The 60948-nt window shown below is 43.9% G+C and overlaps 2 protein-coding genes, 3 long non-coding RNA genes and 4 other non-coding genes across 11 annotated transcripts; 1 reads left to right on the plus strand and 8 right to left on the minus strand.

The window, feature by feature from the left end:
• Positions 1–6903: 6903 nt before the first annotated feature.
• On the minus strand, positions 6904–7887 carry LOC132450499 (uncharacterized). Its single transcript, XR_009523884.1, has 2 exons — positions 7592–7887; positions 6904–7147 (listed from the first exon to the last, which is right to left on the minus strand). It is a non-coding gene; the product is annotated as an uncharacterized LOC132450499 (long non-coding RNA).
• A 9778-nt stretch (positions 7888–17665) lies between these two features.
• On the plus strand, positions 17666–18919 carry LOC132450510 (uncharacterized). The gene is made up of 2 exons (XR_009523888.1): positions 17666–17834; positions 18126–18919. It is a non-coding gene; the product is annotated as an uncharacterized LOC132450510 (long non-coding RNA).
• A 701-nt stretch (positions 18920–19620) lies between these two features.
• Positions 19621–20774, minus strand: LOC132474057 (uncharacterized). Its single transcript, XR_009529559.1, has 2 exons — positions 20508–20774; positions 19621–19951 (listed from the first exon to the last, which is right to left on the minus strand). It is a non-coding gene; the product is annotated as an uncharacterized LOC132474057 (long non-coding RNA).
• A 2710-nt stretch (positions 20775–23484) lies between these two features.
• Positions 23485–42138, minus strand: LOC132450547 (uncharacterized). 2 transcript variants are annotated; one of them, XM_060042608.1, is made up of 10 exons: positions 39745–42138; positions 37073–37134; positions 34322–34426; positions 33879–34028; positions 29060–29208; positions 28289–28457; positions 27296–27424; positions 26736–26871; positions 26402–26550; positions 23485–25641 (listed from the first exon to the last, which is right to left on the minus strand). In XM_060042608.1, the coding sequence occupies exons 1-9, from the start codon at positions 41601–41603 to the stop codon at positions 26424–26426; spliced, it is 2886 nt and encodes a 961-aa protein (XP_059898591.1). In that variant the 5' UTR covers positions 41604–42138; the 3' UTR covers positions 23485–25641; positions 26402–26423. The 2 variants fall into 2 exon arrangements, with proteins under 2 accessions (XP_059898591.1, XP_059898592.1); XM_060042609.1 differs by lacking the exon at positions 34322–34426 and having other exon boundaries at positions 39745–42137.
• A 1768-nt stretch (positions 42139–43906) lies between these two features.
• Positions 43907–60444, minus strand: kpnb1 (karyopherin (importin) beta 1). Of its 2 annotated transcripts, none has more exons than XM_060042611.1 (22): positions 60086–60444; positions 59059–59117; positions 57779–57961; positions 57232–57432; positions 56860–57012; positions 56664–56723; positions 55893–55982; positions 55400–55510; positions 55082–55183; positions 54407–54631; positions 53715–53906; positions 53224–53354; positions 52847–52994; positions 52581–52652; positions 52243–52387; positions 50274–50356; positions 49661–49768; positions 49236–49379; positions 48238–48343; positions 47506–47620; positions 46847–47008; positions 43907–46068 (listed from the first exon to the last, which is right to left on the minus strand). In XM_060042611.1, coding segments are annotated over exons 1-22 (2631 nt in total). In that variant the 5' UTR covers positions 60126–60444; the 3' UTR covers positions 43907–46067. The 2 variants fall into 2 exon arrangements, with proteins under 2 accessions (XP_059898594.1, XP_059898593.1); XM_060042610.1 differs by having other exon boundaries at positions 55893–55986; positions 56662–56723; positions 60086–60443.
• LOC132453143 (small nucleolar RNA SNORA79) lies at positions 47907–48050 on the minus strand. Its single transcript, XR_009524614.1, has one exon. It is a non-coding gene; the product is annotated as a small nucleolar RNA SNORA79 (small nucleolar RNA).
• LOC132453146 (small nucleolar RNA SNORA79) lies at positions 50082–50227 on the minus strand. The gene has a single exon (XR_009524617.1). It is a non-coding gene; the product is annotated as a small nucleolar RNA SNORA79 (small nucleolar RNA).
• LOC132453145 (small nucleolar RNA SNORA79) lies at positions 51924–52069 on the minus strand. The gene has a single exon (XR_009524616.1). It is a non-coding gene; the product is annotated as a small nucleolar RNA SNORA79 (small nucleolar RNA).
• On the minus strand, positions 54735–54878 carry LOC132453144 (small nucleolar RNA SNORA79). Its single transcript, XR_009524615.1, has one exon. It is a non-coding gene; the product is annotated as a small nucleolar RNA SNORA79 (small nucleolar RNA).
• Positions 60445–60948: the final 504 nt, after the last annotated feature.

Below are 60948 nucleotides of genomic sequence, written 5' to 3' on the forward strand. Positions count from 1 at the left end.
ACGACAACCCCGTTGTTGGATCCGGAACCAACCCCGACGTTGGCTCGGTCGGAGTTCGCGTCGGCACACAAAAGCTGTGTGCCCCTCCGGATGATATTATGATCCTTAAACGACGGCGTTGGGTTCTCTGACCTCTCTGGTACTTCCTGAACAAAGAAAGACGCGTAGTGGCCATGGTTGAGAATAAATGGCCGTAAAGAAACGTTGGCGTTCAAGAGAAGCCCCTCCTCCTACACTCACGTGAGTAAATTTGCTTGGTCAAACTTGCACAAATCACTCCCGCAAGTAAAGTTTGACTATTCACGCAAGCAAACTCAGGCGAACGCGCTGCACGGCAAATTTGCTTTGGTGTGAACGCACAGGAAGCCCCTTCGTTCATTTGCATGTCACCATGTGGGCCGCCGCCCTGGCTTTCCAACACAAGTTATTCCCAATTATGTTATTCACGGTTAGTTTTCTTCTTGGTTGTTTTTCACCTAAGGTCAAATTTTGACTATGGTCATTGGAACCCTAAACAGTGTCACATCCAACTTTTTTACATAATTCAAATGATTCAAGTCTAAGAAAATGAATTTGATCGTAGCCCTAAACTATATTTTCAGATTTGATAAACATTGAGTGCAGAATATAAGAATATATATATTCGAAAGAAAATATTAATCTATGATTTCATATGGATATTTGGCACTTGGTTAAAAATTATGACTAATAAAGCAATAATCTATCAAGGCGGTTGATTAAAAATGTCTTAATATCAGAAGTGGATAGTGTAGATTTAGGTGGTTCCAACTTATAAATAAGCAGGGTGAGAGGTTTGCAGCGTTTACTCTTGAAGCATGACTTTATTCCAGTGTTCCAGGGTTTACAACCCACCAAGCCTAATCCCCAGGGGGCAACGTCACATCCTATGTCCTATAAAATCCAAGTGCCCCTGACCTCTATGCCCCTGGCTGTTTCCCAAAGTGAAGGCTGCAGCCTTGCTAGGACGCGTCCTTGCTAGTCGCGTCCTATGGAGATGAGACTAGAGTGCTAGATCGAGTGCTTCCTAGCGTTTGTAACGTCGGACTTTGGGAACGACTTGGTAGTGTGGAAGCGCTTCCGCTTCCGCTTTTTAATACTGCGTGTCCGCTTGTAAACACATGTGCGCTTATGAATAAAACATGGCAGCAATCAAGCTGATCGATATTTATTTGACTTTTGTCTGTTATGAATGCGGTCATGTCTCCTTCGCATGGAGCCTCTTTGGGGAAGTCACAAAAGCTTTGTTGTGGTTGATCGAATTGTCTTTATTAAAAGGAAAATCCATTCAATTTTTATAAAACTAAGTGAAATTGTCTGAGAACTTAATTCATGCATCACATTTACAGTACGGTTGATTACTATTATGCAGGGGGAAAAAGACAAAGAAAGAGATGATAAACGTGTATTTATTTGGATATATTATTTAACTGATCTGATTCATTCATATATGCCTACAATCTACCAGTGCTTTGAACACATAAGTATTTCATATAAAATACAATTAAATACGTTCAATAAAAATTACAAACATTGCAAATGATCGGTTGTGCATTAATTTTTACAACATTGGATAGTGGCACTATCCCTTCCACCGGTAAACAAATGTTTGTGCGCCACCCTAAAGGTACGGCCACACCAACCGCGTTGCTCGCGGTAGGGGCGTTGAAAATCGGCATTTTTGCCTAGGGAACCATTGGTCTAGGCGCGGTACACGCGGTGAAGCGTTGCGTAATTACGCACGTAAACGCAGTACCGCGCCCACCGCACCAACGCCCGGAGTTCAGAAAATTGAACTTTCACCGCTTCAACGCGTGACGCTAAGCCACGGTAGCCAATCAGCGTGGAGCTTGACCCGACGTCACTGGCAGAGAGTAGTGAGCTTGCACAGAAGCATACGGCCGACATCTTTCTTTATTCTGGGTGGAAATAGTGACATAGTTACGCCATTACATGCGTTTATGGAAACATTTCTAGCGAGAAATGTGCATTTTACTTTCAGAATGTTCGCTAGGTGAATGTGAAAGATGTTTGGTTTGATAGTTATGACGAAGAGGGAACGCTCCGTTCACTTGCATGGACAGAGTCTCTGGTTGCTCAGCAACCTCAACGTCTTGGCGGACTATTTCTCTGCTGATCAACACTACGAATGCTGGAAACACACCAGACACACCATGTGAAGTTATTTAACCCGATTAGTGTTATTTATATCCGAGATTATTTAATCTAACCCGATCTAAACTCTATCATGCACCCAAACGCGGCGTTTGGGTTTCCTACCTCGGACTCCAGCGCAGCCACGGCCGACATCTTTCTTTATTCTGGGTGGAAATAGTTACATAGTTACGCCATTAAATGCGTTTATGGAAACATTTTTAGCGAGAAATGTGCATTTTAATTTCATAATTTTTGCTCAGTGAATGTGAAGGATGTTTGGTTTGATAGTTATGACGAAGAGGGAACGCTCCGTTCACTTGCATGGACATGGACTCATCTAGCTGCGGTGGCGCGGTGACGCGGTGGAAGCGTTGAACCACCACACACCGGTCAAGCTTCAGGTTAGGCGCGGTACTCGCGGTGTCCAACGCGAGCAACGCGGTTGGTGTGGCCGCACCTTAAGGCGCACAAAAGCCTCCGTTTGCTGGGCTGACCCTAAAAAAAACGATTCAACACAAACATAAATAGGTATACATAAATAATGTAATCTTGTGAGCGAGTAAATTGACATTGGTGACAGTGGTGTTTAACACCAGCTACGTCCATGCAAAATATAGCAACGTATCATTAAGTTGCAAAAACGTTTGAAAAGTGGCACAGGTCTTTAGGCTTGATTATTTGCATCAACATGATGAATCTATAAAAAGCAATACGGCACAAACTATTTCTGAAAACTAATATAACTTCACTTCGTTTGAACGTGTACTGCTCTGCCATTTTCAAGAACCCGCCCAGTGAACGCAGAGGATTGTGGGTAGTTTTGGCTCGTCTAGGATGCAGCGATGCATCCTTGAAAAATCTCGGAATTCTCAAAAACAAAGGACGCAAAAATGGCGCGGCTTTCGAGTGTCCTCAACATTGGAACAGTGCTTTTCGGCGTTCTATGACGTAGCGTCCTTAAAAGGGCGGCCGTTGAGCATGCTTCCTTGACATTGGGAAACAGCCCCTGACTGCAGCCCGCAGATCGAGGAGGAGCTTAAATTTTCCCTAAATGTGGGCTGGTCTAAACGTTTAACCCATGGTTTCACCTTCGCGGGTGCCATCTGGTGGCGGAGATCCGGAAGCACATTCTCAAACGTCAATACAGCACAGCACAGCACAATGACTTACCGGCAATATGGAAAAAGGTTCATGCATTTGATAGACTTAGACATTCCTACTTTTAACTTGTCATTTCAAATGTCTTTTTTTTTACCATGAAAAAAATTATGTGTATATATATATATATATAAATAAACCATAGCATTTCCATAGACACATATTATTTTGTACGCTCAATTATATTAGCTAAATCAAATAAACCAAAGACAGAAGTACGGAAGAGGATTAGGGCCACACATGTAAAAAAATTTTTAATTCTGACTTTATTCTCAGAATTCTGAGAAAAAAGTCAGAATTCTGACTTTAATCTCAGAATTCTGAGAATAAAGTCAGAATTCTGACATTAATCTCAGAATTCTGACATTAATCTCATAATTCCGAGAAAAAAAGTCAGAATTCAGACTTTAATCTCAGAATTCGGACTTTTTTCTCAGAATTCTGAAATTAAAATCAGAATTCTGACATTAATCTCAGAATTCTGAGAAAAAAGTCAGAATTCTGACTTTAAAGTCAGAACTACGGGTATCTGTAAGGACCAACCTCTGTGGGAGAGACACTTTGCTTTATGCAGTAGGAGGAAACCTATGGAAAGCCAAGAAGGCCACAATCCGGCCCTAGAATGGCGCGGTAAAAGTGCACGTCCCATAGCCAACTCACCAAGTCCAGTATTCAGAATTCAAAGCATTTATTCACAAATACGTTCTATTTTTTGACAAGCGGAGCCGATAGTCCTGTGCAAGTATGCAAATTAGCCATGTGCGCCAAACAGAAGATAGACGCAATGTATAGAACTGATTGTTGTGCATTGTTGTGGATATGTAGGCTGGTTAGTTGTGGTTGTTTGTGGTCTTAGTGAAACAGCTTTGCCTTGGAGTTGGAGAAGTTGGAGAGATTGTGTGAATGTGCGAGAGAGAGCGCACCTGCCGTGGTGATGTTGGGCTTGTTGTGGGCTTATATGTGATCAATGATGTATCTGTCTGATCGTATTAGCTGTAGATGGATGGTTAAATAATGTCACAAGATCGGTCATACTGCAGGCTCTCATTTGCAAATGCACTGATTGTGTGCCCGCCTCCGATATGCTATATACCTGGCATTTATTCAGTTCATGTTCTTCTGAGTGCGCAAGAGCGGTGCCAATTATTGTCGTGTTTGCATTGTAATGCACAACTTTGCCCCTCCCTGTTATAAAATAACGTGCATCCCAACAACTTTAGCCAATGCAGGCTCCTATTGCTTTACCAGTGTGTTTAACGTGTGTGCGTGTGTGTGTCTGTGTGTGCGTGTGTGTGTGTGTGTGTTGTCATGTAGGCTATAGATATAGATTGATTGTCTTGGCTTGCTTGCATCCATGAAATATTGTAATGTTATGGCCTAGCTGGCTACTGCATATCGAGAACAATCTGGGGATGAGGGCATCCCCGAATATTGACGGGTATTTCGCACACTGCCATCTCAATATATAGCCTAACATACAAATATATCACTGTACTAGACACAAATGTATTTTCCACTAGCTAGTGGTGGTCATTACATTATAGTGAAACTAGTAAAGACAACACAGCTTTATGTTACGGCGAAACATGGAGGCACTGCAGCTCTAGTCTCGACAATGCGTTACTTTAGTCTGGTATTTCTCTTCACTGATTGGTTAGACAGCCTTCAAACTTAGTGGTCAAGCAAAGAAGAGGGAGGGCTCGTTCTGCATACCTAATAGCCGGAGTGAATAACTAATAGCCGGAGTGAATAACTAATAGCCGGAGTGAATGACTAATAGCCGCGGCTATTAGTCATTTAAAAAAAAAAATCTGTGCAGTTTGGCAAGAATTCCATACGGAATTCTTGCTAAACCGCACGGAATCCGTGCGGTTTTGCACTTTTACCGTGCCATTCTATGGCCGGATTGTGGACTTCTTGGCTTTCCATAGGTTTCCTCCTACTGCATAAAGCAAAGTGTCTCTCCCACGGAGGTTGGTCCTTACAGATACCCGTAGTTCTGACTTTAAAGTCAGAATTCAGACTTTTTTCTCAGAATTCTGAGATTAAAGTCAGAATTCTGAGATTAATGTCAGAATTCTGACTTTTTTCTCAGAATTCTGAGAAAAAAGTCAGAATTCTGATTTTTTCCTCTGAATTCTGAGATTAATGTCAGAATTCTGACTTTTTATCTCAGAATTCTGAGATTAATGTCAGAATTCTGAGATTAAAGTCAGAATTCTGACTTTATTCTCAGAATTCTGAGATTAAAGTCAGAATTCTGACTTTTTTCTCAGAATTCTGAGAATAAAGTCAGAATTTAATTTTTTTTTACATGTGTGGCCCTAATCCTCTTCCGTACAGAAGACTTTGCATCATTGATTTTTATTTTCACCCCAGGCAAAAAATGTTTGATCTGTAAAGAAGAAAAAAAAAAAAAAAGCTTCCATAAATGTGCAACAAAGGCAAGTATCAAGGTATTTTTCTGGCCCATAGAGTGGCGAAGTCACGCCCCTTCCGGTAGGGCTCATGGGACCTATGAGATCGAAAAATATGAATGGGTGTCAATGGAGAGAAAATAATTATTTTCTGGTCCCAGTCTTTATATGCCCTGGATTACACATATGTTGTTTGTGGATTTAAATGATAATTTTTCATGCAAAGAAAACTAAAAATGTTCATGAAGAAGTTTGATAATTGTAGGTTTTATGTGAGGCCGCTTTGTGAACTACAGCTCTTCGCTGCTCTAGACGCATATGATATACGTCACCACACCCGCCCTTGGAACTCGGCACAGAGATGGCGATCTCTCTGCCCCACTTCACCGCTTTTTCCAAGGGGAGGATAAAAGCATCGAAAGAGGTGAAAACCATTATAAATCGGGGCACGTGCAGAGTTTCAGTTATGCCGATGGGAAGATTGTCGGTCTTCTCCACGCCAGTCGCAGGGAGCGTGACGTCACATACGAGCCGTGTAGTCTTTCTCGTTGTGTTTTCTCTACAGCCTTTATCTGAACAATTGCACAATAAACGGTCGAACTCGGTCGAAAAATTATCCTTTAAATCCACAAACAACATATGTGTAATCCAGGGCATATAAAGACCGGGACCAGAAAATAATTATTTTCTCTCCATTGACACCCATTCATATTTTTCGATCTCATAGGTCCCATGAGCCCTACCGGAAGGGGCGTGACTTCGCCACTCTATGCCGGCGCTGGCACTGGCCGCGGGAGCAAGATGTTATTCAAACAAAAATACATCAATCATTGTTTTATTCTTTAATTACACAATTTCTTTCATTCTTATAAATAAAAAAATAATATAAATACATATATAAATCTAGCCAACTTGTCAATCAAAATTAGTCTTGTCTTGTCTCTCTAGTGGTTGTTCATTCTAAAACACTACAATCTTTTGAGAAGCAAATGGTTGCAGCCTCTATAGGCTTACTGTGACGCTGATGTGAGTAGGCTACTGTATGCATGCAATACTACTACTCATAGTAATAATCAGAGAGGGTTGAGAAACAGTGGGTTGACAATCCATTCTGGTACCTCATTTTGAAAATCCCCAAAAAAGAAACTTCACATAGGACTGTCTTTCAATTTTTAATACATTGCTTTGGAGGTTTTCAATCTAACATCCCACTGGTTTGATTTTACCTAAGAGAAAAATGTTTATTTTTTAAAGCATCCACAGCAGCCATAATAATGAGATTATGAGACAATGAGAATGAAGCGGCAACAGTGTGACTGTACAGAGTGAGAGAGATGGCTTCAATGGATGACCAGGGATTGGTGGTGGCGTTACCCAGGAAGGGCGGCTGTAGTTAACTGCAAGCAACAGAACATGAATAGTGAAGTGGAGGAAGGAGTCGAAATGAGACTTCATTAACAGATTCATGTACAGCTCAGATTTATATGGAGATAAGCTTCTTAAACAACTTGCATACAGCATAAGCAAGTAACAGAAACAGTCTGGGAAGATTATTTTTTCATTATTTAAATCTACATCCTGGTTACACGTCGCGCGATAGCCCATATCATTTCATGCAAGCGAGTGTTTACTTCCTGGTTACAGGTCGCGCGATAGCACATATCATCTCATGCGATCTTAAAGAGAACTTGACGTGAACAGTTTAGGAATGCATATTCCGGGAAAACATTAGAACTCTGAAATGCTGACTAAATATAAAGCATGTTTTTATCTGTAACATTAAACCTACACTGACAATAAGTAATAACTTAAATGAAACATAAAAGCAGACCACTACTTACTTGCCGTTGCCTGGCTGGGGGAGAAAGGTCCGTCGGAGCAGCGATGGCTTCTTGACATCGGGTAGGTGCACGCAGGCTATATAGGCTATTCTAATGTCTTATTTTTGCCCTGGCGCTCGGCATAGGCGACCTATGTGTTGGGGGCGCCCTTAATTAATTAATCGATACATTAATTAATTAATTAATTAATTATTTAATTAATTAAGATACCGTAGCACGCAGGAGTCAGGACGGTGCTCCCCCCAGGGCTAAAGCCCCGGATGTTTTCAATTGCTAACGACGCGCCTGGTCTTGACTGTTGGTGGTGTGGTCCTCTGTGTCTGCTAGTGTCTATAATACAGTCATATTTTTGTCGACATTATCAAACGGAAGAACTTTTATCATGAAGAGCACAGGGCAATGAAGCACGCTGGCCAATAAGAGGACCCGCCCACCGGCGGAAACCAGATATTGAGTGGTAAATTCGTTTCCTCTCCTGGAACCGTCACCTTATCGTGGTGGAGAGGTTTGCGTGTCCCTGTGAACCTGAGGGCTGTGTTGTCTGGAGCCTTGTGCTCCTGGTAGGGTCTCTCATGGCAGAGTGGTCTCAGGCGAGGGCAGTGGCGGAGCCAGGAAATTTCCATTGGGGTGGCCAGGATGGGGCCAGTGATAATTTTTGGGTGGCAAGCATGTGTCTCACCAAGAGATGCAGAGCTATTTAAGACACATACAGCAAACATCTCAACATTATTCGGAATTCAGGTGAAGGTGCAATAGAAAAGTATTCAATATATTTAAATTGTTCTTATACCTAAAGGCAAAGTAACAAAGAAGCTAAAACTTAAAAAAGAATACACACTTATTCTGTATTCATACTTGTTTTTTAACTGTGTTGATTTACCGATTGCTATGTGTTTTTATTTGTATTGTACGACTGAGTCGAACAATGGTTGTACAGATATGCATTGACAGCAAGGTATTTTATAGTAGAGATGTCCTCAGTTTATGGCGACAAGCCAAGTCAATTCTCTCAGTGTATAATCAGGAATACAAAACAAGGATACAAAATTAGAAGTGCAATGTTTTTTTAATCAAGTCTGATCACAATATGGATTTATCTTTAAATAACAAAAAGTATAAAATACTGAGCTAATGTATAGAAATATGAAAATAAATAAAATAACATCCTGAATACAATTTGCTGAATTCCAACAAATGTAAATATGACAAGCATTAACAGCCTGTTTAAATAAGCAGTGTCAATTTTTCTTCAATTCGATCCATAAACATCTATCAAACACATAATAACAAACATCATATTCACAATGGGTATTAGGCGGACTCTGCAAGATTAGATTCAAGTTTGAGCCACATTTACACATTAGACAGAGAATCCAAACAGTGACATCTCATGACAACTGAACACTTTAATGACTGTCCTTAAAGATCTATCTGTTCTTGATTTGGAAACGTCTGTTTAAAAATCGAAAAAAAAGCATATTCAATTATTAAATTACAGCAGAGATTAATAACAATCAAGATAAACTCATACATTGGAGTGTACTATCCCATGTTACATCTAATGGATTATCTGAACACTATAATCTGCTTAAAAACGTGATAGATTTGAGGCCATTCATCCAACTCTACTCCAGTTGAGGTGAGTGGTATGACTCATACCTGTTTATGAATTATCAGGCCACTGTATCAGATTGGGCAAAACTGAAGTGGAATTAAAGTGTCCAGTATGTGTGAAAGAGTGAGTATACCTGGAGGTCCACTTGGGCCGCCACTCGTTGTTGGAGGCTCCTCTCTCTCGCTGTCTGAATCTTCTGTGGGAATATAAATATATATATAAAAACATTAATAGGTGTTTAAAGTATTTTCCACAAGGTGTAATGATCCACTATCCAAGTATTTCACAGATACAAAAGATTAAAATTCATTTTCTACAGCATTAAAGATATACAATATAAACTTGTGGACAATATCGATGGAAAAGTTAGCAGAAGAGTACAACATACAATGTAAGATTGACAATTTACCTGGGGATCCACTGGGGCCACTCCTCAAGTAGGACTCTTCTGTCCTGCTCTCGATCAATCTTTCAGAAACATCTAAAATAATTACAATAAGGTGTTCAGGTAATTTTCCTAAAGGTTTTATAATGCATGCTATATAGTGTTTAACAAACACACTATAAGCTAAAGTATAATATTAGTGAAAGCGTCTCTGGGTAGCAAATACAAATATGCCATACTTTAATGTACTGAAAAAACGAACTGATATGTTTTACAATGCACTTTCAACCTGACCTGTATATGAATAGACAAACTTTAAGCCAATTGTAAATAAGATAACCTCATACCAAGCTGTACTATATGTGAGTCTCTATACTGTATACCTGGAGGTCCATTTAAGTTGCTGCTCTCTGGGGGCTCCTCATCCTCGCTCTCTGCCTGTTTTTTCTCCATCTCACCCTCATTCTTTGCCTTAGCTGACTTCTTTCCACTTGCCCTGAAGAAGGACGCTATGTCTGCCTTCTTCCTCTTCATTATTTTTCCCTCTTTAATGACACTTATCCAAATTGCAGCATAAATACTGTATATACCTGACACAATCATAACACGTTCTGGCAACAATAGCAGTTAACAGCAAATAACTAGATCGAAAGTCGATCCGAAGTTGCAAAAACAAATACGTGTAGAGACTAGAGAGAGATTATATTAAAACACTGTACACATTCTCGCAACGTAGTTATCAAATACAGCATAGCATATAGCAATTTTAACAGTTTACTATGTTCTCCTCCGATCTACCTTGCTTCTAAACTTCGCAAAGTAGATAGTCATGGGTGGGATAGTCACAGTTATTAGAAGACAAAAACAACATCCATTATGATATCATACCTTTCTGTTTTGGGTTTCTTCACTTAGCCGCAGGTGCCGGTCGAAGCGTCAGGTGGTAACAGGCATTCAGGCCATGCTTGAGCCATAGGGTGTTCGTGTTTTTGTTACACAGGAGGTGCTGCTGGGTCTGGTGGACCCATTGCCTTTTAATTCAACATACTCAAGCTTTTTTTTTTAAATACTCACCAGATGGTTACTTCATCCCAATTGCAAGTAATATAAACAACACATATGTTAAATTTGTTCACTTTACCTTTGTTAAATCACATTTATGAATAGAGGTGCCACTCGTTTTTGTTTCTTTTTGCATTAAAATGCAACAAAATAAGGAAATGCCTCATAAAACAGGCATAACTGGGAAATAAATCATTAGAAATTGAAACATACTCAATAACATCTGTCTGAACAACACATTAAAGCCTTTGAACACGGCCATTATACGTATATCAGACTATACCACACATGAGGGGCAGAGTCTCACTGTGTGTGTATTGCATATGTATTTTTTGCACTGGTTGCATGTATATTGTGTTTTTCTGTCCATCATGGGTCCACACACTTCACAGCGTTTCTTTTTGGCTGACGGGCTGGTCCGCTGCTTGCGGGTTGTTCCTGGGGCTGGCTGCTTGCGGGTTGTTCCTGGGCCTGGCTGCTCGCGGGTTGTTCCTGGGGCTGGCTGCTCGCGGGTTGTTCCTGGGGCTGGCTGCTTGCGGGTTGTTCCTGGGGCTGGCTGCTTGCGGGTTGGTCCTGGGGTTGGCTGCTCGCGGGTTGGTCCTGGGGTTGGCTGCTCGCGGGCTGGTCCTGGCTGCTCACGGGATGGTCCTGGGGCTGGCTGCTTGCGGGTTGGTCCTGGGGCTGGCTGCTTGCGGGTTGGTCCTGGGGTTGGCTGCTCGCGGGTTGGTCCTGGGGTTGGCTGCTCGCGGGCTGGTCCTGGCTGCCCACGGGATGGTCCTGGGGCTGGCTGCTTGCGGGCTGGTCCTGCCTGCTCACGGGATGGTCCTGGGGCTTGCTGCTCGCAGGCTTGTCCTGGCTGCTGAAGTGCTAGTCCTGAGGCTCTTTTACGTTTCGGAGCTGGCTGATGCTCATCCTCCTCTTCAAACTCTGAAATGTTATCCTCACTTTCCGAAACGATTTCCTCTGCATCACCATCAAAACCCTCTGTCTCTTCAAATATCAGCTGTAAGGCAGTCTGAACAGAGAATTGCTTTGCCATCTTGATCAGTTGTGGTATGGAACCACGCTGACAGAGCTTTTTTATAGTGCCAGGTCCCCAAGCTTGATAGTGTTGGGTGCTCCAATTTTGCAACCTTGTGTGGGAACAGTGGGTGCACACTGTGGGTGCTCACACCAAGGGCCCATTCACCTGCTTTACTCTTTCCCCCTTTCTCTTTCCCCCTCTCTCACACACACACACACACACACACACACACACACACACACACACACACACACACACACACACACACACACACACACACACACACACACACACACACACACACACAGAGAGGAAGAAGGGAAAATGAGGGTGCACAGAACCTATGATTTCCACACTTAAACTAGCTCCGGGTCCACTGGACCCGAACACCCTGTGTGTAATATAAATGTGATGGGGGGGTATACAGGGGGGGGTCATTGAAAATGTTTTCTGATTCATGTTCCTCACAGAAAATGAGCCAAAGCCAATGAATCTTAGTTCAAAATAATAATTATTTGTATCACTTTTATAAAGCTAAAAACTGAAAACGGGTCCCACAGACCCGAACACCTTATAAGGGTTAATTCAAATACAGGACGTGTGCGCGCTGCGCGCGGCTAAAGGGTCCGGCAGTGTACTAGCGGTGCGAGAAAGGTTCCGCATTTTTCCACAGCCGTCAAAACTTTTGACCGCTGTGAGGTGGTGCTTGGGGTGGCCAATGGGGTGGCCGAGATTCTACAGGGGGTGGCCGTGGCCACCCCCGGCCACCCCCTGGCTCCGCCACTGGGCGAGGGGCCAGACTAAGAATGGTTCAAAAATCCTCAATGAATATCGGAAAAAGAGGAGATGTGACCCGGCCCGGAGGAAGCCCGGGGCCCCCGTCTGGAGCCAGGCCCAGACGGAGGGCTCGATGGCGAGCGCCTGGTGGCCGGGTTTGCCACGGAGCCCGGTCGGGCACAGCCCGAACAAACTACGTGGCACCCCCCCTCTCTTCATCTCATGGGCCCACCACCTGTGGGAAGACCCGTTGGGGTCGGGTGCGCAGCCACATGGGTGGCAGCGAAGGTCAGGGGTCTCGACGGACCAGACCCGGGCGGCAGAAGCTGGCTCTGGGGACGTGGAACGTCACCTCGCTGTGGGGAAAGGAACCGGAGCTTGTGAGGGAGGTGGAGCGCTATCAGTTAGATCTGGTGGGGCTTACCTCCACGCACAGTCTCAGCTCTGGTACCATACTCCTGGATAAGGGTTGGACTCTATTCTTCTCCGGAGTTGCCAAGGGCGTGAGGCGCCGGGTGGGTGTGGGGATACTCATAAATCCCCGGCTGAGCGCCGCGGTGTTGGAGTTTACCCTGGTAGACGAGAGGGTCGCCTCCCTGCGCCTAAGGGTTGTAGGGGGGAAAACTCTGACTGTTGTTGGAACTCGGATCCGTGAGGAATCCGAGTTCCTCACATCCGTGAGGAACTCGGATTAGAGCCGCTGCTCCTTTACTTAGAAAGGAGTCAGCTGAGGTGGTTCGGGCATCTGGTAAGGATGCCCACTGGGCGCCTTCCTTGGGAGGTGTTTCAGGCACGTCCAGTGGGGAGGAGACCTCGGGGAAGACCCAGGACTAGGTGGAGAGATTATATCTCAACACTGGCCTGGGAACGCCTCGGGGATCCCCCCGTCAGAGTTGGTCAATGTGGCCCGGGAAAGGGAAGTCTGGGGCCCCCTGCTTGAGCTGCTCCCCCCGCGACCCGACCCCGGATAAGCGGAAGAAAATGAGATGAGATGAGGGAAATTCGTTTCGCTCAGTAAGAACCAAAAAACGAATAAACGAACTGAAATTTAGATTTTCGTTTTCTTGTCAAAACGAAAAAACGAAAAAACGGCTTGTTTTCTGGTTTCTGCTTGCGTCAATTATTCCCTGAAAACAGAGTAATAAAACGTACCTTGCTCCATAATGCTCTACTAGTTCATTCCACCAACCGTCGTTATTACCGATTACCGAGACGGTTGTCATGTAGCCACCTAGCCGATTACGTCCGTCCGGCAGTATTAGAGCGGGTAAAAGTTAGCAGCAGGTTGGATATTCGCCGGATATTCAGTTTTGCAATCTGATTCATCCAGCAATCGGCTTAATCAACACAATTGCACAATATTACGGGTGTAGTATGTTGAGGACAGTATAGGACAGCGTATTGACAAAAAATCACACCGAAATTAGTTGTTGCTATCGATATCTGTGCAAGAACAGCGCTGTAATCTACGGTCCGGCTGCAATCTGTTTTAAGGACCGTCCACAAATTAAACCCCACGGACTGGTGACATAGACGTTACCATGGAATTGTTTCAGGAAAGAAATCACCAATAATCAATAAAAACACATATTCTCATTCTGATTCCTGTAGTACTTGCCAATGGGGGGCTTTTATTTACTACAGGTCATTATTTGTTGACATTTTGCATTATAGCGAATGAGGATGCAATTAATAGTTTGAAATATTCACCAAAAATCTATAGAAATACATTTTCTCATTCTGATTGCTGTAGTACTTGCCAATGGTGGGCTTTTACTTACTACGGGTCATTATTTGTTCATATTTTACATAATAGTGAAACAGGATGCAATTAATAGTTTAAAATATTCACCAAAAATTAATAAAACTACATTTTCTCATTCTGATTGCTGTAGTACTTGCCAATGGTGGGCTTTTACTTACTACGGGTCATTATTTGTTGACATCTTGCATAATAGTGAAACACAATGCAATTAATAGTTTAAAATATTCACCAAAAATCAATAAAACTACATTTTCTCATTCTGATTGCTGTAGTACTTGCCAATGGTGGGCTTTTACCTACTACGGGGCATTATTTGTTGACATTTTGCATTATAGCGAATGAGGATGCAATTAATGGTTTGAAATATTCAACAAAAGGAAACTTTCCCATTCTGTTTACTAGGCTTGTTGCTAATGGTAACCTGCTACTTATTATGGGTGACCTTTTTTGTGAAATAGGATGGGAGTAATTATGAAAAACACACAAAAGGCATTGTTAACAAGACATTTTTTAATAACAGATTAGTAAATATGGCTGTAGGCTATCTCTTAAACAAAAACAAAGCCCAGTGATGAATAAAAATACATTTTCTTATGCTTTGATGTAGCTGCCAGTAACCGTATTTCTTATAACATTATGGTATAATTCCAACAAAAAGTCAACAAATAATGACCCGTAGTAAGTAAAAGCCCACCATTGGCAAGTACTACAGCAATCAGAATGAGAAAATTTAGTTTTATTGATTTTTGGTGAATATTTTAAACTATTTATTGCATCCTGTTTCACTATTATATAAAATATGAAAAAATAATGACCCGTAGTAAGTAAAAGCCCACCATTGGCAAGTACTACAGCAATCAGAATGAGAAAATGTAGTTTTATTGATTTTTTGTGAATATTTTAAACTAATAATTGCATTGTGTTTCACTATTATGCAAGATGTCAACAAATAATGACCCGTAGTAAGTAAAAGCCCACTATTGGCAAGTACTACAGCAATCATAATGAGAAAATTTATTTCTATCGATTTTTGGTGAATATTTTAAACTATTGATTGCATCCTCATTCGCTATAATGCAAAATGTCAACAAATAATGACCCGTAGTAAATAAAAGCCCACCATTGGCAAGTACTACAGCAATCAGAATCAGAAAATGTAGTTTTATTGATTTTTGGTGAATATTTTAAACTATTAATTGCATTGTGTTTCACTATTATGCAAGATGTCAACAAATAATGACCCGTAGTAAGTAAAAGCCCACCATTGGCAAGTACTACAGCAATCAGAATGAAAAAAAATAGTTTTATAGATTTTTGGTGAATATTCTAGCTATTAATTTCATCCTGTTTCACTATTATGCAAAATATCAACAAATAATGACCCGTAGTAAGTAAAAGCCCTCCATTGGCAAGCACTACAGCAATCAGAATGAGAAAATGTAGTTTTATTGATTTTTTGGTGAATATTTGAAACTATTTATTGCATTGTGTTTCACTATTATGCAAGATGTCAACAAATAATGACCCGTAGTAAGTAAAAGCCCACCATTGGCAAGTACTACAGCAATCAGAATGAGAAAATGTAGTTTTATTGATTTTTGATGAATATTTTAAACTATTAATAGCATCCTCTTTCGCTATAATGCAAAATGTCAACAAATAATGACCCGTAGTAAATAAAAGCCCACCATTGGCAAGTACTACAGCAATCAGAATCAGAAAATTTAGTTTTAATGATTTTTGGTAAATATTTTAGCTATTCATTAGGCCTACATCCTGTTTCACTATTATGGAAAATGTCAACAAATAATGACCCGTAGTAGGTGAAAGCCCACCATTGGCAAGTACTACAGAAATCAGAATGAAAAAAAATAGTTTTATAGATTTTTAGTGAATATTTTAGCTATTAATTTCATCCTGTTTCACTATTATGCAAAATATCAACAAATAATGACCCGTAGTAAGTCAAAGCCCACCATTGGCAAGTACTACAGCAATCAGAATGAGAAAATATGTTTCAAGTGATTTGTGGTGATTTCTTTCCTGAAACAATTCCATGGTAACGTTTATGCCACCAGTCTGTGGGGTGTAATTTGTAGACGGTCCCTAAAACAGATAGCAGGCAGGACGTTGATTTAAGAGCATTTCTCGCACAGATATCGATAGGAGCAACATGTCGCTGTGATTTTTGTTGATACGGTGTCCTATGCTTTCCTCAATATAGGCTACTACAGCCGTAATGAAGTGCAATTGTGTTGATTAAGCCGATTGCGGGGTAAATGAAAACCGAATATCCAGCGAATATCGAACCTGCGGCTGACTTTTACCAGACAATGTCTAATGGTGCGAACACACCAAGCGCGTACCTCGCGTACCATGTACGTGCGTAACGCAGCGAAAATGTTGCTTGACCATTTTGTGTCAAAAATGGTCAGATACGCGCGTACGCATACGCGCGTATCTGACCATTTAAGGAGTCCGAGGATTAAGGAGTCCGAGGAAGGAAACCCAAACGTCGCCGTGTTTGGATGGATGATAGAGCTTGGATCGGGTTAGATTAAATAATCTCGGATATAAATAACAATAATCGGGTTAAATAACTTCACATGGTGTGTCTGGTGTGTTTCCAGCATTCGTAGTGTTGATCAGCAGATATATAGTCCGCCAAGACGTTGAGGTTGCTTAGTAACCAGAGACTCTGTCCATGCAAGTGAACGGAGCGTTCCCTCTTCGTCATAACTATCAAACCAAACATCCTTCACATTCACCGAGCGAACATTATGAAAGTAAAATGCACATTTCTCGCTAAAAATGTTTCCATAAAAGCATTTAATGGCGTAACTATGTTACTATTTCCACACAGAATAAAGAAAGATGTCGGCCGTATGCTTCTGTCCAAGCTCACTACTCTCTGCCAGTGACGTCAGGTCAAGCTCAACGCTGATTGGCTATTGCGGCGCGTATGAGCGTAAAAAGTTCAATTTTTTGAACTCCTCGCGTACATGTACGCGCGTATATGTACGCGCGTATATGTACGCGCGTATATGTGCGCGCGTATATGTGCGCGCGTATATATACGCGCGTATATGTACGCGCCTCATACGCCCCTACAGCGAGTAAAATGTTGCTTGGTACGCATGATACGCGTGTACGCACCTCATACGCGCTTACACCAATGCTTCCCTATGGAAAAATTGCCGATTTTATACGCGTGGTACGCAGGTGACGCGTTTGGTGTGGCCGTACCTTTATATGAGGAGAACTGGCACTCGCGGGTTAGTTCCGGTTTTCTGGACTGGTTGCAGTAATAATCTTTGACCACGCGGGGCGCTCGTAGGCGAGTCGAGAATGAATGGGAGCCAACGGGGTTTTATCTTCAGAATCCACTTTTCTCATGTAATTTTTTGTCAAGTAATTTTAAAGTTGCTATCAAAGGGTTGGGCTAAGATAATAAACTCAGCTGAATATTGCATTTTTTAAGGTCACGTATCTGTTCTAAAAAGGCGTTAAAAACATGCGATGACGTCACACACTGTAATACTGTCAGAGGTACTGCTTTACAGCAGTTTCTAAAGCACTTCCCTTGTCCCGCAACGATAACACCAGCTGTTGGAGGTAAGGCTTTTTTTTGCCCTAATTACAGAGTTTTAGTGAGCTAATGTAAAAAAAAGAAATGCGCGAATGTTTTACATATGTATGTTACTTACAGAGAGTGTTTTTTCTAATCCTCACTAGTGCGATTTTTTTTAGTAACGATTATGAGCCATTTCTTTCTCCTAAAATAGAAACCTGGATTAGAATCATAATTTTAAGACTGCATCAATTTAGTTTACATCAGTAAACAATCTGATAGAGAGCAGTGTTCTGTTGTTCTCCTCATGCCTCTTCCTTTCTTGATCTCTACAGTCGGACCTTGATGCTGTGACAACGGACAAGTCTTCTTCCTCTGTCCTTTTCCCCTGCCTCTGTTCAGTATGTTCAGTGTTGTTAAATCATTTCTCATTTTTTTTATTAGTTACTGTTCTTATTGTGTTCTTGTTAGTGTGATGTTTGAATAAACTTGCCTGTTGCAATGTTGGTATAATGTTTGTATAATTACTGTTATACAACTGTTACTGTTTCAATGTGACCCAGACCATATTTCTCATTTAACAAACATGTGTAGCTTATAATGTGTTGCATGGCAGAGCAATTACGGTATATTCAATGGCTTAAAACAAACCCATCTGTAAAGATCAGTGAATGCATAGAAATCAATGACAAGTGGTGTAGATGGTTTTCCCTCTGTGCAAGGTCATTAGCCCAAGTCCTACAAAAAAATAACGACTGTAATAGCAGATGTTGAAGTTGTTAAATCGTTAACTAACCATTTGTATGGAACAATCGGTTAAGGTAAGTTAAGTGCTTGAGTCTCGACACTTTAGAGAATGTCTAGCGCGCAACTTGAATAAGCCATGTGCGATATTACCCGGGCTCCAGCGCAACTTTCCTTACCAGGTGAAGCCTCAGGTAGCCTAGGACCATTCATACAGGAGCAAGCAAGAACGTTACCTTTTTCTGTCCTTGGTAAACGAAAAGACGGACAATCCGTTTCCACTGTAAGTGCAGTTTATCATTGCACATTTACGAGGCATTTCTTTTTTAAACTATCTTTATTTTCGAAAAATAGACAATGACAGATTAAATGATATTGAGCGGGATATTGACTGTATTATTTAAGGTGGTCATACCGTACCTACCATGTATATAACACATTGAACATTGAACACAAGAAATGGAAGAAATTCCATTTATGCCCATGTACTTTCACCATACATAGGCCTACTATCTAAAAAATAAAAGGACCTGCAGGAAAATATAAATACAGTACTCAAAAATTGAGTTAACACGTTTCTGATTGCTCTTCAGCTTCAGATGCCGTAAGAGGGGTCTCTGGTCGTAATCAGTCGCAAGTCCGTCCCTGACCAATCAGCATTCATTAGCAGAATGCTAGCGTGTTTGGCCAACAACGGCCCAAACTGTAAGAAATCGAAAGGACATAAGTACTCACTCATTTGACTTTTGAACCATAATCTATATTGAACTTGCGGAATCTACAATAAAATTTGCGATATTTCAACGACAAGCAGGTGAAAGAGGCATAATTAGCCGTTTAGCCCCATAGACTCCCATTCAATCTGGACTCGCCCGCGATCACCCCCAGTGGATGTCTCATGGAACTACAACCAAAATCGGTACAATGGGGCGTATAGGGAGTGCCCAGGCTCTTCGTAGACGGGCTCTGCTTTTACCCGCTCAGAATTAGTTTATCGAGTCCCATTATGCTTGACACCCACATTGCTGCATGCAGCTACGTATATTTATTATTATTATTATCATTATTTTATTTCTTTCGTATGAATTTCCTCTTTTTGTCTTTTGACATTGGAATGGCTTGGAATAAAATAATCACATGATCCGAGACACGATCCTCAACGGGATTATATACATAGGATACATTGCCAATATCCACATTCCGGGTGAAGACAAGGTCCAGTGTGTGTCTCCCTGGATAACGTGTTGGCTCGTTTGTATGTAGCTCCAGACCCCTATTATTTAACAGCAAATGAAACTCAATGGCAAAGGACTGCATTCCTTCGTCCATGTGGATATTGAAATCACCTGTGAAGATGACGTGGTCGTACCCCCCCTCCTCCAAATTGTCCAGCAACTTGCTGAAGTCATTTATGCCGCTTTTCCACTGCATGGTACCAGCTCGACACGACTCGACACGACTCGACTCAGCTCGCATTTTTTGCGTTTCCACCGCGGTACCATGGTATCTGGTACCTGAAGTGGCTGCTTTTTCTAGTACCTACTCGCTCTAGGTTCCAAGCGAGCTGAGCCGATGCTAAAAGGTGACGTCGGCAGACGGCCGGCGACTGATTGGCCAGAGAGTGTGACGAAGTCACGAGAGCGACATGGCAACCATGCTGGTAACATCCATAGCTGCGCCGCAGCCAACATGTTCCACTTCTCCAACTTCTTCAACATGCCAGCTAATAATAGTAATGCGATCGATGTCCTCCATTGTTGTTATGTGGGTTCTGTCCATGTGTGGGTTGCGTATGTGTTGTTTGCGTCGCGTACACAAATACGTCACGGCCCTTTCGCGCAGCCGACCCCGCCCACGTCCAGGAGGTACTATTTGCAGTGGAAAAGCACCCGTGCTGCTACCGTGTCGAGTCGTGTCGTGTCGAGTCGTGTCGAGTCGAGCTACATGTGCGGTGGAAAAGCGGCAATACAAACCACTGAAATTGTACCCGGTTGTATCCCGGAGGAAAGTAGCCTACACGTTGACCAGGAGGACGGGAACCTCCAACTGGTCGTTTTCCAGGACCACGGCCACATACTCAAACGCTGTATCGAAAGGAACCCCTATCTCTTGGCCGATGTACGCATTCCTGTGTTGGATGGCCACGCCGCCGCCTTTTCTCTCTTTGACATCAGCCCCCTTGATCTGGCCTGATGGTGGAATACAAAGTTAGGGGGACAAGCCTTCTGGAGCACCGTCTCGAAATTGCTGCATGCAGCGCTCAACTATGTTCTAAATAAGTTTTATTCTTTCTTTCTTATTCTCTACAAATTTTGGGACCTATCTCCAGGGGTGGACTGGCCATCGGGATTACCGGGACATCCCCGGTGGGCCGATGGCCGAAAATACTATTATGTACCGGCCCACGCCCATCATCGCATTAGCCCTATAATGGTTATCACAGCGGCACAAGCGTAATTTTCTCCAAGAGCTATACCTATATAATCAGAATCGCACTGACTGAGTTTTATACTGCTACTCGCAATCGGTCTTCACACTCATGGTGACTATTTTTCGATTTTTTTTTAAGTGTCTTCTAATATGTGTTTTACAGACTTCGGAAGTCCAACGTAAGAAAAGATCTCCACCTTATTAATAAACACCTCTAAATTGGTTCTTACACAGCCGAAGTGTTCTCAGCTGTGCGGATTGAGGTAGAGAATTTGGATTTGCATACATACACGCAACGCGGCACCCAGTTCTACGCATGCGCTCAACCCATGAGGAGAAAGGGATTGTTAGCGGCGAATGTCTCCAGCTTGAGACCCGCTGAGGGACCACCGCCGGAGGCTGAGGTGCCTAAGCGCTGCCCGGCAACGATCCCTTTCTCCTCCTTGTCGTGGTTCAGTCTACTTCACATTGATGAGGACGTTGAAGAACCAGGAACGTCGGAGAACCCAACGCGGTCGTTTGAGATTCATAATATCGGCTCACACATCTTTTGGCCGTTATAATATTATATGATATAGATATCTATGTAGGATATATGATAATATTTTGATATAGAGCTCCAGGACTCCCGTGTGTTCTAGAATATTTACGGCTAAAGGCTAAAGGCTGTGTGAGCCTCGCCATTGCGATACATCCACTGTAAACAGAGCGAATGGTACCGTGGCTGCAAGCTGCTCAGGGCCACACCCCCACCCTCCTCCTTGACCCGCCTCGCTCCTCCTCATTTGCATTATAGCTACAGCCACCAAAACAGCGCATTTGGGGGAAGCTCAATGTGCGACTGGCTCGGAGTGGCTGTAACTCTGCACCACGGCTGAATTTCGGGAACGTCGTTATGTAACTTACTGTTTTGTTATGCACCTTCGGCACCCCTACACACACAAACAATCACACACCCAGCATGCAACACTACTGATACCACTGATGTTCACACCCCATCGTATGTGCTGTTCAGTTCATTTCTGATATATTGTTCATGCTAATTCTACCCTCTGATTCCAGTTTCTTTATTGTGTGGTCTTTCTCTGCTGACATTCATTCCTTAAGGCTTTGTAGTTATACTTGTATAACCATCTGATACTAGCCAAGAGTTAAGCATATTCATCTAGCAAACTATACCTACCTTGGAGTGTTACAATAGCCAATAATCATTTTATTCCATGTGTCCATCCAGGCAAATTGGTGGATCCAAATGTTATTAAAAAACAAACATACATATATGATGTAATTTCTTTGTAATCATCCAAAATAATGTTAAGTGTATGGGTATTTTTCCCAGAAGGCCACTGACTGTTCAATACGCGCGATCCATTGAGTGGGCAACGCGGCGTGTACTTAGTGGGCCGCGCGCCGTGTATTGAGTGGGCCGGTCTGACAGCAACTCCCGGGCCACTTTTTTCCCCCAGTCCGCCCCTGCCTATCTCCTTCCTCAATTTTTCACCTAGAAAACTCATTAAAATTTTTAAATGTTCAGAATAGCTTGGAATCGCGAGCTTCTCTTCAGATTTTTGTTAACATTTTATACTTTTTAAGATATTCAACTTTTAAAATACTATATATTTTTTTTTACATGGGAGTCAATGGGTAAGCGATAGGGCGTTCATCAGTGTTGCCAGATTGGGCAGTTTTTCACGCCAGATTGGGCTGCTTTTGTAGGACGTTCAGACAGTGTTGCTAGATTGGGCTGTTTTTCCCGCTCTATTGGGCTACTTTTAATCACGCACCGCACCGGCTCGCTATGCACACCTACCAGCAGTGCAGGGCAATACATTTTACCTTTGAGATTCTTCAGTTCAATACATTTTACATTTCTGCATTTTTAGCAATGCTTTGCGCTTTTCATTCAGCTGTCACTTTATTTGTTTCCAACCATTTTCATTTTCTTAAATGGTGTGCATGTTTACATGGTTTACTCCATTTAGACTTTGAACTTTTGTCCAATCACTTGATTAACGTTTCATTATGTCTTAATCTGTATGGCTTTATTAAAAAATATTTTCAACCTCACTTTGCACTACAGCACTCACTGCATTTTCTGCAGGAATTGCATTTTCTAGTTACCAGGCGTTATCTGCCCCATATATGACATCACTAGTGGGCTTTTCCTCCTAGACCTGTGCTGGATAGATCAGTCTACCAGCCTACCCAGTGGACTGAAGTAAACGTTGCTCATCTATCAAGCAGATTTTCGAAACGGCTTGTAAGGCTAATCACACTCACACCTGGTGGTATAAAATGTCTACTTTAAAGTAATGAAATAGTGTATGAATAGTCCTATGGGTCCTTTTGAACTATCTTTTTTCCAAAGCACAAGTCAAGATGAAAACAGTCTTAGATTACAGTAGCCTACATTACAAGATGGATGCAAACTCAGGCTCTTGCAAAACATTGTGAAGCATGCTCCCTCCTTATAACCTGTGTGTCTTTGTCACTCTCAGATAAGACTATGCAAGCAATCGATCGGTTTGAACACTTTATTTCTTCGGATGACGCAGGTTTGTCTGGTAAAAGACAAGACTTCCAGTGCAGCTCGGAGCAGTCCATATACCTCAGTGATATCTCTCTCTTGCAGACACACGCCCATACATAGGCATAGAATGTCAAGGACAGTTTTTTGATTTGTAACTGTGCTCCGCTACAAATATACCCATCATACAATATGTACACACATACAAATATATACAGAAACGTGCGCTCAAAGACAATCACACACACGCATACACCTCATTCTCAGTACAAACAGCAAGTCTGGAAGGTAGAGGACATTTAGGCTTTGAACCTGAACGGAGCGAATGAACATCACCACCTTTGATTTGCTTTTACTTAAATCCTAATTTCCAACCCATCTAATGGAAAACCGTGAAAATGCGGTTAACGGTCCGACTGTGTCCTAGCAGATAGTCAAAACAATTCCTTTACACCAGGAAAATACTTCGTACATGTGGTCGTTAAAATTGAGAAGCCGGAACTTCAAACATTGAAGTGTATTCTTTTCCTATTGAAGCACTTTTTCTCTGCCACATTGTAGCACTTCTGCTTTCATAACCAAGGTAAAGGCCGAGGACTTGCAGCGAAACATAGTGAACTTATTCAGCAACAACACTCTTGGTCAGTCAGAGACGTCACCAGTAATCCATAACAATGTTGGCCTTCTGTTATATGCAGATGGTGAGCGGTGAAACGGGACACTTCTCACGTCCAATACCATGACCGCAGTAATGTAGAAGCTACTTTTTTTGATAACGGAATTAAACATTTCCATTCCATAACAAAATACCACTTGTTTCATCAAAGCATCCCCATAGTCCAGACTTGCAAGGACACTGTTCTTCAGGCTGTAGCGGTCAACTGGGACAAATATTCCTACCATCTCCTTAGACGCCTGGTCGACGCCTGGGGTTAAACTGTCGGTGCCCTAGCCTGCTGCCTACCCAGACATCTTTAAGAGTGTTAAGGGGGCTGATTGGACCCGGATTGACAAATACCGTTGACACGTGAAGGGGATCAAATAAGTGTACAATATCTGTCTCGACTGGGATGCAACTCTACTAAAGTGACGCCTCAATCACACAATGTATGGATGCACCCAGCCCTCCCCCCACCCACTGATTCTCCCGAACCCAAAAGTTAATACAGTTGTTTTCGGTGGAACAGCAATATTTGGGAAATCCAAACCAGAGCATTTTAGTGGGGTAGCAGTCGTTCTTCCTGTAAGAGTTTTTTCCTTTAATGTCAGACAATTAACGCTTCTTAAGTCCTTAAGCCTCCCATTCTTAGCTGAAGTCGTAGAGCATCTAGAGTGTATTTTCTACCAAACAGGCTCAGTGCCAGATCAATTCTAATTGGCCAATACCATGTTTTGGCTTAGGAGAATAAGTTTTGAATAGTATTACAGCAGAAATGACTATTGTCTGTGCCATTTAAGGTTCACGGATAAGTCAACAAGTTTCTTTATAACGTGTGTGTGTGTGTGTGTGTGTGTGTGTGTGTGTGTGTGTGTGTGTGTGTGTGTGTGTGTGTGTGTGTGTGTGTGTGTGTGTCCACTGTCCCTGGTGCTGCAACCACTATTTTCTACAACCACCGCAGTCCCATGTATTAACCTTTGGTAAATTATCTAGCAACACACAAATGATGAGCTGGCTGTGTGGCGTTACCTCTTCGTACCTACCATTGTGTCTCTGTTAAATACTGCATAGTATTCATTGTGTTGTTTCAATACCTCTCAGCATGTCCAACATGAAAAACCAAAAAACATGTAAATAAATTAATTTCTCGGAATTGTCTTTTGAAGCGATGTGGAATTCAGACACGACATGGGGTTTTGTTTCAGCAAGTTAGCACCTTCGCTGAAACCAGTCACTTCCTGGAGTTACGCTGCTCAGCCATGACATCTCAAGAGAGGAGTAGTATTTACATCCCCTGCCCCTCCCAATGTCCCAGATGGTCAAAAATGGAGCCGCAAAGGGGGAGGGTGGTTCATCTACAACTCCATACACATGAAGAGCCAAGCGAGGTGATTCTGATTGGCTTCAGTCTCACGACTGTATCCATTTCCTGGTGGTTTGTCCTCAGGTCCTCTGGTCGAGTAACAAAATAAAAGCAAAAACAACAAAACTCCTAGGCAGAAAAACGAGAGTCACAAGTTTTGCATAAATGACAGATGAATTTACAATGCATGTCTACTAAGGCTACGTTTACACGATGACGGTCTGAACAGAAGACGCAAAAGTGGCGTCGCGTCTTCACTTTTTATTCTGCGTTTAGACAAGTGTTTTCGGGAGGAAATCTGCGTGCATACGGTGACGCAAAAGTCTGTGGAATTCGATTGGGTATGCATGCCAGGCGGCTAGGTGATGCTGTGATACATTATCACACAACACCGCCATGTCTGAGCGCATGCGTCGAATCTTCCTTCTTCTCTTATCCGTGCCGCAAAAACCAAAAAGATCCTTCTCAGTTCAGTAATACTATCTGTACGTATCCTGTACATTTCGTGGAAAGACTCCCGTACGCTTGTTAGAGCTGCCAGAGCAGCTTGAAGGTCCGACGCATGGAAATAATCGGACATGTTTGTTTATTTCCTTGTACTGGCACACGTATGTGACGTAAACGCGTACGCGACGTGAGCAGATCTGAGCAGTGTTTTGCGTCTTGGCAGTGTAGACGGAAACACTACGGCGGAGCGTATTCAACTTTTCCACTTTTCTTTGGTTTCAGATTTATGTGTTTTCATGCCCCAAAAACGCTGTCACGGCCTAAACGAAAGGCACTTCCGATAAAATATTTTGTCGTTTTTACCCGCAAGCGTCCTCGTGTAAACGGGGCCTCACTCTCTACCAATGTAATGTCACAAAGATATATAAATTAGATAACACACTCGGTCCAATCAGGCTCCAGCGCTACGTTTGAGACTCCACCCCCGGCTGAGTGTGCTGTTTGGGCCCCTTCGCCTTCTCCTCGATGGGTGGGTACGTCTCTTCCTCGGGGTCATAGTAGTAGAACTTCCTAAGATACATGATCAGAGGCCTGGGGGACAGATCCAGCCAGAAGAAAGAAAGAAAGCAAAAGAAAGAAGGAGATAAAAATTGTCAGAGAACAAGAGAGAGAGACACAGGGAAAATCAAGTAGAGAGAAAAAAAGTAAAGTGACGAATAGTAAAAACACTAATTTGAGCCGTGTTTATTACATAATGTGTGCGTGTGCATACGTACGTGGGCAGGGGCAGCTCTTGGATGTGATCGATGCGAACCAGCTGTCGAATACAGAAGCGGCACAGGTGTTGGAGGGACTTGACGCTGCTGAATCTGGACACCGGATACAGTAGCTGGACGGGAGTAGGGGGCAGACCTGCAGAGACACACACACACAGCTCCTTAATTACAATGGTCCTTTTCGGGTAAAATTTCTGAAATTGGCAATCCACATGCGGGCGGGTGTGACCATGGTCTTTCCACTCACTCATATGTACCCCAATGGGTCCGTTATTAGAAAACCTTTAAGAAATGCTATTTTACGTCTGAAAGATAGCATTTTTGTGTAACTCGAGGGCAGACGTACCCCTGCTAAAACCAGGGTTTACTTAGCCTTTAAATAGCCTGTGTAAATCAAGGACAGGGAACTTGCCCTGGGTAGATGGAACCTTTGTGTGCGTGTGTGAACATGAGTCAAGTAAGCCATGGGCTATCCTAACCTGAGGCATTGTGACTGCCCTCTGAGCCCCAGCTCATAGAGACTGATCCGAGAGAAAGAGATAAAGAGAAGAGAGACTGACCTGGCACTCTGGAGCGCAGGAAGTAGAGGAACTTCCCATTCTTGGAGTGCATGATGGCTCGCTCTATGAACTCCACCACTGAGTGGCAGCGGTCCTCGAACTTTGGGTGACACCACAGACTGAAGGTACCTATGAGGGGGGACAGACAGACAGACACAGAATAGGAGTAGAAACCGAATGAGAAAAGAGACAGGGAGAGAGAGACACCTATTCAAATACTGTCAGACTTAGGGATGGGGATTGAAACCCAGTTCTATCAAGGACCCGGTTCCACTTTTTTCAAAACCCGAAAATCATTAACGTTTGGGCTTATCGATACCACTATCGAGTCCCGTCATTCATTTATTATGTTTCTTGTCCCATAGGTTCTGTAACGTAATGCTGTGTCCCTCGAGTTGCCTAACGGCATTTTAATCAAATGAAAAAAAAAAAATCATCCACTCAAAGTACGAGCGGTAATCGCACACATTGACAGATCGACAATCGACAGACATTGTTGCTAGTCCCGTCAGTTAAAAATAGTAATCCAATTGTGAAATCGGTGTTGTAATCGGCAGCATGCAAGCTAGTCATCTTAAAAAGTAAATAAAGTTTCAGATGTGCTGCGTGATGATGTGTTGAGGTTGGCTCAGTAAAACGACTGTTATATATAATAATATATATAATAATTAAAACTACTGATGTCAATATTTATTAAGAATTACATATTCAATTAAAAATACAATTATTTATTTCCTAAATATTTTCCTCATCACTAAAAACACGTATTTCCACTAATTAATAGAAAAGTATCGATAGTGGTATCGATAAAGACTCGGATCGTTAAGGAATATCGAAAATGTTATCGATATCAATAAATATTAATGATCCCCATCCCTAGTCAGACTTCTGGAGCATGTGGTTTAAATAGTTTCGATTCAAGAATGGCAATAATGTGTATCTGGTTAAGATCTTGTGCGAGGCCGTGTGCAAGCGTTGAGATGCACATCTCACCTCTGTAATGTTCCATGCGTGTGTGGTGGGTGACCCCCTGGGACCTGAAGCTCAGACTGAGGATGTAGCGGGGGTCTGAGCTGTCCCTCACGAGGAACGACCCGTCCGCCTTCCCCTTCAGCTTCATCTCGGCGTCCTCCCAGTTCATGGGGCCCCAGTACCAGCCACACTGGACGTTAACCAACACAAACAGAGAAAACAACCGCACGTCATCATTTACCCCCAAATCCTGTATACCCTCTGAGCAGTCAGATGAACAACGACCACAGGATGTATCGCCGTGAGTATTATTTTAGGTGTAATTGTTTTGTAAAAGTGCTTCCTTCCTGATTTCCCGCCCGTGATTACATCACCAGGGAAGTTAGTCATGCAACCATCACTTGGAGGTCCTACAGGCTAATAATAGTCCCTCTGGCTAGTGAGACAATAGCTACGCTAATCGTAGCGCATCAGCATTTATAGTTGCCCGTTGCCGCGGCGATATACTCTCATTTAAAGAGAGAGGGGATGCATACAAAATAGCTGGAGAGAGCAGGGTAAAGCCAGAGTAAAATATCGTGCAAAAGTAATGATTCAAGGATCAGAAAGAATAGAGCGCAACAAAAATGTAGACGCAACATATATTGGTCCCAAAAGCTCAGACGGTAGTCCACATCTTTGGACAGCAACACGGAAATCGCCCTCCAGGCCTTCAGAGCCGGATGGCTGTTTCTAATATCAGACGTGGGTCAAAGTAGCGACCACACTGTTGCCGGGGCACAGTACCGCTACCTTTTCAAGTTCCCGTAGGCTGGTGGCGAAGCTGCTGGCGTCGGGCCGGCTGAGGGGGCAGAGGAGGGGCCGGGTGCCCAGCCTGGGGGGGGGCTGCTGGCCGTCGGGACGTAGGGGGATGGGTCTGGGCAGGCCGCCGAGGAATGTGTCTGCAAACGGGAGAAGCAGGGAAAGGCAAGTTTTCCATGGACCCCCCACTTATATTTTACAATATCTCTTGTAAGATTAAGGTAAGAGCATACATAGGAAAGCGTAGACATTCTTTGTAACGTTTATTAAGTAGGAGTTTTAAACCTGATTTTAAAGAACAGCGTCGAGGCAGACAAAAGGCAGCGTCGAGGCAGGCAAAAATTCTCCATTTTCGAACTACCACTGATTCGGTATATCAACTTATTTGATCCGACATCAGCCCATGATTGGAAGTAGGGCTGGGACGACGTAATCGATGACGTCGACCAGGGCGGACTGGGGGAAAAAAGTGGCCCGGGAGTTGCTGTCAGACCGGCCCACTCAATACACGGCGCGCGGCCCACTAAGTACACGCCGCGTTGCCCACTCAATGGATCGCGCGTATCGAACAGTCAGTGGCCTTCTGGGAAAAATACCCATACACTTAACATTATTTTGGATGATTACAAAGAAATTACATCATATATGTATGTTTGTTTTTTAATAACATTTGGATCCACCAATTTGCCTGGATGGACACATGGAATAAAATGATTATTGGCTATTGTAACACTCCAAGGTAGGTATAGTTTGCTAGATGAATATGCTTAACTCTTGGCTAGTATCAGATGGTTATACAAGTATAACTACAAAGCCTTAAGGAATGAATGTCAGCAGAGAAAGACCACACAATAAAGAAACTGGAATCAGAGGGTAGAATTAGCATGAACAATATATTAGAAATGAACAGAACAGAACATACGATGGGGTGTGAACATCAGTGGTATCAGTAGTGTTGCATGCTGGGTGTGTGATTGTTTGTGTGTGTAGGGGTGCCGAAGGTGCATAACAAAACAGTAAGTTACATAACGACGTTCCCGAAATTCAGCCGTGGTGCAGAGTTACAGCCACTCCGAGCCAGTCGCACATTGAGCTTCCCCCAAATGCGCTGTTTTGGTGGCTGTAGCTATAATGCAAATGAGGAGGAGCGAGGCGGGTCAAGGAGGAGGGTGGGGGTGTGGCCCTGAGCAGCTTGCAGCCACGGTACCATTCGCTCTGTTTACAGTGGATGTATCGCAATGGCGAGGCTCACACAGCCTTTAGCCTTTAGCCGTAAATATTCTAGAACACACGGGAGTCCTGGAGCTCTATATCAAAATATTATCATATAGCCTACATAGATATCTATATCATATAATATTATAACGGCCAAAAGATGTGTGAGCCGATATTATGAATCTCAAACGACCGCGTTGGGTTCTCCGACGTTCCTGGTTCTTCAACGTCCTCATCAATGTGAAGTAGACTGAACCACGACAAGGAGGAGAAAGGGATCGTTGCCGGGCAGCGCTTAGGCACCTCAGCCTCCGGCGGTGGTCCCTCAGCGGGTCTCAAGCTGGAGACATTCGCCGCTAACAATCCCTTTCTCCTCATGGGTTGAGCGCATGCGTAGAACTGGGTGCCGCGTTGCGTGTATGTATGCAAATCCAAATTCTCTACCTCAATCCGCACAGCTGAGAACACTTCGGCTGTGTAAGAACCAATTTAGAGGTGTTTATTAATAAGGTGGAGATCTTTTCTTACGTTGGACTTCCGAAGTCTGTAAAACACATATTAGAAGACACTTAAAAAAAAATCGAAAAATAGTCACCATGAGTGTGAAGACCGATTGCGAGTAGCAGTATAAAACTCAGTCAGTGCGATTCTGATTATATAGGTATAGCTCTTGGAGAAAATTACGCTTGTGCCGCTGTGATAACCATTATAGGGCTGATGCGATGATGGGCGTGGGCCGGTACATAATAGTATTTTCGGCCATCGGCCCACCGGGGACCGGTAATCCCGATGGCCAGTCCGCCCCTGCGTCGACGCATAAATTACGTTTTTTGAAACCCGCTTTAAACACTCAGTTTACTAGCTAAATTTGATCAAACAATTAAATACAATACAAATATAAAGTAAAAACAAGTGTTATCTAGCGATCCGTTAACTGTATTATGTTATTTCGTCTTTGGCAACATGAGCGCGAATGTTTTTTGAAACCTGCCCGGCAACGGACGACGCGATCATCTGCTGACAGGCAGGTTTGGAATGGATTACGTATGGATGACGCGCCCGGTACAAATTTGGCAGCCGGTACAAATTTAGTGTGACAGCGGCGCCGGAGCGTAGTTGCAACGCGAGTGGCTCCTCAGACTTTCATAAGTGCAAGGCGCCAAACACTCGTTCCTCTAAAGTATGGGAATTCTTTAATGTGAAAGGAAACGATTCCGTGATATTCTCCTTTGCAAAATGGAGATGACTTTCCATTCTAGCACCACGGCAATTCACCAGCACCTGAAGAGGCGCCACCCGGTAGCAGCTGCAGATGACCGAGCACCGTAGAATTCTAAGAATGCATTACTTTGCACTTTTATTTTGGAATTTAAAAGCAATAAACAAGTATTGAAATGTTAAGGAATTCATATTTTTTTCATTCAGATATGTAAATCAACATGTATAAATTGCTATTAGTCAATTAATGGGGAGATAATCGAATCGGACTGAAAAAATGAATCGTTAGATGAATCGAAAAAATAATCGCTAGATTAATCGTTTAAAAAATAATCGTTTATCCCAGCCCTAATTGGAAGGTGGTTCAGCCCTGGGCATGAGGCTAGGACCGTGGAGGCACTGAAATGGCTTCTAGCGCATTCACCGCAAGAACGCAGACGACTGAAATCCGATTGCAGACATTCAGAGTAGAAGACTAACTGTACGTCCACACCAGAAGCGAATTGAGCGACCAAATCGCCGGAAGTCATTCACTTTCTATGGGCAAGAGCGACCAAAGCGACCAACGCTACCAGCGGCCAAAGTTGAGCGACCAGAGCGTCAAAAAAAAGTTGAAAACGTTTTAACTTTATGCAAATGACTATGACGCGCTTCAGCGGCCAAACACTGACAGCCAATCGGAATGTAGACGCTCTTCGCTTGCGTGGATCCCAGGGAACACCGGCAGGCACTTTGGTTCCTACCTACCTTTATTCACTCACTGAACAAAATGTCGGCTGAAGTATTAATCGCGGCTGTAACTGGGCACCCGGCGTTGTACGACCCAACCCTTTTTCAGTTCAGAGATCGAAACGCCATAGTGGTTTGGATACCAAGTGATGATAAGCGGGAGTATTTATAGATCTAGAACGTTCGTATTTAAGCGGGAATCATTTTCATTTGCTTTCCATGCCACCAATCTAACCAACCAATCGCGTGTAGCATGCTTTAAACAAAACCCAAAAAGTTTTTGAAATCGTCACATAAACAAACTAATCGACAAGACGAGGGATAAATGACAATATATCTCTTGTCTTTTATCCCTCTATTCCCCACTATTCACGGAGCCTGAGGTGAATAATTCTTAATTAAATAGTCTAGATAGATAGATAGCCTAGTCAAGTCTTTATTAATACCAAACGACACAAATCGTCGGGAATCCATTTAGGTGGTACGGCCCACACAGGACAGTAGCCTACAAGACCACACAGAACAAGTCTGACTGGACATACACACAATACATCACATTAAAAATAGACACGCGTTGATAGATAGATAGATATGTTCCATTATTTGCTTTGCAGAGCCAACCAGTCCTGTGCACGTATGCAAATTAGCCATGTGCGCCAATGTCTATTTGTTTTGAGTGCGACGAATGAGTGCAGATGGAGATCAGTGAAACATATTTTAACTAGCCTACTACAGCACGCAGGGTTTTTTGTTCTCGGTTGTAATTAGCCTACATTTTAGGAGTTTTTTTATATTGGGGGGAATCACTGTTGTCGAAGCACTTTATCCAACAAGCAAAACCGTCTCGGCAATATGGCCAAAGTGTATGGGAGTTAACTCTTTGATATGGCTGTCTGTACTAAAAGCAGATGGCTCCTTTAAATGCGTCTGCATAATTGAATTGTACGTCATGAGCGACCAAAGCGAACAGAAATATTCGCAGCAAAACTTTGTGAGCTCCTGGTGTGGACGTACGGTAAGGTTGGTAAAGTTGCTTTGCTCTCGGACACAAGCAACATGCTGGTTAAATGTTGCGTGTGTCGAGGAATAAATAGTCTGAATTAATTACATTCAGCTAACATAGAATTCGATTTGTTGACTTTAATCCACAATTGAATGCCTATTTTTTGCTTTTGCGTTTATTATGAATTAAACATTGGACGCATAGTAAAACATTATAAGTTGTGCTCTGGCCTCTTTTGTTTTTTGTTGCAGTTGAATCATAACCTTTTCGGTTTTAGGGAGAGGTTTTAATGGTTTATGGTAACACAAGTGACAGTGAAAACGACATAAGGAATACAGCTCACTGTCGCCCTCTAGTGGTAGAACTGGAACTGTCTGACAAGAGGAACCTTTTACATGAAAAAGAAGATCAATCTTGAGAAGAAAATTAAATGACCTGGAATTCTGCAACAGAAATTTGACCAGAATTTTAGACAAACAAACCAGACTTTACACTAATAATCTAAAATCTGCTGGGGGCAGGGATCTGTAAGTGCGTAATTGGCTCACAGCTAGCACAAACTCTTCAAGCACTAGTAAACCAAAGCAACTTTTCCTAACACTGACTGAGTGTGAGAGTGTGAGTGTGAGTGTATGAGTGTCTCACCATTGAGGCTGAGGCTGTGTTGGATGGTGCTGATGGACGGAGGGAGGGCCAGAGGGCGAGGGGGGAGCGACTGTAGCGAAACCCCCATGTTGCGCTCCAGGAAGGGGCCTCCTGGTTGCTGCTGCTGCTGTGGAGGTCCATTAAAGTCATCTGGAGGGACAACAGAAGACACATCGTCACTGGTGTACCAATGAACATATACCCTTACTAAAACACAGTATATTGGTTTGTTTTGGTTTATATACGGTAAATAAAGAGTCAATCGTGCAGGCTTGTCACCTGTCTTGAAAGACAAAATAAAACACAAACAGAACAGTCAATAATATAAATCAAAACATAGAGCAAACAGTAACACATGACGAAGAGAGATATGTCCATACAGATACAGAAGGTTCAGGGGAGGGAAAAGGAGAAAGAAAGGGAAAAAGTGGAAAGAAGTGTACCCAGCAAACTGAGGCTCCGTCTGGGAGGAGGGGGTGGGGTCGGGGGGTGCAAAGAGTTGAGCCCCCTCCGGGAAATGTCCACATCCACAAGAGACACCGTCTCACCTGGGCATACGGTAAGGCGCGACCAAACGCACCCAGAATAGAGGAGAGAGCCATGGGAGGAAAGGAGACAGAGAGTAGAAAAGGACAGGGGAAAAAAGACCTGTGTTAGCTGTAGCTTAACACTAGAAGCAACGGCACTGCGGAACTACATTTGACCGGAACGGTCATTTTCAAAAGCTGGCTGGCAAAAGTTTTTTGTTACGTGAGGTCACGATGCCACTCGATGGTGAATGGTACTGAACTGCTTAAAAAGACAGTGGTAGACTCTTGACAGCCTTTGACAAATACAAAATCAACTCGAGATCAAGGTCTACCTTCACTTTCCATATGCTTGCATAGGTAAAATTAAACAAATGATTTAAAACTCAAAGTAAGGACGGGCTATACTACTAAATGGCATTCCAGCTAGTTATGAATACATTCTGCAAATTCAATCAGACATTTATGAATTGGGTGTAATGCATGTGCTTGGTTACATATGCGTTATATCTGCACCTATTTTCCGTTTTATTGGACTACTGTTTTCTAGTTTTGTAGTCATGTAACAACTGAATGCATTATATTTACATTTTAACCATTCAGTTGATGCTTTTTTCCAAAGTGGCTTCACAAGTCGCTTTCACAATCAAGAATGCCTGCTTGAATAGAAGCATAAATGTATAGAGTTATTTGCATAGTTAGGCTATAACTTGACACATTATAGCCTCTTTAGCAGTATACCATTGTGTTTATTGGCAATGGAAACAAAAGACTAAAGGTACGGCTACACTGAACGCGTTACGCGCGGCACGTTAGAGGCGTTGAAAATCGGCATAACGCCCTAAACAGCACGTTAGACGCGTTTTACGCTCCTAAATAACGCGCCAAACGCACAGAGTTCCAAGCCCGAGCCCGACCTGACCGGACCCGGCCGGACCCGCGGTCCGGGTCGTGACGATATTTCCCACCACTATCCTCGGGCCGGGTCGGGCCGGACCTGTTTTTTTTTTAATCATTGCTTTATTGGCCTCATATGAGGAGAAATCTCGGGTCTTCTCATTGCCGTGGAACGCTCAGTTCACCTGCACGCAAGTCATCTTTCACTACTTTGCTTCAGAAAGGTGGACGTGTGTTGATGAGTGGATGAGCCTCTTTTGTTTCGATCAACCCCCCCACCCCCAATCCGTAGGAGAATCTTGGAAAAATCTTCACAAAAGAATCTGACTGACCGATTTAGAATGAAACAAAACTACTAACTATCTATCAGAAAGCCCACAGGAGAATTTGCCTTCGGGGCAAAGCACAAGACCTTCTCCCAGGTGGTCAGGTTTTGTGTTTTACTGTACTTAAAAGTAAGTACTTGGTTAAGTTTAGACAACACAACTAATTGGTTAGGTTAAGGCAAACAAAACAACACTTTTTAACCACTGACGCCAAACGTACAATTTACCAGGCAAAGGCAAATTAAAATGCATCCTACACAGTGCACCCAAAAGTATGGATTGAGGACAGTAGGCTACCCAGCTAAAACTGACCCAGACCATTCCCTATACTATCATAAATCAGAAGCAGGCTTCCGCTTTGACAATACGGACCACATGGGCTAGCCTGTGAAAGGTGTAACACGGAAATGGCCTGTGTTAATACGACTACAGCATGCTTGACCTCGCTGGTATCAATGCACATGTTCTTCATTATTACTGCACATGTAAAAGAATCCTGATAGAACAATCCGTCACAGATCATAAGGCAGCTCGAGCAGCGGAAAAGAAAGTGGTCTGTGCCTTCCTGGGCCCACACCAAACAGTTTCATGGGCCAAGATGAAAAGGGAAAAGACTTTTGACAACTGCCATTGGGTGCAAGCCACGTGTCTGGGTTAAATTCACCACTAAATCTTCCCTCTTGCAGGTAAAAATAAGCGATGCAAATTCATTCAAAACCAGAATGTCCTCGTTGGGGAACCACAAAGGATCCAACCACTCTGCTAAAAAAACGTTATCAATAATATTATTATAAAAAAATTATATTTTTTCCTCGTAAAAAAAAAGAGGATAGACGAATCGTTGCACTCTCGTATGATTTCCCTTAACTTTTTATTTGATTTATAGAAACATAGGAGGCTTATTTGGCTTATGTCTTCATCAGCATTTCTATAAGTAAATTAAATAAGGGGCCGAAAAGGGGCCGAAATCTACTCAGATGAATGCAATGCAAACCCCGGTGTTTGATCGATGAGAAAAGCCAGGCGTGCGTCATTTATTTGGATCCAATTTCCCCATCTCCACGGAGACCACACTGTTTTTAACTAATAGTTTAGTGATCAAACTGAAACCGCAAGTATGAAAGAATTTTGTTTTCAAAGGACTTCTCCGGTCTCAACCTCCCAGCCAAAACAAAATCGACTTATTTCGAAGCATGCTGAGGCTTTAAGATACAGTGGGTATGCAAGGCTCAATAAAGAGCTCGAAAATGTATGAATTGAGAAACAGGGAGAAGTTGAGGAGTAAGTTGGAAAAGGAAAAGTTTAGTTTTTTTGTCATTTAAATTATTAGCTTATCAATAGTTTATTTTAACTTTTGTCTGCAATCTTGTTGGTTGAATGGTCCATCGAGTCGAATTGCATATCTAGAGACGCTTTGAGACACACGCATACACACACAACTTACCGGTGAAGGGAGGACTAAAGGACACCGGTGAGAAGGCACTATTGGGCCTGGAGACCTGCAGTCTAGGTTGGGGGGAAGGTGATAGAGAGACAATGCCACAGAGAAAGAGGAAGAGAGAGACAGAGACGGAGAGAGAAAAGAAAAACGAGTAAAGGTTGTTTACAAGCAGTACATATAGCAGTTTCCAACAACCTTCATGCAAAGACACCTAGCATCACAGGAAACACTATGAAGGCTATATAAAGCAAACTCCCCCTGAAAACTGATGTAACTGATAGGACACACGTTCAGTGTGATATATGACATAATGGAGAGGAAAGGAAGGAACGAGCAGAATAAAAGAGGCTTTTAGCTTGTAAAACAACCAGACAAAGAGGCAAGCGCCATATGGACACCATTATACAACATAAATAACTAAATATTAGCAATAATATATAAAGGTTTCTGCCGATGTCAAAAGCCAGATAAATAATAGGGGGGGGGGGTATTATTTAAGGATTAACTCATAATTTAAAAAACACACAAAACTAGCATTAGTTTTGGATCTGGAAACTCGATTGATTGATCAAAATCATAGTTGAGGCTCAAGTGGGTTGACCTATCCACTTGATAGACACAAAGCTCAGACAGCTTGCAGCACAGAAGAGTGGTAGACGCTACACAGTGGCTACACCACACTTTTCCTGCCTCCACATGCCAGCAATCTTTCACGTCGTCATTACAAAAGATGAAATCTACATAAAACTGGTGTTATGAAAGCATGGCACCTTAGCCTCACGTCGTTGAAACATCAGGCAGGAGAGCTGCCCAGATTGAATTACTGCCGGTCCCTTTGGAAAAGCAGGTCAGACACAAATACACGGGTGACCTGCAGTCCCAAGGTGTCCTTAGGCGACGACACCAGCATCCGACCGATAAACCAATTTATCTCGGTCAGGCGGAGCGTTTCACTTGAACCGGGAGGCCAAACTTAAACAGTAATTCACTCATTGGCGATCCCGTTGAGGTCAACGGTGTCACTTCACAGCCCAGACCACTGCAAAAAACATACAAGTGTGACCGCAATTGAAAGTCTTCATTTACCAACAGACTCTCTTCAAAGAGGCTTCCCTGTAGGACGACGGCACACAGGGGCTCATAAAAACGAATTATTGCTCTGCTGTATCATGGCACGGGGAGTAGACTACACTACACAAGATAAGTCCACTACCTGAGCACAGAGAAGGGAGCAGAACCATCATTAGGTGTTACGAGGGGCATCTGTGTTTGTCCTACGATGACGGCTCTCTGAATAGAGTCTCTGTGAAAGATTCAACCCCACAGTCCTGAGGGTTGAATGTGTCTGAGTCCTTCTTTGGTTAGGATGTTGGATGCTGGTTGGATGAGATGCATGAGGATGGCCAATGGCCGTCTTGTCCGCTAAATGAATGTGTCCTAAAGTCCTCTTGCCATGGTAACGGCATCAAGGTTTTTTTTGTTCTCCTGCACTGCACTGATTCTCATTGCCATGACAACGTTAAGAAAGGCTCCATGGCTGGCTTGCCAAGGATTCACTTTGTGAGGGAATCAATTAACAGAGAAGTAGGCAATAATTCTGTAAGTCAAAATTATCAAATTATTCATAACATCAAGCTATCTGTAAATCTTATGTTCTGTGAAAATAACTAAATCATACACGAATGCCGTATTACGGTGTTATAGGCTGTCCCAACATTTTCAACCCGCCAGCCAAAAGAACAACCATTCAGGGCTAGTTTGGTACATGCCAGCCAGGAAAAATCTCTACAAAAACTGTTTCCTGATCTGTGCATGATTGGGCAGTGTTCGGTGCGAGCAACTTAGAATTTATTTTTTTGCATTTGTTCTTTTAAAAACTATTTACAGTTATCAGAATTTCCTCTTAATCTGCTGCTTTAACTGCATATTATTTTTTCCTCCCATCATTTTCATCTCCAACACAACTGAGGACAGGAGTCAGCGCTGTTAAAATGACACCTGACGACACATGCTCCATAACGGAGGGCTTCAGTCCAATGATCAATAGTCCAATACAGCAAAGATAATCAATCAATGGGTAACATTCCCACTATACAGAATGTGTGGCAGCATCTGTTAGCGTCAACAAGAGCCGGTTTAAGGAAAGGGGCCGGGCTTTTAAATAGCAAATGGCCCTTCCTCTCCGCTGCCTCAGCCTCCTCAGAGACCGCCCTGCACACACCGCTGCAGGATGAACTTGGAAGTCCAGGGGCCGCCGCTGTGCTCTTCTTTTAGGGAGCCCCTGGAATCCCCTGCCGCGTTTACCAAGTGTACCAGCCCAGGTTTGAGGACCTCTTTGACCCAGAGCCACGGAGGCTACTCACACCACTTGGTTTCAAGTTGCCTGTGCCCACCTGCGTATGTACAAGATCATTTCAAATTTATAATCTGCCGTTGGTTAATTTTTTATCAATCAGGGGATCTCTTTCCTGATTGGATCAGTAGATCTTGCCTAAAAAAGATTTGACCTGAAAATGTTCGGGAACTTGCTGAAAATGTGTGCGAGTCTATAGGTTTCTCCTGCTGAAAATGACACATGGCGTAATCAAAGTGTAAAACATATGAGGCTGTTTATACTATAGTTCTTCTATAGAAAGGTGACCAAACTGGCCTGCTTACTCCCTCCGCCCTCTTACCTGGAGCCGTCTTGTTCAGTGTTGCTGGAGCTCGACCCCCACACATCAAGCAGGCTCCCGCCCGACGAGGTGGATGACGCCAGGGAGGGCCTCTTGTCCAGAAGTCCCCCCGAACCCCCGCTGGAACTCTTGGTTCGGAATAGCTTGCTGAGACGCACCTTTAAGGACCCCCCCTTCCTTGACTTCCGGTGAGTCTTCTCTCCCTCTGCCCCTCGCCTCCCGACCTCCCCTTCCAGGACGACCAGCGGCGAGGCCGAGCGACCCACTCCCCCAGACGCGATGCCCAGCTTTGGGGTGGTGGCCCGGCTCTGGGGCTGGGAGCGAGATTGGTGCTGATGCTGGGGCCGCTGGCTGTGGTTAGTGCTAGAGGAGTGCAGGGCATTCGGCAAGACATGAAGCCCAGCAAGAGCCGCTGCAGCCTCCGGAGCCTGCGGCAGGATTGGTGTGTACTGGGAGGGCATGGAGATGCCGGTGGTTGTCGGACAGTGGTCTGTGAGGTGGGTGGCAGAGGGAGGTAACGACACTGCTGCACCCGGTCCAGCCAGCGACTGACGGCAGCTCTGATCGGTACACACCCCAGCCTCCTCTGCAAGTCTGTGGACCTGCTGCATCAAACCACTGAGCGTCCCGCTGGAGAACACAGAGCCGGTTCCCTCCCCACCGGCTGTTCCTTCATCCGTTAGGCCAACACCCCTCTCCCCCTCTCCCCCCTGGTCACCTAGCCTGCCCACCTCTTCAGACCCGAGACCCTCGAGAACCAAGAGAGCATCGCTGGTCTCGCTGGGGTCCTCGCCAGGGCCCATCCCCCCAGTAGCTGAGGTCAACACGCCGTGACATGAGCACCGAGTGAGGGGCAGCACCAGGTCCTCTCGTCGATCCCCCCCCTCCCTCGCCTCCATCAGCTCCGCATGGTGCCCAAGCTGGCCGAGGTGTCGTGCCAAGGCCAGGACAGGATCATCCCCACCAACAGTGCAGTTCTTCATGGGGTCCAAAAGACTCAAGTGTAGGCTCTGGTCCAACAAGCATGGGGGCCACTTAGAGAGGCGGTCAGTCAGTAGCAGACGATGTCGATGGCACAAAACGGAACCTGTGTCAGATTCTAGTGCCTGGACACCCTGCTGTGGGGCCTGGGAGCTTTCCGACGGTACCTTTGATAGTTTTAGAGCTGGGTGCCACTGGAGGTGGTGTTGCTGCTGTGTGCAGTCTTCTGCAGAGGAGATGCAGTGTGTGTTTTCTCTCCCGCTCACCGGTGGTAAGGATAATACACACTGGCTATTTGTTGTTGTGCTACCTGGTACACAGACACTTCCTGATTGAGGTCGTCTCTGTTTTTCTGCGTCCCCGCCACCAGTAACCGAGTTGTGGAGAAACCCAGGGGGAGGCTGCTCTAGCCCGCATTCTAGGATCCCGTCACTCGACCGGAGCAAGTTCTGAAAAACCATCAGCTTCGCTCGCGAGCCGTGGGACCCAGCGCCGTGTGCGTGGGATACAGGGTAGTCCACGAAATGCTGAGCAGCCACGGAGAAGTCCCCGATGCCTGATGGAGGAGAAGTTAGCGGCTCCTCGGACCCTGGTGTTGTTTGACCCAAACACGTCCCGCTGTCCATCTCGCCTTTACCAGGGAGCGGTGAACTGTAATGCGGCGAGTCTGAGCCGAGGCCTGTCGACGGGCTATTACGGTCCAGATCAAACCCGCTGTTGATATTGTTGCCGTGATGACCCAACACGGCTTTGACAGGACCGAACCCCCCGCCTCCAGACATCAAATCATCGGGCTCGTCCAAACGGTCATACTCGGCCGCCGACACCAGGCGCATCAAGACGAAATCCGGAGACATATCTTGTTGCGCGTTATTCATTATTCTCACTTTAGTGGTTCCGTATAGCTGGCTAGGCTAAAACGGTCTCCGTCCTTACATAACATTGATATAAATAAACAGCTAAGTAGCTAGCTTGCTGCAAAGACACCATTCTCCTAGCTAACATTAGCTAGTGACACTAGCTAGGTAGTGTACCGTGAGACAGCCATTTAAAGTTGCCGATCCGTCCACAGTGACAATCTGGTACTCAGCGTTGCGGGAACCGCACAACCCAACGTCAGGAGAAAACGGACATTCATGTGAAAAAAAAAAAACACCGCTGATTTGTCGCTGGCTAGCGTTAGCCTCCTACTGATGCATCCTCTTCTTATAGACAACATGGATGGAATGGATGTCGCGCGCTAGGCAGCAGCGCAACGGTTACATCAATCATTGTTGTTGTTTTTTATGCTGATAGATAATAAGCCAGGTTCGTGTGCACACTCAATGTTTCCTCTGACACCTAGGTCCATCTCGTAGTCAGAAACCCCACCCGCTGCGCTGTCTCACTTCCGTTTACCACCCTCTCTCTCTCTCTCTCTCTCTCTCTCTCTCTCTCTCTCTCCCATTGGTAGCTCTGGAAATGTTGGTGACCCCAACATTTACTTTTTGGCAGCTGCTTCCACACTCATTTTTGGTGGTTTGGTTGTGATAGGCGGTCACTTTATATATAAAGGACGTCTATGAGCCCTTTTAAAAAGCTTAATGAATCATCCAAAATATTTTGCTTCCGTCAGTAATCTCATGAGACTACAAATGCAGATCAGGGGAACTAATGAAAAATTAGATGCTCTTATAATACGCGTGTGCCCTGTTCCCAGCAGGCCAAGTGTGTATGATCAGTGTTTCATGCTTTAGAATGAAACCAAGAGGACATGATCTAGGTCTCTAAATGTCTAAGAAAGGAGGGGGTCACATTGAGAAGTGTATCAGAACTGACCGTTCATTTGCAGCACTTTCTGTCTGAAAGTGCTGTCTGGACTCGAGGCACCTGTTGTTCAGGGGATGAGCGCTTTGATTGACATCCGTCTATTTACGGCCAGATTATTTTCGTAAAAATAGTTGATTATGTACGTTCATTATGAAAATAACACTAATTTCTCCTCATACGAAATATTGCCAATAGGTATTTCTAAGTCTTGACACTTGGAATTGATTGTTTTATAAATCCCATTAGCGAAAAGCATTCTATAATTACCAATGTAATTTTCCATGTTTACTAAGATCTTATGAATGCTCATGACTTTTGAATGGTTCGGTGAACATCTTTCTTCCTGAATCCGCGGCGCTACGGTCTTATCCTGGAATTGGACAAAAAAAGCAGCGGAACAGTCGAGTCAGCACTTCAGCCCCTCCTCCTGGCCTGATCAGGTGCACCAGCTGTAGGCCTAGTTTATGAATACCACACCCATCCATCTCTGGAAACGCCCAGATGGGTAGTGTTATCAAATGAACAATGTTTATGTTGAAATCCGATCACTTTTTTTTTCGAATCAAAGTCTGCTCCAATCCAATAAAAAACCTACCACATGCCCAATAATGGGCCTGGATAACGGATTATATTCAAGACCTATCCCAGCAGATTCTAACAGACCACTACCCCATGCAGTCTATACCCCATTGATTAGCCAAATACAAGAAGGAACAACAGCGTTCAGTACAATATAGACTTTTATTAGTTCACTAATGTTCAATATGAAATTAAAAAGCAGATTGGCTTGATTCACAATTCACATTTTAGTTCCCATGTTCATTGACTGAACCAAATGCAGTTTTGCAGATTGAAAGAGTTCAGTTAACTAATTCAAATCCAGCGTTCAAGGTAGGTTTTACGGTTTTGAATAATCCAACTTCAATTTGAGGCCATGTTCCCTTTAATTATGTAGGCGGGTAATATGTTTAGTTCAATGCCATTCCGAGGAGACTTTCTGAATGAACTTGTGAAAGTGAATTGGTCCCCAGCCGTGACAAAACAACCGCTTGCATGCTTTGATAAACGGGACAGTTACAATAAAGTATTTTGGACAGTCAGTACACCCTTTTTCGCATAGAATGCGTCAACCAATTGTACCATTACGAACCCCATTATGCAGGTTCTAAAATGCAACTTTCAAGAGTTGTCAAAAGCCTGTATATATGGCTTTCAATAACGATTACAAAACAGTTTCAAGATGATCAGTACAGACATATTACAAGTCAAATTTCCAAAATGAAGTCTGCTTTTTTTTTTGCCCAGACTTCATAAGTGAGACGACTTGTTTACCTGTACGGACAAATAAACCAAATCACCAGAACTTCTTGGGGAATGTTTAATATCATTTTATTGTTTTATTTCTCATAGCAATGGAAAAATATAACCTTATACAAACGTCTTCAATTCTGTAATTTTTTTTTTCTTCGAAACAAGGATATTGGTAAGTGCCCCTTTCCCAAAACAAGTGCAGCGAAAAATAATAAAAATAAAAAAAACACACCAGCAGGGACTTGGACTATCTAAGCACAGGTCCTATTCTGGTCAACTGGTTGATCATTTGTGGATCAGGAACAGCAAGGATTTACAGCTGACTGAATATCTTCCCCATGGAAGGTGCATATAATAATATCCCACCTGTCCACACAGCCAGCCCCAATAGGGCAATATTCACTAAACTAGTCCCACTAATTTGGCACTCTCCTCTGAAGCACTATCTCAGGCATAAGTACACAATGAGATAATTTCTAACTTTTTTGGTAAAAGTTAGTCTTTAAGAGAAACCGCCGCACCCCTCCACCCACTACTTCACTTCATTACAAAAATCCTCTCAAGTGCTTTTAGGCCCACCTGCTTATGGCGCAGCGAGCTCTGACATCACACCGGCTCAGACTTCCAAAGCCGAAAGGGTTAAGAGAAGCAACCGAGAGTGCCAGTGAAAGCAAAACTAAACCAAAAGCCTCAGGGTGGAGGAAGGAGACCCACATGCAGGTGGGGGTGTTTATTCTTTTCTTTTTAATATACAGTAGAAGCGAACGGGGCTAAAGTGGGAAGTCTGTGTCCATTAAGACGCCGGTACGACAGCCTGCGATTCAGGGTAGAAAAGCAGCCAGACCAGCATTGATGCTCTTCAGGATCTCCTGCCACCATAGGTTCGTATTGAGATTATATTTTTGTTTATTTATTATTTATTTATGTTACTTGTGGAGGGGGAGGGTTTAGAAAATTAAGAAGCTAGCTCTCCTTGGCTCCTCGCCCAACCTTACGTCTACAGAGCCCCATCCTCGTCTGCCACACAAACTGGGATTATGGTGGCCATTTTTTCTACCAACCCAAACTTGGTAGGTGGCAGCGATGGTGGTGCACGGAATGATGTGGCAGTTACAGTAGGGCAGGAACCTGCTTTCCAAGAGCGGAAAGAGGAGAGTCTAGAGGGCCATTCCCTCTGTTAATCCCCACATCCTCCTATTTTACTCCTCGCAAGAGGAAAGAAAAGAAAACGAAATCTAGGCACCATGCTTCAACTCTGACCAAAGATTGAAGACGGCAGCTCGAGTCAGACCATCTTGGCTGGGGGGGGGGGCTTTTCATTTTAAGTCCACATTGGCTTTTTGAAGAAGTGCAGAGAAAAATTATAATAAAATAAAATCAAGAAAAAGTTAAATGTTAAGTATTCCACGCATCAGTCAAGAGAGCCATTTTAGTCTGAACAGATCGGATTAATCCTCCTCCCGTTTGAGTTACAGTAAGGTTCTTTTTTTTGTTGTTTCTTCAATTCCAAAGAAATCCTTTCCCTTGTTAGCAGTTGGTCTCTTGTTTTTTCTCACAGGGAGGAAGAAAGGGTTTGGGCGACATGGAGTTGTAGCATTCATCTTTGTTGTCGTCATAGCAACGTTAAACAGACCACTAAAATGTTAGTTGGCGTCTCGGACGAGGGCTCATTCGTCTCAGCCGGACTACACAGCAGGGGGGGTCCAATGGAGGAGGATAGTTGTCGAAGAAGGGATGCTTGACAAGGCGTTGTGTGTGTGTGTGTGACCCCAGCGGGAAAATCATTTCAGGAGGGTCAGCTGGAAAGTAGTGGTGGAAGGAGGTCATGTTCAGAGTCCTTGTTCAGATATGGTACAGTCCACAGGCCGTCGAGGGGAGGGGTTCAATAGTCAGGAAGGCGGTTATGGGTGGGGGTCCGAAGGTAGGTATGGGGGTGGGTAGGTAGGGTCGCTGCCAGTCTGCAGGCGACCGCTGGAATTGTACTCAGAAGGTGTTGTGATATCAGTCATCTCTCGCGCACACGATCTGCGCTCGTGCGTTCTTTCTCTCTCTCTCTCTCTCTCTCTCTCGATCTCTCTCACACACAGACACTCATCTCAGCGCACACTTAGCTTCTGCTTTGACCCGGTCACACGCGCGCAAAAGACAGAAGATGTAATTCCAGTGGGGCAATATTTCCTCATTGTTTACTGATGTTGATCTCTTTCCTGACAAGAATTGCATCTAAAGAGGAGAAAAAAAAGTCATTAATTAACTATCCAAAAATTAATATTTTTGAATTGCTCACGAAAGAGTACTGGTCTGTACAGGGTTATTAAGAATCTCAATTATTTGACCCAAGTATCTCCACAAGACTGCCAGGTGAAGGGTGAGAAATATTCTGCCTCACACTAGAAGGATTTTCCGGGCGTACTAGACGCATTTGTGACCAAACACTCTGTATTGTCATACCTACCTTCTGGGATTGCAACAGGCTTTTGAAAAAAAGGGCAAAGGATTGGAGTAAGAGTTAGCATATCCCCCTCTTAGCCAGCAGGTTAATTTGTCTATCCGAGGTGATTCAAAGCCACATCAATGCCTTTCAATGTATTGGTAAACTTTTCGATATCCAACATGGTTTGCTGGTCTAGTCCCGGGACTGCATTCATTGACACAACAAACCAATTACAAAAACTGCGATGACAGCAAAGAGACCAGCCAACCATGTTTGAAATCAGTTAACCAAAACATTGACACTCAAGAAAGGCAGGTTTTGTGGATGTCAACATTCAGTTCACCTTTGATAAAAAAAATTGACCCACTTGGAAAGATGACCACATGCACATTTTCCACAGACCGTTACATTCTTGAAGTATTTTGAAAAAGGTACCAATCAAATAATTCATGCCTAATTGATTACAATGGGATGACGCAGTAGGAAAATACAGAGTGTTGGGTCACAAAAGAATACCATATTTATGATTGGTTGGCCTTGTGTGCATTACTGAGTGTGTCCACTGACCAGGCCTGGCTCTTGAGCTTGCGGAGCTCCTTGGTGGCCCAGGTGGCCAGGGTCTTAGTTTTGGTGGTCTTGGAGCGCCGGCCCTCAGTCAGCAAGTCGTTTATGAGAGGACGCACCTCCACCAGCTTGGCCACATCCTTCCCGAACGTGGTGCAGAGGTCCCTGAAATGGAGGGCCAAGATGTTGGAGAAAAAGCAGCCGTTTTACCAAAACAATAGAGCAAATGGCAGATTGAATTTAGATTTGAAAGCACATTCTTGTTACGTGGTTCAGCAGAACCCCTCCTATGACAATACGTTATCCTTTGAACATCTGGGAAGGATGCTACAGCCGGTAAGGAGGACACATAAATCCTCACTTAAATCGGCCTCCACTGCACAGGACATAAATGTTTTTGAATAACCACGTTGGCCAAATTAATCGCCAGGATACATTTTGCGGATGAAAGCACACACACATTTGGTGCATTTTTAGAGTGCGCTGAACGTCTGGCGTCAACATAAGCCTCTATCTGCCGTACGGAAAAACATACAAATAAGGAACGCCAGAAGAAAGAAGAACCGAAACCAAACGCTGCTTGGGTCCCATTGAAGTATGAAGGGGACAGTGGCGGTTCCTCAAAACTGCAGCTTGGTTATACCAGCCCATGCTCGGCTTACCCTATGAGGCCAGCAGCGTTGGCCACAACTCCATCAGAGTGGTCCTCGTCCTCCGCTATGTGGTGGATGAAGGACAGGATAAACTCCACCCGCGGTTGCACTAGCATGACATCAGCTGGAGGAGGGAGAGTTACCATCACTTTAACATACCGTACATTCAATGTAGGTTCATTGACAATCACGACATTTAAAAATATTTTTGTAGGTCAATTTGACATCCCTTCCATGGCTGCTATACAGGTAGAACCCAGAAGCTTTCAGGTGGACGTCTTTAGCCAAACACCCCCAACCACTAGACAATCCTATATGTATATTCACACACAGTCACAGCTAGCAAAATACAAATTACTAATTAAAAGTTGATGATTTCAGAATAACAGCACATTCAACAGCCAGGATAAATTTGTGTGGTCCAGCAAAACCAGGAGGTTAGAGGGGCAGCACTGCCACCCAAACATCTCCTGGGTGAAATAGACCCCATCTTATTCTGTGACATCATAAAATCCACACTGCTGAACTTAGAGCAGGAGGAGGAACTGACGTCAGGGCAACACGTATGCAAGAGACCACAGCTAATAGAAGATATCAAGGATGAAGGAGAATCGATTTTTTTAAGAATATTATCGTACTAATAAATTGTGTCCCTGATATTGCATTCATGAAATGCTATAGCAGACATCATGAGCAGAAGATTGACATTTGTGCCTGTGTTTGTCAGCATGCTTCTCTTACGGTGAACGTTTTCCTGGTCCCCCTTCAGGCCCTGTATGATGCCGGTGTAGGCTTCAAGGCAGCCCTCCCTCAACTCGTTCAGATAATCCACCATATCGTAGTCCGTCTGCAAACACAAACCAACGCACTATTAATTACATGGCAGTCAGCAGATGCAGCTTTCCATTGATTAACACAGAAAAGCCCACCTCCAATGAAATCTATAATTTCATAAAAGTCTATATGCCATTTCTTTGTATATAATTTATACAACATCACATCCAATCAAATCTATTAAACTCAAAGCAGTGAGGAACAATTATACTCTTAATTAGAGCTGTCAGTTAAACGCGTTATTAACGGCGTTAACGCAAACCAAATTTAACGGCGTTAAAAAAATTATCGCGTGATTAACGCAATTATTTTATAAAAAAAATAAATAAAAATAAAAACTTTTTTTTTGGCTCAAAACAAAGAAGCAGTAGCCTGACTGCTATGTTCAAATGACATTTGTTCAAAGCAGTCGTTTAATTGCACTATAGGCTATTTTTTTGTATCGTCCTGTTTTGATCAGTATATGCCAATGTTGTTATCAATAGAAAATCATTTGCACAAGGCAAGCCGATACACTTCGGCTTGCCATCCATGTTGATAAGAGAATTAAAATGAGAAGAATTATGGGACAAAAAAATCAAGGGATATTTAGCATAGAAAAATAATTTGCGATTAATAGCGATTAATCGTGAGTCAACTATGACATTAATGCGATTAATCACGATTAAATATTTTAATCGCTTGACAGCTCTACTCTTAATGCAACACCGTTAAAAAAAAAATATGCCAAGTGCCTGCATGAATCCATGTAATCCCATTATGTCAATGAGCTGCAGCACCTGAATTTATCAGATGCTTAAAAAAAATATGTAAAAAAAATAAATATTAAAATCATACAGATTAATGTATGATTTTTTTTTTTTTTCCAATGTAAGCCTGTACACGACATGGTCCACAAGCCTTACCTTGTCCACCTGGGCCTGGGAAGCCTGTTGGAGAGTGTCCAGAACAATCTCCAGGTATTTCTTGAACTCTCCACCGATGGCGAGAGCGATGTCTCCAAACGCCGACAGGATCTGGGGCTTCACAGACCGGTGGACGTTCTCATTCTACACCGGCAAACACAAAAAAAAAAATTGTAGTTTGCATAACGATGGCACGCGTAGAGGCAAATGCAGTAAACATCCTGACAGAAAGTGCAAAGTAGTTTCAAGTGTGGGTAAGGAAGGCAATACATTTCATAGATTGTGTGATGAAACAAACAGCAATTAACATGACAGTACACACACACAACCTAACCATGTTTGGGGCAAATAACATTGCGAGAGAGTAGAAAGATGCAGTCCAAAAAGAGGACGGGGAGAGAATGGTATGAAGGAGGGGTCCTCACCCCCAGGTTCTCCAGAAGGAGCTGCATGATCTCGTCACAGAAAGGCAGGATGTTGGTCATCAGAGCTCTGCACAGGTCACACACCAGGCCCACAGCTGCAAGGCACACCTGCCGCAGAACAAAACTGCATGCTTGAGTCAGGGTGTGTCACTCAACTACCAGGGGGACGGCCGACATTGAGACAAATCAGAGAACCTTTCGCCTGAACTGACATAGAACCATCTTTAAAAACGTTTATATTGTGATATTCAAGAAATTCCCATCTCGTAAATTTGAAATATTTAATCATTAATCCGTTGGCTAGTCAGAAGATTAACAATGTAGTTTACATTGATGGTGGGTGGGAGACTAAATACACAGGAAAACAATCAATCATAGGAAGGAAGATGAAGGAATGGGGGGGGGGGGGGGGGGGGGATTCATTTGTGGGGTCCAGCAAAGCCAGGAGGTTACAGAGGCAGCACCGCCACCCCCAAATATCTCCCGGGTGAAATGGACACCAGTTTATTCTGTGACATCATAAAATCCACACTGCTGAACTGATAGCAGGAAGAGGAACTGACGTCAGGGCAAACGAAGCATACAAGAACAGTGCTCAACTTCCATGTCGTACCTGATATTCAGCATAGTTCTTTAGTCCAATTCCCAAGAAAGGCTTGAAGGCATCCATATATTTCTGGAAGTCGCTGCCGAGAACTGACAGAAAATATGAATAATATTAGCACATTTCAATCTTTAAAAAGAAAACAAGAAAATAATAAGATAACCTTTGGTATGCCATGCATAAAACCTAAACAATGTATGCATTAAATCCAGTGAAACAACGATTTCCGGTCCGTCATACAACGTATTACGTGATTTTAGGGTGCCGTCAAGTCCACTCTTGTATGTAGCCAATAGGGCTGTAACGATACGCGTATCGAAACCGAAATCGCGACACTCAAACGAACCTGTCTAACTCCAGTCAAATTGTCAGATTGAAATTTGCCAATCATTTGTCTAAATAATAGTCTGCTGACAGCGCCCCCTCCTATAGATGCCGTAAGTATGCGACGAGATGCCCTCTCTGTGATGACAGCTCTCCGTGGCTACGGAGGATTGCATTTCTCCACAGCCGTCGAAGTCCTCATATGCGATATGAACGACATTTATCCAGAGTGGGCCAAGCACGAAATAAATTGCCTGTGTGATCCTGTCTCTATTGTTTTGTGTGATTTGACTGGCAGTTTGTCTGCTTATAGGTCGGAATGAAGCGGCCACCGATTATTGACAGGATGGGTACTTTATTCTACCGGACTCGTTCGCTTCTTCACTAGACACACGCTCTACCGCTCGCTCTCCTCGCTCGTCCACTCACTCGCCGACGTCACTCACACGCGCACACTGCCATTCTCGGGCACACACATATGGTACTCGTAACACTATACCCCGTTTATAGAGCTCGTAAGTTCTTGAATGTAAAAAAAATCGTGATACTAACCGAATCGTGAGTTTGTGTATCGTTACAGCCCTAGTAGCCAACCAAACGCAGTTCAATCTGTATGATTCATGGATGTTATGCACACCCAGACCATACTGGCGAGCTTCCTCAAATTTGGTACGATTATAAGCAACAATCCACAAATAAGTTTCAGTGTTATACCGTTAAGTTAAAGAGCACCCATCATGCTTTTTCGACTTTTATGGCGTATAATCGTTGTTATTATGATTTATAGTCATGTTTAACTTTACTAAAGGGTCAAATAATGATGTACATGCATTTAGACGTATTCCCTCCTGACCGTCTGGGGTGGCTGTGCAGAGTGCTAAACACTAGGGTCGCCAGTCGCCATCCACTTGTACAAATTTCCGGGATTTATCTAGGTAGAACCATCCGGATTTTTCATGTATGGTACTGCTGCAACATGCTCTTCCGGAAGGTAACCAATCACAACGGAGTGGGGTTGGCAGGAGGGGGGCGGAGCAGGACGAAGCCGAGTGCTGGCAGAGAATGCTGAAAGCGCCCAGATCAGAGGAAGAGTTTCCCGAAAATCGACATGGTTTTTTGTGCTGTGATTCGTGTCAGGTTGCTCTATAGGAGTCATTAATAAGAAATTAAGACCAGAAAAGTAGCATAATAGGAGATCTTTAAAAAGGGATGTGGTGCCAAAAGTGTATGAATGATGCATCAGAGAAGGACATGGGTGTGCTAGAGGAAGGGTTGCCAAAAACGACTAGAATTGTATGGCTTGTCGCTGGAGACTAAACAAGCATTACATTAAACATTTGTGGGGTCCAGCAAAACCTGGAGGTTACAGGGGCAGCACCGCCTCCCCCAAATATCTCCCGGGTGAATTGGACACCAGTTTATTCTGTGACATCATAAAATCCACACTGCTGAACTGAGAGCAGGAGGAGGAACTGACGTCAGGGCAATAGACACTGTGAAGACCACAATTTTAGCCGCGTCATTTATGACTAGGAGAAGCTTTGGCCTTCTGCTAAGGTATGGAAACCTAACCCAGGTACCAGTCTTGCAGGGAGTCGGAAACCACACCAGCCTCAAAAACCAGCCATGGACCAGGAAGTGTGTGCTTAGTTACCTTCTACCAGAGTAGAGACGGCCATCAGCGCGTCCTCCTGAACACCCCCGGAGCCTGCGGTGCTCTGGAACATGCGGAGCAGGGAGGCCATCACCACGTCGGAGATCTGCAGGGCGTCCTGGTGCTGCACCTTACGTAGCACATTCTGCAAGGAGCACACGCGGGTCAACATGTCGCTCGCTCCTCAACCACACCCACGGGTCCTGCTTCCGTTTCGTCTTGAGCATCAGCCCGTAAGACCGAAGGCTACAAGGAGCATTTCTTGGATGGGTTGTATGCAGTCATAAAAAAAGAAAAGAAAAAAAAAAAGGAATTGTGTGGTTGCATGGCTCACAAACCTGTAGAGTGGCGCACAGCAGAGACTGCAGGTCGTTGTACTGGATTCGGTCGGAGGTGCTCTGGATGTGCGACTGTGACCGAGCAACGATATAAGTACACAAAAATATAGGTCAAGGACATGCATACAAACGTGCCACCCTATTCATCTCATTGTTTAGCGCATTGCTTTTTCATGTGAAAACATAATTTAACACTAAACTCAACATTTTACGGTGGGTTATCAAAATTAGGTGTGAACTTTCCCAAGAGCGACCGGTGAGCTCACCTCCATCTGAAGGACCTGCTGCAGGCGCTCCATGATGACCAGCGTGGTCTTCTGCACGGCAGGGTAGCAGTCTTTGGCGCTGTTCTTCACTATCTCCATCAGCGCCTCGTAGGCCGCTGAGCGCAGGTTGTTCTGGTGGCCGTCGGGTCTGGAGGAGACAGGAGGGCACTCGCATTAAAAAAATATATAGATTGAAATGCATTGGACTTTGCCTTTCCACCCTCCACACTTTGGCCTTTCAAAAAAAGGAATGAGTCTTCTTACTTTGGTATCATTCATTTGTCATCTTCAGAAGCATTAGTGAGCATAAATGCTGCCAGGCACTGTTCAAACATATGCCTAAGGTAGTGGCTGCTGTCTTATGTGCAGGAGTCTACCTGTCTGTGGTTTCAAGGAGTTTCTGGACGATGATTTCAAAGGAGGAAGAGAGGCAGTAGGTGCTGGGCTCTTCCTGGTCCTCGGCTGCATCTGTGGCCTCGTAAGCAGCCTCCGCCAGACTGGAGAAGGCCTGGGGCAGAGAGGAGGGAAGAAGATGCTCATTAAATCTTTTGGGACTCAAAGTTTGGTAAACTGTCCCATTTAGATTTGGTACAGTCCATGTAGCTGTGAGCTAGCCGTCCATTAACATCTCATCAGTGACTATCAAGTGATTTAGACCTTGATTGCAATATTTACACCAGGTTTGGTTAACCAATAGCCTTCCTTTCAGGTTTTTAAGCATGCTTAAGAACCAAGAGTTGTAATTCTCTAAAATCCATAATAAACCAGTATGCCCTAACCTAGGCACATGCTATGTTACCTGCTGAAAGGAATCCACACCTATGCACTTATCAAGCCAAACATCCATCCATCCCATGTTCCAACTCACCCAGCAGACGTTGGAGGCCACCCTTGGCTCCGCCCCCAGGCCCTCAATCAGACACTGCAGTAGCGGGGACAGGTACACGTCGTTGATGGCTGCCTCGGGCAGCAGCTCACAGATCCTGCCCACGGTCCAGGCGGTGGTGTCCCTCACCACCACGCTGGGGTCCTTCATCAGGTCTATGAGGGTGGGCATGGCCTGGGAAACAGTGGTTATAAGGAGAGGGTATTGGATAGCCCTAGGCACAAGCAAACCTCAAGTAGCAATGGAGGAGTCACATTTCTTGGTTGGCGACCGAACAAAATAATTGACATGGTCACCACGATGCGATGGTTGAAATTGGCATGGCATAAGGATAACTGAATAATGAAAGTGGTTTAAACCCTGGCGACTACATATGTGCATCCCTGACCAAGTAGCCCAACCCCTACATGCCCCTTTACGAAATGTACTCACTGAGCTGCCTGGGATAACCACAAAATAGCAAATGGTCGAAAATAAAAAGACACTACACCGAGAGAATCAAAAGCAAAGTAACAGAAAATGCAACATGGGAATGGATTTCTTCCCTCGCTTCGTAGAGCACCCGTGTTTAATTTGCACGTGAAATTCCCAAAAACATTAGTGAGCGTCTGTCCCAACACGGTTGTGTGAATTGGGCTTCACCCAAACGACGAGGGGCAAGAGGGAGCAGCTACCTGGTGGACGAGGGGCTTGAGCTGGTTGAGCTCCGGGCCCTCCAGAATGGAGCCGAAAGCCATGACGGAGGCATCCCGGTAGCGCCAGTCAGGGTTCTTGATGTGCTCCTTGATGAAGGGCAGGACGTGGGGCACGACGTCGTCCTCGCAGCAGGTGGCCAGCAGCATCAGACACACGCCGGCCGCCTTGCACGGGTTCCAGTCGTCGTCATCGTCGTTCTCATCCTACGAGGGGGGGGGGGGGGGGGGGGAGCGAGGAAGGCAGGGTTACAATATCGTGAACTGCTACGGGGGCTGGGGGTGTCGACTGGCAAAGGGCTTATAATTCATTTGTGGGGTCCAGCAAAACCAGGAGAGTACAGTGGAAGCGTTGCCGCCCAAACATCTCCTGGGTGAAATAGACCCTGGTTCATTCTGTGACATCATAAAATCCACACTGCTGAACTGAGAGCAGGAGGAGGAACTGACGTCAGGGCAAACTAAGCATACAAGAATACAAGTTTATATCTCATCGACTGGCGAAGAGGGTGCGATATAGAAGCATATTATTGGATTTTTTTTTGCCAATCTATGGACGCAAAAAAAATTCTGCCAAGAACATGTTTAAATGTACAAGTCTAGAAAGACAATTGCAATATTTAGACTGAAACCAGAGGAAGGACCCTTGACGCTCACCTGTTTGGTGAGGGTCTGGGTAAGGATGGGAACCAGGTACTGCAAGGCCCCTTTGGCGTAGAATTTACTAGTATGCTCAGGGGGGCGACCTTGCTCTGAAGCCTGCCAATTCGAAAAGGACAAAGGAACGTGCCGTTAGCACAAACAGGATACCCAATAACCGGTTACTTAAACAAACCATCAACTTCCATGTGAAAAGTGCTTGGAAAAACGTTTATATTTAATAAGACTTTAAGAAGATTTTTGATGAAATCCACCCATTGAGATGCAAAACAAACATTTTTTTTTTTCAAAAACGAATGATTAGCCCCAACATACCTCAGAGGCTTCAATGGCCAGATCCATCTCCTCATCACAGACGTTGGACCAGAACTCGATCCCCTGCAGGGCTACCTCGTCTATGTCACTCTTCATGGCCTCTATGGTGATCTGCACAAGGATTTGGTGTGGACGGGAAGGACATGGATGAGTCAAACGGGGAGGAGAATTGCAACAATGTTTGGTCAGGACTTGGCTGGAAAACCATTCCCAACGGTTATATTGTGGTGGCAATTAGAAGTCCTGTAATCCATTAGCCACATATAGACATGCTTTATGAAACTTGATAGCAGGCAATGCGAGTCATAATAAGGTCAATTAAATGGCAGCCCATCTCCCCAATGCTTCTTATAGAACTGACAACATTACAGAATGTTTGTGATACCACACCGGCTTTCCTCACATTTATGAGGAGATGTTGAATGTAAGGCTGCAGGGAAAACCGGTGGAACCCCATACCCCAGCTCAGATTAAACCAAGACGTTTAGCTTACCGCGAAAAGTGCCGGGCCCATGTAGGTCTCCATGTACTGGTAATACAGCGACATGATCTTCACCAGGTTCTGTAGTGCCGCTACCCTTACCTGGACCAAAAGAGTCAGTACACATTAAAATCTTTAAATCAACAAACGCAAACTATTCTTGCACTTACCTAGACCAGAAACTTCTCCACTAAAAACTAGTCTAACAAAGTTTAATGTTACATATAACTTTGGAATATAATTTGAGGTTCATACTTTTAATTAAATTCAGATGTAACAGCAGCAAAAACTGAAAATCCAACAATGAAAGTACTACAGAATACCCACCATCTATATAAAAAAAAAAAAAAAGACATCTAGCATATAATAATAATAATAATAATAATACATTTAATTTAGAGGCGCCTTTCAAGACACCCAAGGTCACCTTACAGAGCATATAGTCATCATTCAAAACTATGTAAAACAGACTAGGAATAAAAGGAAAACAGAGGTTAAACATGAAGAATAATAATAATTAATGACACTCAAAGACGCCTAAAGTGAAGGGGGGACCTCACTAACCACCACCAATATGTAGCACCCACTTGGGTGCTACATCTAGAATATAAAACTAATAGATAGAGAAGACCATGGTGAATAATACAACAAAATCTATAAAAACACTGACAATGTAAAGCACCTGAATTTAAAAACGGGAATGTACCACACACACATGACTGTAACCAAACCAAAAAAGAAGTTAAAGGTCATCATTGGTCAACTCCACTAGCTGCTACTCACTCTGGTGTCAGGGCACTGCGTAGCCTCACACACAACCTGCATGATGAAGTGACGCTCCGTCTGCAACACAAAGACCAAGTAGCATTTTATTAATGACAGCTCTAATCAACAGAAAATGGTTCAGGTGTAGAACATTGGCCATGCTCTTTGCCATGTAAAATAAAACACTTCAGAAAGGGTGCTTGCATCCACCCACCTCCTTATCAAAGTTGGCTTTAGTGAACTCCAGCGAGTTGAGCAGGGCATTGGTGGCTGCCAATTTGACGTTGTTGCTAGGCTCCTCCTTCCTCATGCCCTGGATGATGGCGGTCAGGATCTGATTGGCGTTGTCCTGCAGCTGCTCTGGCTCCTGGAAGCACAAGGGCAGGGTTCAGAGCAGAGCCAAGACCACAGTTAAGAGCTGGGACTTTCAATAGCAGGATGTCTTGACTATGACAATTTTTCAAACATCCCAAGATGGAAGATGACTGTTTTGGGGAGAAAGTTCCAATAGTGTGGCAGGAAGGGTATCTCTTCAAAATTAGATTATTACTGCCGGACAGAAAGTTAGTGACTGGACCACACTCACTATGTCCTGACAGATATATCCGATGGCTTCCAGAGTGGACTCCTTCATGTGCTCAGTGCTCGAGGGGTCCGTAACGTTGGCCACCAGCTGTGGGATGAGCTCTGGCCACTGGTTGACGGGGATCTCTGCACACGCAATCCCGGCCACGCACTGCGATGCCGAGCTCGGGCGATACGTCTCTGTGCCAAGTGTTTGGAGAACCTGCGTGGATACATACAAAACATGTGGTCATTGAAGATGGAGTGAACAAATTTCTGGTCCAAAACCCGAGACGAGTGGATGCCTCTGAGGTATGCTAGGCCAGGTTAAATCTGAGGATATAAATGATGCCTGCTAACAAGATGCACAATGATATGCAGTTGGTTAACTTACGGCAACACATTTTATAACCACTCTTTATCCAGAAGTGCAAAGACAAAAAGGGAATGCTAGCTCTGCATCAGCTTCAGAGTGTCGCATACATAAAAGCAAATGCAGAGTACAAGTGTGGTATATAATGTGTACAGTATGACTCCCTCAGGTTCACAAGATGTGCGTGTATCCTTACAAAAGTCTTGATCTCTCGCCTGGCGTTGGCGTCGATGGCAAGCCATCTCTGCTGGTACTGCGTCTTGACGTCCGGGTCCTTGGATGTCAGAGAGTTCTTCACCTGCAGACCAGCTGCCACTCGGGCCACCTGCGTGTTCCCTGGGTTGGCCAACACCTTGGACAGCTCCACCAGGAATGTGGGCTAGTGGGGGAGGTAGGAAGAAATGTTTGTTATGAATCATGAGGAGTGGGACAAGTGTGATGTAAAAGTTCTTGTAAAAGCAGTATTCTTGTCAATGAGAAAATAAAACTGCCAAGATAGAAACTATACAATATATTACAAGTCAATTCAAGCTTGTACAAAAAGAAAAAAAGGTTATTATTCTTCTCAAAAAACTTATTAAAAAAGGACCACAATATATATTGTTTTTGTGTACAAGACTTTAATTTGTGGCCTTTTGCCTTCATATGTGGGTATGTTCCTGGGCAGTAGCAGTTGTAATTGTAACGGGTGTTATGGAAGAGCAAGATGAACACAAATACAAAGTAAGCAGTTTTCCCAAAGCACTTTGGTTTCTGAAATTGGGTAGTGGTGTTCACAGGCCATGCGTGTTTCTAGTAGGATACTAGGATATAAAAGTGTAGATCGGGATTTCATTTCTTTTTACATTTGTGTATTACTTTTGATGCAACCCTCAGAACTGTATCCAAATCATCATCACCACACACACACACACACACACACACACACACACACACACACACACACACACACACACACACACACACACACACACACACACACACACACACACACACACACACACACACACACACACACACACACACACACACACACACACACACACACACACACACACGACGCTTTCCCTGGAATGATTAATGGTCTCCTTGCCCTCAAAATGAACCATGAAAATATCAGTGAATGCTTCCAGACACTTGTATTAGCTAAATATTGTATGCACTTTAGTTTTTCTTGACGGGATGTTGATGTAGAGCAATTTTATGCAATACGACATCGGTTAGAGCATTATCGGCCACGCTGCTGCTATCAAACCCTGCAGTGAATGACACCCAGCAGCCATAGCGTGTAGGCAGTGTGTGAGAAAGGGAGGGCCCGGCATAGAAAAAGCCGGCTTTCTATTGCAAGTTAGCAACTCGACCTTTTCGGTAAACCCACGCTTGCATTGTTGAGCCAGATATTAAGAATGGTTTGGATTGCTAGCCTACTTCCAATTCGGATTGTATCACATCCGGCACAAGTAGCGCGAGACTCACCAGGTGCTCGATAGCCGCCTGCTCCAGAAACTTCTGTGCCGCCTCCAGTTCATTTCGATCTGAGGGAGGGGAGAATCGGTGTTGTTCAATATACCATAAGATAGCTATTAAGCTCATTCATAGGGCAAAGATGTGAATTGAACCACAAGCATATGCCAAAACGTGAACGTTTATGTTGCAGTATATTTCAGATAGCTGTCAATATAGGGAGCAAGAGTCGTTCGGAATGGTTGTTCAACGTAGTAAAGAGAATACACAGACGTATGGCTAGCAAAAGCAACCAAGTTTAGCTTCACTATTAAAAGTCAAGTTAATTCACGGTTTTGCACATCGGATGCAGTTCCTACATGCTTGTTAGCATTAAGACAGTTTAGCGTTAGCCCATCAAAGCATTGCAATGCAATCTTTTAAAGTAACATTATCACAACAGACACAACATTGAAGTCAAACATCAGTACTTTGATTGACATTGTGGTCGAGAGTTTCACATTTCATGATCAAAATAAGGTTGTTAGCCCTCAATATAATATGTTACAAAGTTAGCCGACAGTGGTGTGCAAGGATGGGCCGACTGATTTGCGCTACATTAGCTTGCTAGCTAGTTAGCGCACAGAAAGCATGGCTACATGGCTAAGAGCATGGGCAGGGTCGGCAGTGGACAGGGCTGCCAAGACACTGTTCAGAATATCAACGCACCATGCAATTAATGTGACAACAGCATTTGTATGTACTTTGCAAACGGGTAACTCAGAACTCGCAAATCTACTTCTAGCATTACAAGATGATCAGTTGGGGTGGAAGGCTAAAGCCAGAAGCCGGATCCACGGTGAGCAGGCCAGACGGAGCTAGCTAACTGTAGCCACCCGCCTAATCGGTTAGCAAGGCATTTCCCTCCTCCCTCATACGACAACTTTCACCAGTCATCAAGCAACGACAAACACAACATAAACCAAGTTCTAATTGCCTTGAACCACTGACATTAGCAACGTTTATATTACGAAGAGAAGATTAGAGGTACTGTATTTACCTGGAGAGACGGTTTTCTCGAGAATAGTGATGAGCTCCATTCTGTGCCCCGGCTGCCACTCTCTTTCCAGAAGTAGTTACTAGCTAGCTAGTTCGCTTGCCGCGCACAACTTAACCCGGGTGATAATAACTCCTCGGCGTACACCGATGTTCAACAGAGCGTTGATAAAGTCAACAGAAGCCGGTGATCAACGTATGCACTCCCAACACCTTCTTTGTTGTTGATTAGCTCTTAATGTGTAAAATTTTTTGTTGAGGTACGGGGCAAATAACGTATATTAGCAGCAATGCTGCTTGCTCGCATCCTGTGTTATAGGGAGGGAAAGGGCCGTGCTGGTCTCCGGCGGAAGGATATCACGCGCCACTGCTGTAGCGAAAACTCTCCTCCCCTCGCTCTCTCTCCCGCGCTACCGCTGGGCTGAGAGGATCTGGAATTTTGCGTTATCCCGGTCTACCGCAACGTAAATTCCGGTCTTTTACTTCCTATGAGCTCTATAGCCAGTCTACGGTCCCCGAAACGAGAAGAAGAAAATGAAAATAATATCAACAAAAACAAAGACTAAGAGACTAGACTTTTTAAAAATGTGATAAAGCAAGATCCGTAACTTGTTACGGTAACGGATATCCAGCTTTCTCGCCGCTAAAGTAATGTAACTGAAAGTCCCTCCCTCTCTCTCGCCAATAGCGCTCATTTAGAGCACTCCGTTCCATGCGTTCCGTCGCGTGATGAGAACGCCTGGGAGAACGATATTTCTACATGTCAAGCACGCATGGTGATAGTTTATTGGAATAGGGCCTCATACAACTTCATTAGCCCAAAAAAAAACACATCGACATTCGAACTTATCGGGGACAGACTCTCAT

This window comes from Gadus macrocephalus, chromosome 2 (assembly GCF_031168955.1).
Source record: "Gadus macrocephalus chromosome 2, ASM3116895v1".
Lineage (NCBI taxonomy): Eukaryota > Metazoa > Chordata > Actinopteri > Gadiformes > Gadidae > Gadus > Gadus macrocephalus.

Excerpts from the sequence above, each read along its gene's own strand:
- LOC132450547 (XM_060042608.1), bottom strand. The coding sequence starts at position 41,603 with ATGAATAACGCGCAACAAGATATGTCTCCGGATTTCGTCTTGATGCGC. Across the intron at positions 26,872-27,295 it reads CCTGCGCTCCAGAGTGCCAG|GTCTGCCCCCTACTCCCGTC; the intron begins GTCAGTCTCTCT and ends GTGTCTCTGCAG. Across the intron at positions 26,551-26,735 it reads CAAGAGCTGCCCCTGCCCAC|GCCTCTGATCATGTATCTTA; the intron begins GTACGTATGCAC and ends TCTGTCCCCCAG.
- kpnb1 (XM_060042610.1), bottom strand. The coding sequence starts at position 60,125 with ATGGAGCTCATCACTATTCTCGAGAAAACCGTCTCTCCAG. Across the intron at positions 55,987-56,661 it reads CAGTGCCCTGACACCAGAGT|CCAGGTAAGGGTAGCGGCAC; the intron begins GAGTAGCAGCTA and ends GACTCTTTTGGT. Across the intron at positions 47,621-48,237 it reads GGACCAGGAAAACGTTCACC|CTGATGTCATGCTAGTGCAA; the intron begins GTAAGAGAAGCA and ends TCCCTCCTCCAG.